The sequence below is a fragment of the Lissotriton vulgaris genome, chromosome 6 (assembly GCF_964263255.1).
Source record: "Lissotriton vulgaris chromosome 6, aLisVul1.2, whole genome shotgun sequence".
Classification (NCBI taxonomy): Eukaryota; Metazoa; Chordata; class Amphibia; order Caudata; family Salamandridae; genus Lissotriton; species Lissotriton vulgaris.
In genome coordinates this window covers 902,207,063-902,279,151 of record NC_141694.1, presented here as the reverse complement: position 1 = coordinate 902,279,151, position 72,089 = coordinate 902,207,063, and positions in this window count along the sequence as shown.

Sequence of the window (72,089 nt, the reverse complement as noted above, 5' to 3'; positions counted from 1 at the left end):
TCTATAACCTATGGTTTTTTCAGTGAATTTTCAAGGTTTTGTAAATGCTAATTCCTAACTATGTATGGTCTATAACCTATGGTTTTTTCAGTGAATTTCAATGCTTTTTAATAGCAAATATCAAAAGCTGTAAAATGTATTCTTCTTTTAAAGGAAAAATATATTTTATATGTTTTTAATATAATTTTTTTATGTATATAATTTTTTTTTTTTTATGTTTCGCTACCGGTCCGCGCACTGGGTAGCTTCCCGTTAGCTCAATTTGGTGCTGCGACCCGCTCCGCGCATCGGGAAACGTTCCGTTAGCGCAACTGCCGCGTTCGAAAACAACATTGTGACGCGACGCGTAAGCGCGACGTATCGCGTTGCCGCGTAATGCGTTTTATGACGCGCCGCGTTAGCGCACTCGGAAATGCTCCGGAGCGCGAACCGAGGCGCGAAGCGCAGCACCCCGGAAGCGCTCCGGGTGCGTAGCGGGATGCGTAACGTAAGCGTAAAAGGTCATGTGACCTGAAAATAACACTTTTCATTGGTTTAGAACATTTTTTTTCCCAAATGATGAAAGCCCCCACCTTTTTTCCTCACTCTGACTTTCAACTTTGTGAGAGGAAGACCTGTTTCTCCTTATTCAGTGATGGCATCAATAGTAGCTGCAGCTGGTACACCCCCACCACCACCACAACCACCTAGGAAGGAAGGACCACCTACACAGTTCCTTCCAAACCCAGAGGAAGAGGAAGAAGAAGAGGAAGAGGAGGTACAGCAGAGACAATTCTTGCCTGAACAGCCCCGGCAATCCCACCACAAAGACAATTTTATTTGGCAATTTTTATCTTTCCCTCAAGGCCAAAAAAAGGTCAATGCCCGACATGTGACATGCCTCATTTGCAAAGCAGTTCTGTCCCGAGGCACAGACAAAAAGTATAGTTTCGGAAACTGTACTATGCACCGCCACATGCAGAGGTTGCATCCAATTAATTACAGTGTTGCTGAGGTGCGTCACCTCCAAGAAAACCCACCAACTACTGTGGCCAGTACGTCGTCACAGGAAAGTCTATCGGGACCAGAGGCAAGGGAGACGGTCCCAAGTATTCAGAACAATTTTGCGCACATGAAGCTAGTGTGCATTTATTGTGGTGCACTACTTTGTTATGGGGAGAGGAGTGTCAATTTAATGAATAGAGCATTTGAAAACCACAAGTGCTCGAAACGCCCCAAAAAGTATTTTTTTTTTTGCTCCTGTTGAGCCCTTTCTAATGCCTGTTTTTCATTGTTCCCCCTCAAAAAAACAAAAAAAATTAAAATTGTTCAAAAAAAAAAAAAAATTAAAAATGTTCAGAAAAGTAATAAAAAAAATATAAAACAACAAAAACAATAAAAAAAGTTCTTTTCAGAACTACCTCCCTTTTATAAAAAATTGCTAAAATGTTTAGCACTCTGGCAATCTCTTTTTTTTGATTTGCTTCCTGGTTCGCGCGCCGGTGCGCGAACCGGAAGCGAACCCAAAAAAATGGAAAAAAAATAAAGAGTGAGTATAAGGGAAGGAGACAGAGAGAATAATGTTAAAAGAAAGACAGCTAGAGGGAGTAACACAGAGATACTGTATAATAGATAATTATACAAAGAAAAGATGTAAGAGGGTAAAATTGAGAAAAAGAAAATAGAAAAGGAAGTGAAAGAAAAAAAGAGAGTAGAAGAATAATAAACAAGAGTTACTTGGAGAATGTGAGTGAATCTTCAAATTAAAAAGAAAGAGAGTAAAGGATGTGGAGTAAGAGGTAGGGATAGAACTGGACTAAAACAACAACCCTGAGGGAAGGTGTTAAAAAAACAGTGAGTGAAAGTAAATAGGATTAAAACAAGGTGTATGATAGTGAATAAGGTTAAAACATGTGGAATGACAGAGTGAAAAAACAGAAAGAAGAAAAGAAGAAGTGACAGAAAAAGAATAATTGAAGCAGCAAAAAAATGTAAATAAGATAGTGTGCTTGAACTACAGGGAGAAAGCATAATAAACAACTAGTAAAAGAGTGAAGAGACAGAGAGAGTGAGAGGAAGAGAGACGGACTGAGTGAAAAGGAGTGAGGAACTGTGAGAACAGAGGGACTGACAAAAGGAGTGGAAGGAGTGGAGTAAGTAAGTAATTGAAAAGGAATGAGGGAAAAAGCAAAGGAAGTAAGCTGAGGGTTAAGGAAATAAAGCAGTGGAACTAATAGAAGTTGAATGTGATAGAGATGTAAGGGAAAGAGTACTAAATACTTACTTTATAGTTGTTGTTAACTTCATCACTTATAATTTTTTTACTTTCAATCTGTGAAAGAAAGAACAAAAATTTGAAAAATATTAAAACATGTATTTAAAAAATAGAAAAGACAAGGCATAAGGTTGAAAATCATACAATTTTACAAAGAAAGAAAGTTAGAGATAAACATTCAGAAAGGAAAATAAAGTAACGGTGAAAGACAGACAGAGTCAAAAAGAAATAGAAAAAGAGTAAATTACTAAGAGAATAAAAAGGAGGATAGATTCAGTGACAGAAAAGAAGGATAGAAGAGAAAAATAAACTGAAGATGTGCAAGATACTAAAAGAATGTGAGTAAGGTAAACTAAATAAGGAGAGGGTGAATAAGGAAAAGAGAGTGAGGGAAAGAGGGGACAGAGAAAGTGAAGGATAGAGTGTCAGATACAGACTGAGTAAAGCAACAAAGAAAGATAAATGAGTGAAGGTGAGTTATACTAACTGATTGCAACAAAAAAGGAGAACCCAAAAATATTTAATTTCGAAAACAAAGGGAGAAAGGATGGAAAAGAGAAGCGAAGCAGAGGGTCTAAAAGCTAGGAAATGGTGCATGAGAGGAAAGAAAAAAGCAGAGTTGGAATAAGGAAACAAAGGTTGAAAGATAAGTGGAGTTAGAGAACAAGGGTGAAAGAGAATAAAACAAAAGGCAACGTGAGTATGTAAAGAGGATTGATATAAGGTAGTAAAAGACAAGTGAGCATGAGACAAGACGAGTACACATTAAAAATCACAATACAAAATATAGAATTAATTATACATGTTAAATGGTTTATTTTTGTTGTTCTCAGAATATATCAAATTTCACTAAAAACAGTGAGTTGAAGGTATTCATCATATAACAGCGGGGAATAAAAACACAATCAAAATGATTGTGTTTAAAAAACCCATATAATATAACAAATCAGAAATCAGAACTCATCAAAAGTACACTTACTTTCCATGACGTCGAATGATATGCTATGAACAGCTTATACTCTGTTGTGCTCTAAAAAATCTGTGCCCGCCACTTTCTGAAAGAAAAGCTCTTTCTTTTTGAGTAATATGTTAGAAACAATAAATGACTTTTCGCTCTCTACCACACTTCTCCTCAAGGCCAAATCGTGTAAGAGCCATTTTAAACTCTTTGAATTCCTCAAAGCAAATCCCGCCATTTTCTTTTTCCCCGACTTTCAGAAAGAAAACGTCCAAAATCACTTTCACAATCTTGTACTAATAATATCTCCCCTTCTAGTTTACTCATGTTTCACATTTCCTATAACATTGATACCACTTACTATGAGGCACACTTACACTACCTCTATGACTTTTCCAATTTTTTATTCTCTTGATCTCAGTTACTAACAAAGCAATTTAAAACAACAGAGTAAATCATATCAACTCTTTGAATCATTTTAGGCCAGTTATGTACCTCTATGACTACTTTACATTTTTATTTATTATGATCACTATAATTCACAAAGCAATTTAAAACAGCAGACTAAAATTTATCAACTGCTCCAATCTTCGTAGGCCACTTTCCTTCCCTAAAATTTTGGTTGTAAAAACACTAGGTAAGAATTTTTTAAGTGAAAAGGTAAACGTTTTTTGAAAGTTAAAACAGAATCATTGCAGAATGACCAGCCGTTTCCAAATTTTAAATAAGCTGTGTAATGTCCTGTAGTGGTTGAAGGACCGTCATGATATATAATTGCTGCAGTTACAAAAGTCCTTCCTGATATTGACAACTGCGAAGCCACAAAATTTTTAATTAAAGTTGTCAATTTAGTTCCATCAGACCTACATCGTTGGAACATTAAAATGACATACTGACCATAACTTCGTATAAATAATGTGGACATCATTGCAGACTTACATTGGCTACACTCCATGTTTTGATCGGCTGCTTTTACTAGCTTATTAAAGGATACTGATTTACTGTCAGGCAAAGTTAAATATATAAATCTTTCTGAGTCTACACTAGTAGTACTTGATAGCCTACAGTTCTCGCAGTCATGCTGCCATTGATAAGAAAGGCCAAACAGATAATCTACATCTACACCTTCATCTTGCAATACATCAAGCATATACATTAAAAACCCCTGACAATCCGGCCGAATATTTTGAGAGAATTGCGTTTGACCTGAACATTTGTCTAAGAGATTTCGAATTTCAGACACACTTTCTATTTTTCTTCTATCAGTGCTACATTTCTCTAACACAGAATTTAACAAACAGCAAAATCTTTGATCCGAATTGACCACAATCTGTTCTTTTAATGTTTCTAGAGAAAAGACAACATTAACCACTACATTAGCATAGCAGTTGACACCAGAACTATTTTCAAATTGAAAACCAACAACATCTTGAACAGCATCCATTTTCTTTCTGCTTACAATTTCGGGTTCATCGACTTTTCGTGTTTTTGCTACAACCTCCCTACTATTGGTTACATTTCTTTGTTTCCGGCCTACCACACGTTTTTCAAACAAAGGATATTGAGGCAAATGTGGCGCATACTCTCTTCTTAACCTATTGTATTCCTTAACACAATCTAGATCTGCACAAATGTTTGTCTCATCACACTCAATCAAGTGCAATCCAGATAAAGTTCTGACTCGTGATAATGCCACATAAGCCATACCCTCCTTGAACACAGAACTGCCAATATTCACCAAAGCACTGTCTACACTTAAACCTTGCGATTTATGGATTGTCACCGCATATGCCAAGCAAACAGGAAACTGCTTACGGCGAACATATAAGTTTTTAACAAGCAAAAACCTAGCAGAGCAACGACCAATTTGCTGTACAGACTCAATGCCATCAAATTTAATTTTTATAAATTCAATTCCATCTCTATTTCTGTATTTCTCAAAATCAACAACATTACCCATTGATCCATTTACCAGACCTCTTTCAACATTTAAATTCCTTCTCAAAATAATACGGCAATTTAAGCACACATTCAGAGTCTTTTCAAAACCAGCAGTCTTAGATATAGTCTTCTCTATAGAATCCAATTTAGATTTCAAATTTTCAGACAAAATAATTGTTGCTCCCATATGCTCAATTCTGTCAATAGCTTCCAGTTTCACTATGTCTTGGTTTTCTAAATTCAACATTTTGTTGTTGAAGATGGAACATTCTTGCAGAGTTGGCATCAAACATATCCCAGATTTCTTCTCAGTAATTTTCTGAAAAATATTCTCTGGCAGAACGTCTTCATCTGGATACAAATTTGACAATAATCGTGCATGTAAAGCTTCCTTCCCATGCTCAGTCACTTTTCCGATTCTAACATCTTGTAGAATATTCTTATAATCTTCATCCTTCGCCTGACGCATATTTTCACGCAGTTCAGCATAATTGAAGTTTAACCATATATTAACGTTGCCAATGCTCCCTAGGCACATCCTGGTATCTTCATGCGTAAGTAGTTTAAACACTGGTTGTCCTTTCACTGGTGTCAGCTACAGAAGATCACCGAAAACAATGATGTGTTTGCCACCAAATAACACATCATACTCTGTTTTAAGAACTTCTTGCATTCTCAAATGCACAAAGGCAAGCATGACATTGGAAACCATGCTTACTTTGTCAATGATAAGAAGTTTCATCTTCTTTAGGACTCTTGAAACTTCACAACAAGCATCTCCAGATAACTTGTGGTATTGTAATTTGTTATCATGCTCCACTGGCAGCATCAGTAGACGATGCAAAGTAATACCTTTAATGTTATGTGCTGCCAGTCCAGTTGGAGCGGTGACAACACAAGACAGCGATGATTCAGTCCTTTTCTGCAAATAACATGAAATTGCTTTAATGAGGAAACTTTTTCCAGTTCCTGCTTCTCCACTCACGTACAGTCGGACAGGCTTCAACGACGTACATGAGCACTCTTTCTTCTCATGACTTAATCCATGATAATTTGGTTGGTAACTTCGTCATATATTTTCCTCTGCTCAACGTTGAGTTGTCTTTCCAAATCTTCTAAGTTAACCGCATCCTCCTGAGCATGTGCCATGGACCTTTCCACTTCAATCATGGCAGTGGCAGCTTCATTTTCGATAACTGGTCCTCCTAGTGGATCCTGACTCAATGAAGTGGAACTCTGACTGTCCTGAGAACTGTCTCTAGCAATCTCGGCTGCAATTGTTGCTTCCTGCTCGATTTCTGCATTCAACATTTCTAGATATTTTGGAAAAACAGGACATTCTATGGACTCCTTGGCTGCATTGAAAGAATCTTCATAACAGAGGAAATCTCCAAGCAGTTCCTCTTCTGCACGCCAAGGCTTGAAAAGTTGCAAAAGAGCTAAATAGAAAAACTCTTTTCTTTCAGGAGATTCGCAACTCAATTTTCGATGATTTACCAATTGGCATTTTCTTTGCTTGACCAGACATCCCTCACTTCCAATTACAGCATACACTCCTTTATCAATATCTTCTTTGATGTTTCTCTTGAATATGTAATTTTGTAGAACCTCATACAGACAAACATTCTCGAGGTGACTGCTTCTATTTGGATAATATGTATCCAACATGTTGGTCTTCAAAATATCTGTACTGTTTGGCTCCTTCTCCGCTAAATACTCAATTTCCCGTACAGGTATCAGAACTCGATTACGTGTTGCAGCAAGACCAAGACTCACCCAAATTATACTTCTAGATTTGGCATAGAGACTTGCTGAAGATAACCGATCAGAACATTCGTATGCTCCGATTTCTCGATGCGACAACATCTTTAGACTGAAACTGTACAACTTCTTACTGAGGCTCTTTTCATGTGAAATGTCATCCCACATATCCTTCAGTTCTGTCTTTTCTTTTTTTGTGATATAAGACGTCACATACCGAGCCACAGCCATACAGTTGTCAGCCACAAACTGTATATCCATGTTAGCATTCCACATGGACAAAATCACTGGGTTGTAGTCGTTGATGTACTTGGACTCTTCGTTTCTTTTTAAATTGTATGTATTTTTGGGTGATTTTCTCGTCACATTATGTCGCAGCAAAGACATCAAATTGTTCACTCTTCCTTTAGATATCACTGATCGTGGAAACCCAAAATGACATTTTGTATAGAACTTGTTCTTGTTTCTGAATTTACGACGACAGTACTTTCCACAACGATGGTTTTGAAAGCGTAAAACTTGTTCTCTTAAACTTTTGTCTTCCTTTGCCTTTGGAACAGCACATGTAGAATACTGTTCTATGAAACTCATCACTAAGTCATCCGGATCTGTTCCAAATTTGGGTGCATCTTTGATCCATAGCAGCATATGTATATGAGGAGCACCTCTTGCTTGATACTCCTTTCTCCAGAGGAAATCCAACACCTCTCCAAGAGGTGGATTTTTCTCGTTCGTAATGAAAGACATCATAGCTTCAAATCTATGATTGAAGTACCTGCATACATTGACTGGATCCAAAGAGCACAGTTCTCCGTGTGTCTTGAATTCGATATTTTCAATGTTTCCATTTGCCTCTCGTAGAAATTCAAGTAAGTCTTCCCAGTCATACTCGGCACAGCTGAGAGTGAGGAACCATGTGGGAGTTCCTAAGTTCCTCAGCATACATTTTAAGTCACCATGACGACGGTACCAATACTCATTAGTACCACGCTGACATGCCATGAGATTAATCAGGTGAGAATCCAAAATACTGTCTTGCACATTGACTTTATCCATAAACTCCCTTGCCGAGATATTTTGCAGCTGTACACCACTTTTCAGGATGTGGTTCACTGCATAAGACAGTCCAGACAGATCACTTTCATACAGTAGATGAAACAAATAGGGAATGCATTGACGAAACCTAGGATCTTCTGCATACAATCGTAAAGTCCGGTATTCAGAAGCAGGAATTTGATCAGGTCGCTCATCATATCTTCCTCCTCGACCTGTTGGAAATAACTGTGGGAAACACCGAGCTTCCAAACTTTCCTCCCAAACACTTATGGGACTCCCTTTGGCTTGTTTCATTTGAAACAACTCAATAGCATTCCCATGACTTCTTTAGAATGCAAAGGATGAACACTATAATGTTCATATATTTCTTCATTTTTAGAGGCATCTACTTTCTCTATTTGTCCAGCACACAAATCGCTGTCCTCTACTTCACTTAGTTCCTCTTCTGCAACACATACATTCTTGTAGTACTCATTGTTTTTCATCAAATACAACGTTGCCTTTTTGACTTTCCTAACATCCACTAAATCTTGCCAGATTTTCTTACTCTTTGTCAGAACCCCAATAACTAGGATAACCAGAGGTTCCTCTTCCACTTTGTCTACACCAATTGTATCAATATTTTTCTTCAAATCCAGAGGCAAATAAACAACTCTTCCCTTTAATCCTCTCTGTAAATCTGAAGGAGGCAATTTCCCTGTCTTAGGCTCCATTCGAACAATAGCCTAAAAAGGATGGACACTTTGAATCAAAATAGATTCATAAGTATTTAAATCCTTCAGTTCAGAAGGAATGTCAACCAATTCCAGATTATTATGAACCGCTCTAGCAGGCATCCGGTTTTGATTTAATTTGTTAAAACAATAAGTACACATACGTTGATCTGATCCCAAATCAAAACAATTTTCTACCATCAAGTATGTTGCAAAATCCTTCCATTCACTATTGTTTTCCATTTCACTTTTTGCATATAAATCCACTACCTTAGTCTGATTCTTATAATAAGTCCGTCGACAACACACACAAGTGAAATTAGGCCTCTCACTTGATTTCACCGTAAACGTGGAAATTTCCTTGCGAAACTTATCTGTACTGGAAATCTGTACACTCTCTTCCACATTACCTTCTTCTACTGGGTCAATTTCAACATTGTTCTCTTTACTAGCAAAGTAACAAAACTCAATGTCTTCACAAATATTCTTCACATCTACTTCAGAACCAAGCAAAAGAGCATTGCTTAATTGTTTAAGCATAATTGCTGGACTCTTAGCATAATACAACATTCTAACTAATTTCCTCACTTTATTATGATGCACTGCTAGCATCCTGAAATGATGAAAAACACTCTGGCATACTCTCCTGGAAAGACAAGCCAGTGAATGACCATGCAAACCTGTCACTTCTCTCACTCTGCAAGGATCTAATTCTTGCAACAACTTCATTTTCTGTTTTAAACTTTTCTTATTAAATGTCCGTACAAAATCACAAAGCAAATTGATGGAATCCTGTCGCACACTGCAAATACTACTACACTTCCAGGTGTACACTGGTCCCTTAGGACGTCTCCCTAAAACTTCATTACCTAACACCTCTTCTGCCTCTGTTGACACAAGTTTTTCTTTTTCAACCGGACAACCGTCTTTCACCTCATATGCTCAACCACTGGTGTCAACTGCATGCACCAAATCATTGTCCTGGAAATAACTCTCCTCATTAAAAAATGCCTCACAACTTGAACTATGCATCCATTCTCCTGAAAAAACTTCACAAAAATTAGTACGATTAACTGTTCTCTTCCATCTACTATTTGATTTGAAATCATAACTTGCCTTGTTTAGTTTCCTAATTCTATTGATTATCAAAATAAATAACTTTCGCTTAATTTCGAAAGCCTGACCAATAATTTTCTCTACATTTTTCTTTCTCTTATAAAAAGCCACTTTCTGTTGACCTTTCTTAATATTTTTTAACAAATTGCCAATTATCCTGTGGCGGAACATTCGTATACGAATGTCCCTAAACTGATTTTTCCTTCTACTACCATGCACAGAGTTATCTCCTGCTCTAGCAGTAACATTTTTGAGGGGCCTTTCCTTCCCGTTTAAATTGGCTCTCTTCTTCTGGACTAAAACATGTTCTGTAGTGATAGTTTTTCGTCTGCAAATGTTTCTTAAAAAAGATTTTGTTGTCTTACCCGGAATTTTTTTGGTGACTTGACAAGTTTTTATTGTAGAGGACTGCTGCAAAGGTTTACCAAGGTGGGGTGTAAGTTGCTTTGCTTCTTTTCTTTTTCTTTGCCTTGAGGGCATTTTTGAATTTTTCAAAAGATCTTGAGTTGAATCTGTGGTAATTTTTTAAAAAAAATGTTATTAACCACTATTACCAAACAGTAAACCAATAACAGTAGGCAAACAATTAACACACTAGTCAATTCTACCTACGGTAATTTAGCAGCATAGACAAATTTAAAACCCACAAATAGTAGCAATGGAATGGAATGCTTTTACAATAATTTGCTTACTGGATGTGTTTAAAATCATTTCTTGAAGTCACTTAGGTTTCAGAATATGTACTGCTAGAGTTTCATAGCCAGCATGGGGCATATTTACAAAGCCTTTGACCCATTTTAAGTCAAAAAACACATTTTTAAAACACATCAAGTAAGAAAATTATTCTCCCAGATTCATGCGGGAAGTGACTTAAAATGGCCTAGCACACATGGGGGTGAATTTACAAGGCCCTTCCACCACTTTTGCGTCACTTTTAACATGGGGAAAATGACGTGAAAGTGGCTCAAAGGCCTTCTAAATATGCCCCATGCTGGCTATGAAACTCTAGCAGTACATATCAAGAAACCTAAATGACTTCAAGAAACGTTTTTTAAACACATCAAGTAAGCAAATTATTCTTCCAGATACATGGGGAAGTGACTTAAAATGCCCTAACACACACGGGGGCGTATTTACAAGGCCCTTGCACCACTTTTGCGTCACTATTAACATGGGGAAAATGACGTGAAAGTTGCTCAAAGGCCTTGTAAATATGCCCCATGCTGGCTATGAAACTCTAGCAGTACATATCAAGAAAACTAAATGACTTCAAGAAACGTTTTTAAACATATCAAGTAAGCAAATTATTCTCCCAGATTCATGGGGAAATTACTTAAAATGCCCTAGCACACATGGGGCGTATTTACAAGGCCCTTGCACCACTTTTGCGTCACTTTTAACATGGGGAAAATGACGTGAAAGTGGCTCAAAGGCCTTGTAAATATGCCCCATGCTGGCTATGAAACTCTAGCAGTGCATATCAAGAAACCTAAATGACTTCAAGAAACGTTTTTAAACATATCAAGTAAGCAAATTATTCTCCCAGATTCATGGGGAAGTGACTTAAAATGCCCTAACACACATGAGGGCGTATTTACAAGGCCCTTGCACCACTTTTGCGTCACTTTTAACGTGGGGAAAATAATGTGAAAGTGGCTCAAAGTCCTTGTAAATATGTCCCATGCTGGCTATGAAACTCTAGCAGTACATATCAAGAAACCTAAATGACTTCAAAAAACTTTTTTAAACACATCAAGTAAGCAAATTATTCTCCCAGATTCATGGGGAAGTGACTTAAAATGCCCTAACACACATGGGGGCGTATTTACAAGGCCCTTGCCCCACTTTTGCGTCACTTTTAACATGGGGAAAATAACATGAGAGTAGCTCAAAGGCCTTGTAAATATGCCCCATGCTGGCTATGAAACTCTAGCAGTACATATCAAGAAACCTAAATGACTTCAAGAAACGTTTTTAAACACACCAAGTAAGCCAATTATTCTCCCTGATTCATGGGGCAAGTGAAATATTTGTTTAAAGAAGCAGACACCATTTTTTCCTTCTCATAAATTTAAAAAGCATTCCTTTTCCTTAAAAATGATTTTCAAGTCATAATTTAAAAACACAGCACAGCTCCTATGTGCAAGCACACCCTGTCAGTACTAATACTTCACATTATCTCCAACTACAATTTCTCAAAGAAACAAAATCTTTTTGTAAAACACTTGACACAAAGCAACATTTTAAATACACAACGTGCTTCCTAATTTTCTCCCTAAAGCATACTAGTCTCTATCTAAATTAAATGAATCTTTTCTCACCTTAGCAAATGCTTTTTGAATTTCAAAACAGTCTCAGACACACACCAATTTTTCTTTAGCAGAGCAAAGGGTATGCACTCCAGAGGCTGCAACCAACAATGGCACAGAAATGCTGTAATTCATCACACATATCTCTCATGTCACCCAATCAAAACTCTTCCCTCACTTTTTTCAAATCAACACCCTTCCCCCCTCTGCCCTTTCTGCCTTTTTTCCATAGCAACTACCTCCTGACAGACCTCTCATGTTTACAAGTTCACACAACAATGTTTCAACTGAACTCTGAACTCTCAGTACACCTGCTTATCCAGTGCAATGTTTCTTAAAATGATTTTTTCTTAACCATTCGAATTACATCTTTCAAAGAACACATCCATGCACCCTAACTTTCTGTTTTCAGCAATCAAAATCCATCAATCACTGCTACTGAATCATTAGCACTGAAACTCCACAGTTTTTTTCATTACAAACTCCTACTGTTTCAACTGCCATTTCATTCCCACACTTCATCTGACTGCAGCAGAACCTCCTCTCACCATGTTTTATGTCTGGATTCTTGGACATAGTTGCATCCACTGGGCTCACAGGTATGCTGATAACAGAAATTTACACAACCTCAATTTACAAAATATGGAAATCAACTGGATTGGCCAAAGAGGATTGAGATGTCACCAATTGATACCATTGGTGAAAACCTTTTTGCATTTGCCAAACCCTGACCTCATAATAGTGCACTGTGGAGGAAATGATTTGGGCACTTTGACTGGGGTAGGTCTGAAAATGCTTTTAAAGGACACCTTTGAGCAATTGATGGCACTTTTTCCTCAAACTGCCTTGGTATATTCAAATATATGCCAAAGACAGAAATGGAGGTGGTCCAATCAATTTTGTCCACAAATTGAGAAAGCGAGGAAGCATGTAAATAATTCTGTTTCAGCTTACATGAGAGACCATGGAATGGGCTCCATCTACAACAATAACTTGCGTTACTACATGCAAGATATCTACAGAGGAGATGGTGTGCACTTCTCAGATGAGGGGAACAGAGTTTTCATCCAGAATTTAAGACTGTGTATTGGTACCTACTTATAAGTACCTAAATCTTCCACAGACCCAAAAGCTCTTTTCAGAGCTACCCTAACTATGATCACTCTAAATAAATGTTAAATGTAACTTTTTTTTACTAATTTTCACGATTTACGCTTTCCGGAGCGCTACCCGGTTTGCGCACCTGGCGCTAACCGCGCGAAAATCTGAAATTTTCTTTTTTTTGGGGCATATATGGGCCTCCTCATCCACCCTCACAAAACCTAGGGGGTCAGGATATGTCTCCCTTGCCCCCTTTTACACAATCCCAGCATTGTTTATCATCCATCTTGTGTCCAAATTAGACCTTAACGCAAGATGGCGGACTCCCGTTACGCTGCCGGTAAGCTACCCGGTGCGGGAACCGGGGTGCACAACGGCACACACAGCAAAAATAAATGTGGGAAGTTAATGTACCAAAAAAGCACTGGAGACACTTTCACCAAATTTTGAATAGTCCCTACTACATACCAGTCCCTACCATTTTCCCAAATTTGATGGAATTCCATAGAGCCATTCAAGTTGTAGCCCTGTCTAAATAACCTGAGGTAAATTACATGGCAAAAACACATTAGAAAGAGTTGACATTTTCAACCAATGATAACATTACTTTCAAGTTGTATTTTTATGTGCTGACATTTGATTGGTTTGCTACATGAATATATATGAAAAATAAGAGGGAAAGACAGCCATTTTGACTGGAACTCCCTGAGGCACATTTACAGAGCATTTCCTGAGAAACCTAAGACACTTTTCCAAAGGTAAGTTAATAGTTTCTAAGGAGAAATATGTTGTGCACCTAAAGTTATTTTTATAAAAACGTTTTCTGTTAGATATTTACTGTCCCTCAGTTATAGTTATAGATTGAGTTAGGCTTCTCTGTTGTAGTCATGGATTGAGTTAGACTTCATCACATGCAGTACTTTATATTTCTACTTCCTGCCTTGTACAATACACTGCCCAAACATAAATTCACTCTTAAAAACTCAGAACTATGTTGTACACATTAAGTTAAAAATAAAAATGTTGAAGTTTCTTACTTAAACTCTATTTCTCTCTCTCTTTTTATTCTACATTAACAGCAATTATGGATAAAGAAGCACAGGAACCCAAAGTACAATCAGAAATACAGGACAATATTGACGATTTCTTTTTTTTCTTTTTTTTTTATTGGTACACGACAAATAACAATGATCAAATAGTTCATATCGACATATGTATATATCACAAGATACACTTAATAATACATAAGGGCATTTAACAGAGACAGAAAAAATGAATAATATGACATTAAGCGAAGGAACACATGAATACACACATGGAATTTCTTTTTTTTCAAGCCTCATAGAACTCTGAAAAGGTCCCCCACATTTTCAAACCCAATTTCTTTCTCCGCCTTGATGCGGAGAGCGAAAAAAGACTCCACTCTAACTTATAAAGTTTATACAGCCGTGTTTGCCACTGTTGGAATAGTGGAGGCTTTTCTTGAAGCCACTCTGTGGCAATACAAAGCCGAGCGACAGTCATTGTGAAAAAAATAAAATATCGAAAACAATAAAATTCATTAATTCTACTGTCATTAGGGATCTTCCCTAACATCATCATAGAGGGGGTGATCTTTAAATTAACCTTAAGAATTAAGGACAAGAAATTTTCAATATCCTGAATAAATCTTCCTAATGTAGGGCAAGAAAAAAAGATATGTACGCTGTCTGCATTATCAGCTTGACAACGAAAGCATTTACCATCAGAACCTCTTCTCCATTTTAACATTCGAGCAAGTGTATAATGCAAATCAAATAAACTTTTAAAAAATTGAGCTTTCAGATTTGCTGACTTCAAAACCTCTTTAGAGAGCAAAATCAAATTCTCAACAACAATCTAATTATCTCCCAATTAATCCCCCCACTTTGCCTGTATTTTATCCAAATCATCAGGCTTCACTTCGATAAACATACGATAAAGAATACCGATCTTAACTTGTCGTGCGACTCCCTCTACTATATTGAGCTTTTTTAAACATAGTTTATGTCTTATAAGGTAATCCCTTATTTGTAAGAATTTAAAGAAATAGCTTCTGGATAAATCAAACTCTTCAGACATTTCAGTAAATGATTTACATTTGCCTTCTCTCGAAAAAAAATCCCCCAAACATGTCACCCCTTTTTTTTGCCAGTTCCTGGCTGATCCATCCGAAAATATGAAAGGTAATGATCTGACGGAAAAATAAGGGGTGTAGTATGATAGTTTCCCTATATCAATGGTACGGGCCACCCATTTCCAAATTTTATGAGCACTAATGAGGACCTTAAATCGGGTCCTCTTGTAGTAGTTACCATTGATTTCATTAAAGCAAATTTGTCTTGCATGTGTTACTATCAAAATCTCAAATATAGAAGGATGATTATGTACATACTCTGAGGAATCTCTTGTTAACAAAATTTTCATTTTTAACAAAAAACATACTATATAATATAAAAATAAATCGGGTACCCCTAAGCCTCCCCTTTCCATGGGCAAGGTAAGATACTTCATCTCCCGCCTAGGTTTACCAGGACTCCAAATAAATCTCCCACAGAGTGACTGTAGAGCCTGCAACTTAGGTTTTGGAAATTCTAAGGGAATAGACCGGAACAGATAAAGAATTTTAGGGAGGACATTCATTTTTATAATATTAGTCCTACCTATGATGGTCAAGTATAACCGATCCCATTTCTCCAAAGAAGTCTTAATTTTCTGATAGACATTGCTCCAATTTACATTGACCAATTCAACCATATCTGTTTTAATCCGTATCCCTAAATAAGTAACCTCTCCGACCACCCTCTCATCCTCCCAAGTTATGGCATCTGAGCAAAGAATCTGAGTTTTGGCTGCATTAAGTTTATACCCAGTTATCATCCCGAAATCTTTAGCCATCCTCTCAATCTCTGGGCTAGCAGTTTCAGGTGTATCTGTTACTACTGCTATGTCATCCACATATGCGAATACTGAAAAAGAAAAATCAGAGACAATAAAGGGAGGAATTAAAGGGTTTCGACTTAATAATTCAATAAAAGGGTTAATATATAATGAGAACAATAACGGGGAACAGGGGCACCCTTGACGTGTCCCTCTAGTGATACACAGTGACTCAGAAAGTCCTCCCGAAGCAGATATTTTTGCAGTGGGATTAAGATAAAGTGTTTTTATGGCTTTAATGTATTTTTGACCAAAACCCATTTTACCCATTAAAGTCCAGAGATACTCCCAAGACACTCGATCAAACGCTTTTTCCACGTCTAATAAAAAAAGCGCTAATTTCCGTTTGTTCACAGCAGCCAAATCGAACAATGTAATGACTTTATTAATGTGGTCAACAGTACTTCTTTTAGGAATAAACCCATGTTGGTATCTGGATACTAATAATGCCACAACCCCGGATAACCGATTGGCTAATATCTTCGAATATATCTTGTTATCCACATTTAACAGCGATATAGGTCTGTAGGATCCTACGCAATCAGTAGGCTTTTCTTTTTTGCAAAACACAACTATCGTTGCTTCAGACCATGTAGCAGGGGGATTACCATCCGGAGCGGCTAGCATTACCTGATATATCTCATCTTTTAAGATGTGAAAAAAGCGTTTATAGACTTCGGCTGGCAATCTGTCTGGCCCCGCAGCTTTGCCTACTGCGAGACTATTCACTGCAGTCTCCACTTCTATCATAGTTATAGGTAGATCTAGTTCCCCAGCTATTTCGGGGTCTAACATCTTCAACTCTATCAACATTCTATCGTACCATTGATCATCAGTATGTGAACCATCCTCCCTGGCATAAAGATTTGCATAAAAAGTTTTAAATATTTCTAAGATACGTTCTGGATCAGAATGAGAGTCCCCCGGGAATCCTTCATTGAACTTATATTCTGAGGTGACTGCTTCATTCGAAGCCTTGTAGCCAAGGTTCTGCCTATTCTCTCACCGAATTCGTAACTCGTCAACTTAAAAGATAAACATTTCCTGGCAATTTCCTTATCCCAGAATCCCAAGATATTAGCCCTAGCCTTGATTACATAATTTTCCTCTTTGAATAACCCCGTATTACCCGATGCGACTTTTCTGGTTAAGTGAATCTCAGCTTTAGTCAAAAGTTCGTATAGATTATCCAATTCTTTCCTTAAGTTCTTTCGTTGCCCGGCTACAAAGCTGATACATTCTCCCCTGAACCCTGCTTTAAATGTATCCCATACTACTGGAATGTTGGCAGTACCACGATTTTCATCAAAGAAGATTTGAATCCAGCCCTGCATATGTGTAATAAATTTTGTGTTTAACCCTAGCTTTCTATCATATGAAAAGCTGGATTGTATCTTTCGTTTGACTAAGCGATGGATATCTACCACTATAGGAGAATGATCCGAAGATACCCTGGGATAAATTCTAATATTAGTACCATCTAATAAATTTCAGGGTATAAAAAAATAATCTAATCTCACAAGCTTTTTATGAGGGTGAGAATAAAAGGTAAATCCACTGTCCTTCTCTCGCAGCATACCCAAGGTATCCACCAGTCCATGATCTTGTAGAAGATTCACGAGTGCTCTGTACACCATAGGCTTACGTCCTTTATAGATTGCCTGCGAGTCCCCTAAAGCACTATTAATCAGATTTATATTGATATCGCCACAAATCACTATGGGCTGTTGAAAGTTGACTAACTCCATATTGATCTCTACTAATGGATCAGGGTCATCTAAATTAGCCCCATATACCGATACTAATGTAAGTTGACTGTTTCCAGTTTTTAGTTCCACAATGACCCATCAGCCCTTTTTATCTTCTACTTTGCGACCAACTGTTATTAAGTTGTCTTTAATTAATATAGCCACCCCACGTATCATACTGGATTGTTTAGAAGCAGATACCAACATAAATCCTAAGTCTTTCAAGATCGCCCTTTTAACCCATGGGATATGCGTTTCTTGTACACAAACGACATCAGGTTGTATATATTTTAACTCCGCTGCGACTTTGTGTCTTTTTATTAGATTATTTAAACCTGCTACATTCAAAGAACATATTCTTAAGCTGTTTCCCGCCATTTCAGCTCATAATCAAAATCATAATTCCCGATTTTGCCAATTGCTAACTCATAAAGATAAACATAATATCCACAATTCATCCTTCCATGAAAAACAGTATACTTTTCAATGTGGCGCCCTTTTTTCTTTTTTGTCGTATCTTTCCCCTGTATTTTCACAATGTCTTTGTCGTGATCAATTTTTCCCCCCTTTTTTTCACCCCCCGTGCCCCGATACCACCCCAAAAAGCAATCCACCCACTCACCCCCCCCTGTCTCCCCCTGTCCCCCACCCTTCATAGAGGCTTTAGGACTTATGGTCCTGTGATGAAAGTTTGCCGCTCCCCCCTACCACCCCCCAACAGAGTTTACTGGACATCATCTTTAACAACCCCTTAAATCCTACACTAAAGGTGAGAAATTCTCAACTTTATACATCTGATTGAGCTTCTAACCCTTCAACCGGATTTATAAAGACAACAAGAATTCTTTAGCAGCAGTTTCGGTTATAAAGAACCTGGTGCGCTCTTTGTGAATAACTTTGAGCTTTGCAGGAAACATTAAATAAGCCTGCGCACCTTTACCTTGAAACTGTGTGATGAGCTGTCGAAACTGTCATCTTAGCTCTACAGACTGTTTACATAAATCCGGTCTAACAAAAAATTCGCAACCAAGACCCTTGCATTTTTTATCAGGGCGAGCCTTTATGAATAACTCCTCCCTTGCTTGGAAGCTGTTAAAGGCTACTAATATAGCACGTGGCTTTCTGTCTCTAACATTAGCCCTGAAGGGAAATCGGTGGGCCCTCTCCACCTCTCGGTCCCAATCCCATCTCCCGGACTCTGGCATAACCGCCTTCAAAAGAGACACTATAAAGCCTCGTGCATCAGACCCTTCTTTCCCCTCCTCAATTTGCAAAATCCTCAAGTTATTCCTACGCGATCTATTTTCAATGTCAGTAAGCTTCCAATTAACATCTTGCTTAGTCGCCATATGTAGCTCGATATTTTTTCGCTGCTGAGCCATCTCATCTTCTAATGAGGATATGCGTGCTTCTGCCTCAGTTGCTCTTGCTACAAATTCGGTATGAGACTTGACTAATCTTCTCACAGAGTTCTGTAGCTTCTTGCATGAATTCTGTACCTTAATGCTGTCTTCGCGGTTTTCTTGTCTATGCTGCATCATAGTCTGATAAATCAAATCTAGTGAAATGTCCTCTATGCCCTCAGTGATCAAGCCCGTATTAGTATGACCAGTATTGCTATTATTATTAACAGCACCGTCTTGTTCTTGCTCTTTACCACTCATGTCCAGTCTAAGTCTACGAACGGTGCTTTGATCAGGGTATTCTCTCTCCATATTTTCATCTAGACTGCTATGAGCGCTATAGCCACTTTCCTCCTCTAAACCGCCATCTTCCATACTCATCCGTGTGGCATATAGCTCTACCAAGCTTTCCGAAGAGGACATAGAGTGCTCTGACAACGAGAAAAAGTCCGCTGAGTCAGTGTCTCCTGCAAGTGATAGACCTGTATCTGGGTTTGCCGCTTTTTCGTTCTGCTTCTGAGAAGTTGCAGAAAGAGAATTCACACCGGAGCAATCTTTAACAGTTTGTGTAGTCAAATCTTCTAAAACACTAAGAGCGTCCCCATTAGTGCTTTTATTCGGTGCTTTCTCCTTATCTTTCTCCTTATCTTTCTCCTTATCCATTGAGGTTGTTTCAGAACTGGAGGTTAAACTCAGTATCTGCGGGGTCTCAGGAGCACTCCCTTGATAATTAACGGCTCCCTGCACTTCTGCCGCTTCAACCACCGGTTGCCCTTTCTTTAGAGTTGATTTATCCACTTCTTTATTTTTCAAAGAAGTGAACATGCCAGGAATCTTTTTACGAACAACAGCCACCCCCTCTCTCCCTGTTGAATTCTCTGCTGAATTCTCTAGCGATATACTGTCTGTACTCACTGTGGGAGGAGGGGGGGGGGTCAAAGCTCCAACAGATAGCGCTGGTCCTTTACTCGACTCCGTCTAAGCTCGGTCGTTCATCTCTGTACCCACTCCCTGGCCTCGCGCTCTCCTTCCCTTCAGCAGCATGCCTTTTCGCGATGTGTCCGGAGCAGCGTTTTCACTCCGCTCGCTGTTCTCTACGCCGTTCTCCACGCTGCCCTCCTCTGCTCTGCCTTGCTTCTTCGAGTGAAGGCGGGTCTTCCACCAGGTGAGCTGCGCTAGCCGGTCAACCAGAAACTGCCGAAGCGGCGTATAGCGCGTCCTAGGCAGATACCGTCGCCAAATCCAGAACCAAGCCGTCACCTGCCAGGTCATGAATGATTTTCGAAATTGTTTGTAGAGGATCCCGTTTCCTTAACGTTTCCTTAACGGATATGAGGAATGTCTCAGCTTCGCCGTATAATTTCCACTTTCTCTCCGCTTCTCACCGCTTAAGAGTCCGCTCTGTGGGGTCCGGCAGGAGCCACAAACTTATGCGTCCGACTCGGACGCCATCTTGCCTCCCACGGAATTGACGATTTTTTTAATGTGACAGTGGACGAACAACTGTTGGAATTTATGGACAATTTTGAAAAACAAGAGACAATTTATGAAAATAAAGATCATGAAATTCCAGATGAAGTAATACTTGAAATTTCCAAAGATTATTAAAATTAATATCAATAAAATTGTATTTATAAATTAAAAATTGTTTAAGACATTATTCATTTTTTTTCAAAATTTAAGATATAATAGTAGAGTAATTATAAAAAAAAGTCAGACTAATGGTAAAGAGTACAACATTTTTATATTACTATGTGCTCAGGGAGTGCTCAAAGGATCTGTTTCTACTTTCATGACAGACTATGTTATGGATTCCATATTAGAACATGCAAGATATCTACAGAGGAGACGGTGTACATTGAATTTTAGACTCTTCATTGGTACCTACATGTTGGTACTTACATCACCCACACAACACAACAGCTCTATTCAGAGCTAACCTACCTCAAAGCACTCTAAAATATTATTTTACTATTTCCCTTGCTTTTCCCCTTGTTACGCTTTCCGGAACGCTACCCGGTGCGCGGACCGGGCGCTAACAGTGCGAATTTTTTATAAAAAAAGGATTTTTTTTAACATATATGGGCCACCTCAGCCACCCTCAGAAAACCTAGTGGGTCAGGATATGTCTCCAGTGCCCCCTTATACCCATTCCCAACATTGTTTATCCTCCATCTTATGACTAAATTCGTCCGAAACATATGATGGCGGACTCCCGTTACGCTACCGGTAAGCTACCCGGTTCGCGTACTGGGTAGCGCTTCCACCGCGAAAAATCGAATTTTTTTTTTTTTTGCCCCGCGGGGCCCTTTAATAGCCCCCACATCAATCGTAGGGGGTCAGGAGGGGTCTACCTTGCCCCCTTTTATTCATTTCCCCCTTCGTTTATTTCCACCTCTTGTCTCTCGATCCTACCGAGAGACAAGATGGCGGCCACTCTGAACTGTTTAGAATGTTCACAGTCACCGGAGAGCCAATCCGCTTCTCCTCGCAAAGTTCCGTTACGCGTCTGGTACGCGAACCGGGGCGCTAACCGGGACGCTGTCACAGATATATATATATTTTTTAACCTAAAATACTCAAAATCCACTGGAGCACATATCTTGAGACCTAGCAAAGGCACATCGGACTACCAGTCCCTACAATTTTGCCAAGTTTCATAGAAATCCATTCAGCCGTTCGAGCTAAAAGTGAGTCCAACCGCCCTATGGAAAACTCAATGTTAAAAACACGTTTTGGGACCCCCCTTTTGTCTCGGCCCCCGCTTGACGAAACCCCCCCAAACTTTCAGGGGACGCTCAGAAACAAAATGTGCCATTTTCCTGAAAATTTCAGCCAATTCCATCCATCAACGCCAAAGTTATTCAACATAGAATTTTCAGAAATCCTTATTCAAAAAAATACTAACTATATATACCTACTGGCAACCGCCTGTAGGTAATATATAACATTTCTATGGCAAAATGAAACCCCTCATTTTGTTCCTTTGAAAATTAAATGTTTTAAGTGTTAACACTTTATTCCAATCAAGATGACTTCAGGTGTGCCATACTTTTGTCATAAGTAAGACTGTTAGCGCTCTAGTTGTTCTTTAGAACACTCTGGGACATTCGGTCACTGGGCTATAGTTGGGCTACATCTGGCTGATATTTGGGCTAATTTGTTTTTTTTTGTCTCTGGTGGCCATCTTTGGGCTACATTGGGCTACATTGGGCTACATTTGGGCTCTAACATATATATAGCCCAATGTAGCCCAATATATATTTTTCAAAGTTAATTTTCGTAAAAACCACTGGAGCATATATCTTGAGACATAGCAAAGGCACATCGGGCTACCAGTCCCTACAATTTTGCCAGGTTTTGTGGAAATCCATTCAGCCGTTCGAGCTAAAAGTGAGTCCAACCGCCCTATGGAAAACTCAATGTTAAAAACACGTTTTGGGACCCCCCTTTTTTCTCAGCCCCCGCTTGACGAAACCCCCCCCAAACTTTCAGGGGACGCTCAGAAACAAAATGTGCCATTTTCCTGAAAATTTCAGCCAATTCTGTCCATCAACGCCAAAGTTATTCAACATAGAATTTTCAGAAATCCCTATTCAAAAAAATCCTAACTATATATACCTACTGGCGACCGGCACGGTGGAGAGGAATACCAAGCACTTGCCCGCTACCCTGGGAGCAGGATTGTCGAGCTCGGGTATTTCGGTGCAAACTACTACTTCAAGCAATTTGAACCAGGCGCCATGTCAGAGGAGACCCTCCGTGGCCGGGAAGCGGCGGCTGCCGCTCTTTACTCCAACCTACCCAAGGTAACAGCGGGTGTGGGAGGAGGCAGCAACAAAGCCGATCAAGCTGGCGGCTCCAATACTGTTGAAACTCAAATACGTGCTGCGCTAAAAAGACTCGAGAAATGCATGTATTCGGAAATGTCCAAATGGTGGGAACATAAATCTTTGACCATGTATTTGGAGGAAAATAGAGTTCCCAGGGGTCTACGTATCTTATTGGCACCAAGTTACGACAGACCTAACCCTAATATGCTTAAAGAATGGGGTCAAACCAATCTGGAATCGTCTGCGAAATTGTTGCAAATCTTGGTTAAATATGCAGTTATAGATCGTGAACAACTCATGAAAGAGATAGTGGAAATTAATGACGAGTTGAGTAAATGGGAACCACACGATCTGATAACCAAATCGAGAAAGGAAATCGATGAGCGCATTGCCAAACAAGAGGAGAAAATCAAAGCCCGCAAGATTTACAAGTTTGCGCGTGACAAGGAAGACTACGCGCAGGGGCGAATATTCACATTCGCACGTAAATTTGACAATGTAAAACGCTCCAAATTTGCACAACAAACACAGCAGGCTAAACAGGGAAAGCCAGACGGGCAGACATCCACCTCTGCACAAGCGCAGGGCATTGCATTACCCGGAACAAGCCAAATACACAGCGACAATGAGTCATTGACAAGTGCCCCCACCTCAGATGACGATGCCAGTAGCAGTTGGGAGGCAAGCTCGGTCATTCTTGATTTAGGTGAGGAAGTGGATTTTTTATCCAACGAGAGACTACAGTCACTAAGACCCCGGAACAAACAGCAGACAAAGGGGCAGCAGCAGCAGCAAAGCGTGCCAGGAACAACAGAAGACGGGGCCAGCGCCGGAAAAAACACAAAAGTGCCCAAAAAACCAAAGCGGCAATATTGGCGCAAAAACAAGTGAGTGACAATACCGTAATAAACCTTTCCTCCATTGACCTTACCAAGGCTGAGCAACAACTTTTAAGTCTTGGTCTCTCGTACTGTCCTGCTACTGACTTTAACTATGCTAAGACCCGCATAGATGTCTACATGTACATCAGAAAATGGAAGCTTAAAAAATTCTTTGAGATTAAGGAGGGTTTGAATAACAAAACAACACAAGGAGTTGGAACGACTATAAATGTTCTTCCTAACCTACCCATGCTTCCAGCCAGCGATACTCGAACAGCACTTACTGTACTAAATCTTTTGGGCAATGACGCTCTCACTGAAGAACTTGCATCCACACAGGATGAATTGAGGGCAGCTGACATTCCCCAAATTGGAGCCAACACCAGTCCTTTCAAACCAACGTCCAAATTTAACCCTACCATGCCTAGAGACTCCATTGATGTGTTTCAGGACGTGGTGGTAGAGGATCTAAAGCGACTACATCATCAGATAAAGCACAAAAAGCGATATAGAAGCAAACAGGAAACGGACTACCATGCTTTGGTCAATAAATTAAGCAGTGATCACAACATCATAGTGACCATGGCCGACAAGGGGGGCAATGTGGTCATCTGGACCCAAGAGGAATACATTAAGGAGGCAAAGCGACAGCTTGGTGATGAAACCTGTTATTCGATCACCAATATGAAACACTTTGAAGCTTCAAGGGAATCACTTAAGAAATTACTTTTCAAATATAAAAGGGAAGGTATGATTTCCTCACAGGAATTTGAATTCCTCCATGTCGAATTTCCTGTATTGCCAAAACTTTATTTACTCCCTAAGATACACAAACTATCAAGACCAGTGCCAGGCCGTCCGATCATTTCGGCCATTGCAGGAGTGGCTGAACATGTCACTGAATACATTGATTACTTCCTGCAGAGCCTGGTCCAGGAACTACCCACATATGTCAGAGACACTGGCGATTTCCTTGCTAAAATTCAAAATATCCAGTGGAATAAACAACTGCTCTTGATCACTTTGGACATAGAGTCGCTCTATACCAGTATAGAGCATGTATGTGGTATTAAAGCCTTAGAGTTTTTCCTTGGCAATAGACCCATAAACTGTTATCAGCACAACAAAGTTTTGATCGAGCTAACATCCTGGTGTCTCCACAATAATTTCTTTCTTTTTGGGAGTGATCTATATCTGCAAAGACGTGGGGTCGCCATGGGGGCATGTTTCTCTCCCAGCTACGCGTGCTTGCACGTGGGCTGGTGGGAGGAACATGTCCTCAGACGACAACACGCCCAAATCTATTCTGATCATGTTTTAATTTGGCTCCGTTATATCGACGACGTTTTTTTGTTATGGCAGGGTGATAAACACAGTGCACAACTGTTCATTGAATCTATCAATGTGAATAATGAAAATCTGAAATTCACTAGTTCCATCAGTGAAAGTGAGGCAGAATTCTTGGATGTTAAAATCCAGATCCACAATGGCAGGATTACCAACAAACTACATCGTAAAAGTACTGCTGGGAATAGTATTTTGCACGCCAGCAGTGCACATCCGCGCCATGTGGTAGATAACATTCCCCTGGGTGAACTATTGAGAATTAAAAGAATCTGCAGTACAGACTCTGATTTGATATCCTGCACCAATGAAGCCTTGGTGAGATTTCGTGCTAGGGGGTACCGTGAATCAGTCCTTACAAGAGCTATGGCCAAAGCCAAGACTAGATCCCGTGCTTCCTTACTTACAACCAATAGCAGTGCCAACACATCTTGCACCTCTGATGAGGACACCACTAATCCCAGGTTCCTCACACCATACAGCAGACAGGCAAGGCAAATAAAATCCATCCTATCTAAAAGATGGCCAGTTCTTGCTACAGATCCTGTACTCAAACCCCAATTAGCAGAAGTTCCCATTGTCACCTTTAGAAAGGGTCCCTCTCTCAGATCTCACGTCTGCCATGAGTTTCCTGAATCAAGAAAAAAGCAGGAATGGTTGAAAACTAGATCCGGCTTTATACGCTGCACCTCCTGCAGGGCTTGCAAATTTGGCAAAAGTACTCGACAATACAATACGCCATTCAGTCCAGACCCTATCCAAATTAGGGGCCAATATAATTGTAAGACTGAATTTGCCATATATGTTTTATCCTGCACATGTGGACTCAGGTATGTCGGCAGTACTCGACAACCTGTACACGTTAGGATCCTCCAGCATCTATGTGCCATTGTTAACAACGACCCAGCCTACCCTGTTGCCAGGCACTTCAAGGCAATTCATAATAATAATCTGGAGTGCCTGTCATATTTTGTCATCTCCGCAATAGAGAAACCTAGAAGAGGCGGTGACAGGGTAAAGATGCTGAGAAGAATGGAATCTCATTTCATTCTTGAATTAGACAGTAGATCCCCGAATGGTCTTAACAACACGGAAGACCTACATGTGTTTTTGTAACTTAAGCCCTGCTCTGTTGAATACACTTTGCATTACTTTGGGTGGTGGGGTTCAGTCGGTTCATGCCCCCGCCCCCTCTCCACGTGTCCCACTATTTGTCTCCTTGTTGGGTTGTTGCACGTATTATTTATATAATTTTTCACGGTGATTTACCATTTAGGTGCTTTTCATTTATATTCTTTGACACATTTATTTGAGGACATAGACAAAAAAAGTCTTTTTCTGTGATCCGTGCATAAACATGTTCCCACAACAGTTCGTTTCTTGACTACGATATTCCCATGATTAGATGCCAAATAGCCCATGCCTTACTATTTTGCTGCTGCAGTCATATGTTTACATATTATGCTGTTTTGCACGTTGATATTCACAGATGCAATATAATATTGTTTACATTTAAGCATATTTTGCACATAACCAATAGTATCATTACTGGTTTTTAACTGCATCTGGTATAACTACAACCATCATCTTTTAATTATGCACTTTGCACTTTAGTATGCTATTTGCACCATCAACATCAAAAAATGACTAGGGCTATCTGTATATACTAATACTTGTTATATATGAAAAATCTTTTGGTATCTGCATTTTATGCTGTATATAGAAAAAAAGTTTTTTTTTAAATCTTTTTTTTGAAAACTTTTGTATCATGGGTTCTCATGTTTTGTCTACTTAACATATGGATTTTAACCTGTTAAATGAATTTTTCAAACTGTTGCTATTACAATACTGTTTGGAAAACAGACTAGGCTACCACTCACTAGTAGTTTGTCCTCGCTGTTTATTATCACGTGGTGTACTATGAAAAAAAGAGTAAAAAATGCATTTTTTCACTGCTCAGTAACTGCTATTTAAAACGCATGCATTACCAATACTGACTGTCTGTGAGCAAGGGCGGATGCCCGAAACGCGTCAGATTGCTTGGTTCAGCTTGTAAATAAAAAAACTGTGCTTACAATTACTGGATCCGCGTGGTTTCCTGGGTCGCTGTGGTCGGAGCTCGGGAGACTGCATTTGTTTGATATATATATATATATATATATATATATATATATATATATATATATATATATATATGTCTCTAGTTGGCAGAGGTAGGTACCTTTGACCAAATAGGGACCCTTGCATCTAGTCATGGTAAGGGGGTACACTCCTAAAATAACCCCTGCTCACCCCCTTGTTAGCTTGGCATGAGCAGACAGGCTTATCTCAGAGGCAGTGTGTCAAGCATTTGTGAACACATACAGTAATCCAGTGACAACACTGCATATGGACACCACACAAGTTGTAGTATAAAAATAAGTATTTTTATATAGACTTAAAACGAGACCACAGATGAAAAAATCCACAATACTGTACTTTAAAAATGGTAGAAATAGCTTAGATCTTTTTAGATGTAAAATGCGATACTTTGAGTTCAATGAACCTTTGGATGCGTAACACTATACAACAAAAGTGATGCAGGGAAGGTGATGCGTTGGTTCCTTACATACAAGAACTGTGATGCGTTAGGTCCCTATTGCTGCGTAGGGGATGTGTCGGTTCTTCTCCGCATGGGGAGGTGATGCGTTGGTTTCTTACTGCGCTTTTGTGGCGATGCGACCAGCAGCGCCGTGAAGCAATGATAATCCGTGCAACGAAACAAAATGGCTTCTTCTTCTTGATGCAACTGCGCTGCGTGCATGCCCAACGGTCATGCAGCGACTTAACCATTCTTCTGAACCACGACAGGCCCTACAACACGTTTCTCCTGTGATGCGACGGCGTCTGCTGCGACGGCAACACTCTGCTCCGGTTATGCGAGGCGCTTCGGGTGATGTGATGGCGACAGCGGCGGCACGCTTCTCTGGTGATGCGATGGCGTCTGCTGCGACGGTGACACTCTTTTCCGGTGAAAGCAATGGCAACAGCTGCGGCGGCGACACGCTTCTTTGTCTTGAGTCGCGCTTTCAGCTCCCAGCGACAGGCACTGCAATTCCCTGCAACGGAAGGCAAGGGAGCTGGTTGGTCTGTTGTCCCTGAGACTTCAACAGGAGGCAAGCTCTATCTCAAGCCCTTGGAGATCCTTTACAAGTTGATTTGAAAGAAGCACAACTTCTGTTCCCCTTGTTTGGCAGTTAGGCAACTACTGCAGGCCAATCTCCAAAACAGTACTCAGCTTAGGGATAGTCTCCTCTTTAGTTTGTCTGGTTCCTCTCCTCATCAAAGGTTCCTCTTGTTTCCCAAAAGTGATCTAAAGTTCTTGGGTCTCGGTCCCAATATTTATACAAGCAAATCCTTTGTCCTCTGAAGGCAGAGTGTCCTGTACCAATTCCAAACCAGTACTCTGCAGTCCTGGAGCACTTTGTTCAGATGACTTCTTCTTTCCTTTGACTGTGTGGGCCAGGGAAATTAGATACCACAGGAGGTGGAGCCAGCATTGTAGAAGGCAGGCACAGTCCTATTCAGGTCCCAGGTGCAACTCCTCCCACCCATCTATATGCAGATAGCTCTATTCAGCCCTGTGCTGACTCACCTTGTCTCCTGGAATCCCCCAGCCCCTGTCACTCAAACTCCAGACAAGGACTACACAACCTAGCAGAGGCAGGCTTGGATAGTTAGGCAAGAAAATACCTACTTTCTAATAGTGGTATTTTCAAATACAGAATGTTAAAACCAACTTCACTAAAACATGTATTTTATCATTCTGAGTTCAGGCATACCAAACTCGAATTTCCACCTTGTTCCCTGAGTCAGTTAGGATTATAAGATGTTATAATCAAACTGCCCATTCGAGCCTATGGGGAACAGGGAGCCTTGCAATAGTGAAAAACGAAAATGACTGTAATTCACTATTAGGACATGCCACACACATCATGGCATGTACTGCCCTTTACCTACAATGCACCCCACCATTGGGCCTACCATAGGGGTGACAAATATGCAGAAAAGGGAAGGTTTAGGGACTGGCAAGTGGGTGCACTTGCCCAGTCAACATGGCAGTACCAGACTGCACACAGGCTCTGCGATGGCAGACTTGAGACACACTTTTACAGGCTGCTTCTGTGGGTGGCACAACCAGTGCTGTAAGCCCACCAGCAGCATTTGGTTTACAAGCAGCCCTGGGCACACTCAGTGCACAGTACTAGGGTGTGACAAGTAAACCTAACCTGCCAATCATGGAATCACTAATCCACACATCAATTTACCATAGGGAGAGCATATGCACTTTAGCACTGATCAGCAGTGGCAAAGTGCCCAGAGTCATAAAACAGCCAACAATATGAATATATAAGGATCCGGGTGAATTCAGCATCTTTAGACACACACCGAGTGGTTGTGATCTGGGACACTGTACAAATAACTAGCTACTTAGAGAAAACAGATGGAGGAAGTCACATCTCTCGCTCCCCTCATAAGGACCGCGAAGCTGGCGGCGTTGCTTTAATCGTTTAGGCTCCAACCAGCTGGTGGAGACCCGTAGCTTTTTGTACATTGTCCAAGACCACAACCACTCGGTGTGTGTCTACAGATGCTGAATTCACCCAGATCCTTTTATATTCTTTACATAGGAATCCTGTTCGATTTATTTGGGCTGTCAACCATTGCTCACCCATCCTTTGTCCTGATGAAGATCCGCCCTTGACGGATGTTAAGCTGCGCTAGTCCCCAGGGTCGAAACGTAGACGTTGTAATCACGCTAGTCTGCGCAGTTGCACAGGCCCCAGCACAAATCCATTCTTGGGTGGTGTATTCATGCATTGAAACATAGGACCGGATTTCATTCCTATTTGTACAATATATGTATAGCACATTGTTAACATATCACCACTAAGTCACTTTTTTACACTTTAATTACTGGATTATCCTATTTTGTATTGTTTTATTGACAGCCATGATCAGTAATTTATGTACAATACAAAATATTTTGTTTGACAAAAAAATTAATTGTCCTTGTGGTGTGTAAAAACAGTATAGGTTGGAGCTCCAATAGGGACGTTGAACCTTGCATTACAACTTTAGTTACTTCACATAAATCAAACATTGGCCGTGGGTGTCAGGCTCACCGACATGCATTGAAGCGGTCCGACCGCCAGATTATGATTCAGCGGTCGGAGGCTTCAGGGGGAGGTACCGACTGCTTCTGTTCCGATGGGCTCAGGAAGACTGTCTGGGCAGTGGTGGGTCCGTAATTCCTACAATAGGACCGGTGCCTGCTCAGGCACCTCTGTAAGAATTACAATGTCTTTTTACTTCTGCCTTTCCATGGCAGTGCAACCGGCATAGAAAGGTAGACAGAAAGGGACTTTGAGGGCCCCTAGCAGGGCTAACATCTCACCTGGGCCTCCACTATGGGGACTGGGGAGCACTTGTGGTGGACCCCTAAACATCCACGCACTGCTTGCAAGGCACCGCAGGGTGCCTGGCACAAGGTGCATGGAAGTTTGAAAACATCAATTTTTCTATTGCAGCTTGTGCTGTGGCCCTTTTTCAGCTAGCCGACAAGCTGCAATGGGCGGAAGTATCCTAATTCAGTGGGTGGAACCGCCAATTCAAAGTCAGGCAAATTCCATCCTGCTAGGTGTCGGTCAGCTCCTCGTCATACCAACATCATAATAGGCCCCATTGAATCCAGGATGGCCCCCATGAAGAGGAGTCGGTTTGAAGAAGTCAGGTGTGACTTTGGTACATTGATGGATGATGCCCAATGATGTCAACAGGCCAGCCGTCAACTGAGGTGGTTTACAACTGTTTGATGAAAGTCTGACTTCAATGGCCAATCGGTGAGGTATGGGAAGAGTTGGCAACCACCACGTATTGGCAGCAACCATCAGCATTTCTTTTGTGAATGCCTGAGGCACATTAGTAAGGCCAAGGGGGAGCACTGAAAACTGAAAATGCTCTTGGCCTACCTGAAATTCCATTTAACATCTGTGGGACATCATGATAGGCATGTGGCAATAGCTGTTCTGCAGCTCTAAAGCCCCCCGTTCAGTCACCTATATACAGGACAAAGAGAACCAGAGCCAGGGTGAGCATTTTGAACTTGTCCATCTGGAGGAAGAGGTTGAGAGGGCGCAGATTGAGCATAGGGCATAAACCTTCATCTAGTAACAACTAGTACCATTCTCGGATGCTGGCACACTATTATTGGCTCCCTTTGCCATGAGAGGTTAAACTTCTTCTCAGGTGTGGATACATGGTCCTCAGTGAGGTATTGTGGTGTGGGAGGTATGTTATGGGGTTGTGTCGAAAAAGGAGATGAAGTTACAAATCAGAATATTTAGGATGTGATGCTTACCCACCAGAGAGGTAAATGGTGATACAGCCTCCTACCAGGCAATCATGTGCCACTAGGGATGAATTAAAATAGTTTTATGGTGGTTGCGGAGGGAGGGGTGGGTTTTGTATGGTTTGTTGTTCCTTGAGGCCTGGAAGTTGATGACCAGATCCCCAACTTCTGCCTCGAAATGCTTGGGAGGTTTGTTGTTGTTGACATAAGGCCTGACAATGCCTCTGTTGGAATCTTCTTTCGAATCTCATTAGGGTTGGCATCTTTGGGGAAGTTGCCGTACAGATGGTGGCATTCCAAGAGAGTGCACTGTCACTTTACTATCTTTAAAGTACTGTAGTGCTGAGTCCTGTTTGTCTCTGAAGCGACAAGCGCCATTGAACAACATGCCCATGAAAGTCTGGGAGATATCACAGGACAAGCCGTTGAAGTGCACCCAAGTGTGGTGCCAAAGCACCACACTGTTCCTGACTACCCTACCCAAGCAGTCAGTGGTGTCTGGCCCTAACAAATGGGGTATTTCACAGCATACTTCCCACCTTGCATAGGGCATTGAAGGCTTGGTCTAATGTCATCTGTGGCTGCTGGCAAAATGTTCATCACCATGTCACAGAAAGCATTTGAGTAACTCCCCAGTAGGCAGCTGGTGTTCATTGACCTCAGGGTAAGGCTGGGCATGGAAAACATTGCCGAAGTGACTGTTTTTATGCATTTCCACTCTCTATCTGGCGTGGTGGTGGGAAATGTTTTTGGGTTCAGTAGACATTCCATTGGGGGAGTTGAAAGAGGAAGGCAGGATCCCCCAGTATTTTCCGCCTTACAATTTGCTTGTTTATTGATGGGAAAGATCCTAGTTTTGCCAAGGTACCTAAAGGGTGTCTGTGAGGGCCCCATTAAATTGGAGGAGAGGTCCCTGCGTAGTTTATCCTGGGTGAAAAACCTCTGTAAGTACACTTGTTTTAACCCCGGTGAGTAAAGTGAGGTCTAACACTTCGGCTGCCCTCCTAATGGCAGTGGCAGAGGAGGCAGATTCTTTGGTAGCCACATTTGGTAATAGTGAATGGAAGCTTGTGTGAGGTGATTTGCCCAAGCCACTGGCATCCTCTAGATCTAAAAATATGTTTCATCATCATATAGGTTGCTGGAATCATCATTATTGTTGGCATACTCATGAAATCTTTGTCGAAACAACTTAGGATCTGAACAGGAATATAATCAAGGTTGATCCAATGTCAGTGAAAGTTGCTTTGGGTTCACTTCCAAGTCCGAAAGGGCTATCAGCTCAGGCATCTGCACCAACACATAGGGCTGTAACTAGGGTTGTGGCACTGTAAGAGGTGTTGGATGTGCCATCAAGCCCGAAGTTGTGGCTGACATTGGGGCGAGGTTGTGTGACAGTCAGGGACGAATCTTCTGGTGGTAGACTGGCTAGAGACCACCTTGGATCCTTAGGGCCCAATATGCTCCCGGTCGACCTGGTCAGATACTGGAAATACTGTCCATGGCCTCCTTTAATTTACAGATTTATTGTGGCATTGCCGCTGGACCTGGGAATTCGGGCCCATAGGCATGAGGGTCGGAGTCAATTCCAAGTCAAGTCAAGTCAATTAATTTATATAGCGCGCTACATACCCAGAGGGTCTCAAGGCGCTTGAAGAAGGGTGGGGAATTACATGTCGAAAATCCAGGTTTTAAGTTGCTTTCTGAATGCTAGGTGGGTCTGAGTGAGGCGAAGGTGAATGGGAAGTGAGTTCCAGGTTTTAGCCGCCAGGTAGGAGAAGGATCTTCCTCCCATGGTGGTTTTGTTGATGCGTGGTACAGCAGCAAGGGCTTGGTTGGAAGAGCGTAGCTGGCGGGAGGGGGTGTAGAAGGAAAGTTGTGTGTTGAGGCATTCGGATCCAAGTTCGTAAAGTGCTTTGTGTGCGTGGGTTAGGAGGCGGAATGTTATCCTCTTATTGACGGGGAGCCAGTGGAGGTTTTTCAGGTGACCAGAAATGTGGACTTTACGCGGGAACCATAGACTTTGATTGTAACTAAGCCTCCATCTTCCGTTGGTGTTCTGCAATGTAGAGTTTTGCTTCACAGTTGTAAATGGCCTTTGGATGTTTCTTTGTAAACTTGTTGCACAAAATCGAATTGTGTGTGGAGTGAAGACACTAGAGACAAACCTTGTGAAGGTCCATCACTAACATATTTTTGTGGCAAACCTTATATGTCTGAAACCTGTAGTTTTCAGAGCGGCATGCCCCTCGCACACTGGAAAACAACTTGGAACAAATCTCATCTGATGGCTGACAGAAGAGAGGAAGTGAGCTCCGAACTTGTCTCAAAAGGCACAGTAAGAAAGAAACTAACATCAGCATGGAAGTTGGACATAAACAATGGCATGATGACACTCCTGGGAGCAGGACTGGCAGTGCTGCCCGACTCCTCCTTCTTGCATGCCAGGGAATTGCTCAGAAAAATTCTCCATATCCAGTCTGGTAGTCTTTTTTTTTATTGAGTTTTATGACAGCAAACAGACAGCAAACAAGAAAAAGAAAAAAAAAAGGTTCTTGCATATTAATGGGCATTTCCCCGACTTTGCTTTTGAGACATTTGTAGCCTAATACAGTAGATCCACTGTAAACAAAGGCAGGTCTTCATACCAAATTAACAATACTAATAGCACACATAAAATTAAGTTAAGTAACCGAATGCGATAACAATAATGTACCAACCTTCTTTAAGAACCTATCCAATTGGTAACTGGGGACCATAACTTATACCCAAACGTGTTTTCTTCCTAATACCCTTAATTTTATACAGTGCAGTCTCAAGGTGATAAATAGACAATAATTTGGTTTGCCACTTGATAAAATTTGGCGATTCCACATCGAGCCATTGAGACGTGATACATGAACGATACAAAGACATATATATAAATATAAAACCTTCCTCTACAGCTGAGGCCCTATAATCCATACTCTCTTCACATCCAAAAATAACCAGAGGTGCCGTTAACTTTACTTGGATGCCCAGACCATTCGTTAGAAAAAGCTCTACATCGGAAATAAACTGAGACAACTTAGGACAAAGGAAAAACATATGAGCAGCATCAGCTGCGTACAGGCCACACCGATTACACTTAGTCCCCCGCCCTGAATTCCATTTAGCCAGTTTACCTGGCGTATAATACAGTTCAAAGATTGACATAAAATGTTGACTTATCAGTGATCCATTCAGTAAAGCATTAGTGGCCATTTCAATACTTCTCTCCAAATCAACACTCTCAATGCTCAATTTATTTTGCCATTTGGCTTCCCAAACCTCTAAATCATCGTCTGCCTTCTCCAAAAGTAATTGATATAACGGCCCTATTTTTTGCCTACCCTTAATCGCTTCGATGATTGCTATTTTCCCAACTGCAATCAGATTTTTTAATATCTTCTGATCGCAGAAGCTGCGCAATTGAAGGTATTTAAAAAAGTCTGTGCGCTGCAGTTTATAAGTCTCCCTTAAATAGTCAAATGAGGCAAAATGATTTCCCTGAAACAGGTCCCCTATCTTACAAATCCCCAGACTATGCCAACTTAACATCACCCGATCATGAAATATGTCTGGGAGAAGGGAGCAGTTTAGGAGAGGAGTATATAAATTAATATCCGGGCCTATTCCCAATCTCTTTTTAATTGTCCTCCATATAACATAAGCTGTATAAAAGATCTTACATTTAGTTTTTTTATAATAACTTAGCTCGATAATCCGGTTTAAGCATTGCTTTGCCTCGGCCCCAGAAGCATCTCATAAATAGACGGAGCAGAAAAATCCTCAGTTGGATCTTCCGGTAATATGAGGACGCCCATATGCTGTAATATCGCTACCCAGTGATACATCTGAAAATTCAGAATCCCCCAACCTCCTCTCTCTATGAGCAACGTGCATTTTTTAAATGCTCTCCGAGCCCGATGATACCCCCACAGAAATCGCGTACACATTCTCTCCATTTGGGAAAAGTAAAAAATAGGTATAAGAAATGGGAAAGCCCGAAATAAATACAGAAGCATAGGAAAAATGAGCCTTTTTAGTACATTGCTGCGCCCAAGAAGTGAAAGCTTTAGATTATTTATTCTATCTAATATTTTGTTAGTAGAAGTTCTGATTGGATCCATGTTTGCCGGGATGATATCTTCAATATTAGCAGTGATCTTTATGCCTAAATAAATAGCCTCCTTTTCGAATTTAATATTCTCTGGATGGCCGGCCTCTGAATGAATAAGCTGTGTCTTTTCAACGTTTAATTTATAACCAGAGAATCAGCCAAATACCTCAGCTTCACCTATAATATTAGGTAATGCGGTAGTAATATCTGATGTCAATACAGCAATGTCGTCTGCATATGCACAAACTTTAAAATCATGATTGTTTATATGCACGGGTCTAATTGCGATATTGTTCTCCAGGGTGACAATAAACGGATCAATATATAGCGCAAACAGCAGGGGGGAACAGGGACAACCCTGTCTCGTCCCCCTTGCTATCGATACCTTCCCTGATGTTTTCCCTGAAATCCTGACGACTGCAGATGGATGGGAGTACAGTGTCTGGATTGCCCTGACAAATTCCACCGGGAACCCCTTTTTAGCGAGAACAGACCACATAAATCTCCAAGAGACCCTGTCGAAAGCTTTTTCAGCGTCCAACAGGGCCACACCAACAGGGGAACAAGTGCCCTGCGACCAATCCAGAAGGGATATAATCCACCTTATGTGATCTGTAGTACCTCTATGTTGTATGAATCAATGTTGTCTTAAAGAGACTAAGTCTGGCATCATATCATTTAACCTATTGGCGACAAGCTTAAAGTAGATTTTACTATCTGAGTTTAATAGTGATATGGGCCTATAGGACCCCATTTCCGTATCTTTTTTCCCTTTCTTTTTGAACACCACGATTGTGGCATTAGACCATGATTGAGGAGCCTTTCCTAAGAAGGCTTGCTGACATACTTCCACCAATTCCCTTTTCATCACATCCTTGAAAGTCCTATAAAATTCCAGTGGAATATTATCCGGGCCCAAGGCCTTACCCATGGATAAGGCTGATATTGATAATTCGATTTCCCCCCACTTAGGCAGTGCCATCAAAATCGTTCTTTGCACTTCCGATAGTGTTGCAGGGATCACATCCTCTAGATATTCACCTGCTTCCACACAACCAATCTCATCACTATATAACAACTGATAGAACTCTTGAAATGAAGTCAGCACACCTTCTTTCGCCTCTTGTAGGACCCCCTTCAGATCTTTAATTCTGGGAATATCGTTATAAACAGCTTTCTCCCTTGTCCTTTTTGCCAGCACTCTACCCGTTTTTTCCCCAAACTCATATAATATTTCTTTATGCTGTACATACTTTTCAGCAATTTAATCAGCGATGTTAGCGTAAGCGCTAGCTCTTTTTATGGTAAGATCCCTTTGGACTAAAGATATTACATCTAGTTCTGCCCCTAGCCTTATTACCTCTGCCAGCTTCTTCTCAACGGCAAAAATCAGCTCGAAGTCCTGTCGATGTTTAAGCCAAGTCCTTTTGCATTTAAATTTAGAGAAGCTAAGGGTTTCCCCGCCTACTACTGATTTAAACGCGTCCCACACTATCTCCTGTGCAGCCAACCCATTATGAATTGTAAAAACTTCTTGAATTATATTAGACATATAACCTGGCAAAACTCCTCATCCAAAAGCAGTTTTCTACCAAAAGACCACTGTTGGAGCTCCGCTTTTTTATCTGAGTCTAAAGCCAGTTCTAATATAAGCGGATTGTGATCCGAGACTAATTTAGGATGAATCTCAATTTTGGCATTAGCCAACAGTGCCGGCGTTGAAAAAAAATAATCTAATCGGACAAATTTTGAGTGAGGAGCGGAAAAAATGTAAAACCTGGATCCTCAGAATATTTTGAATTCCACACATCATAGAGACCATGATCCATAGTCAGACCCGCAGGGCTTTAAACACCAACTTTTTTCTTCCTGTATATGGATGATTAGATCGGATGTTTACTCCTGCATCAATGTTAAAATTAAGATCACCGCACATTATCACTGGTAGTGTCCACTGTGCTAGCTCTAAATTCAAAAAATTATAAAGTTCCGCATCATCCAGGTTTGGCCCATAAATATTACACAGTGTAAACCTATATTGGCCATCCTTGAACTCGGAAATAGCCCAGCGGCCCCATTTATCAGCTTCAGCCTTTACACACTCACCCACTCCTCTCTTTTTTAAGTATAGCAACTCCTCTTTCCACACCAGACTGTTTAGAGCAGACTACCAAGTCCATACCCAAATCTTTTAAATACCCTCTATTAGCCCATGCCATATGAGTTTCCTGCAGACACAAGTCTGGTAGTCTTGATGTAATCCCAAAGTGAGGAATCTGTGGTTAGAAGTATCCATGAGAAAGACCGGTTCTTCAGCGTCCACTAGGATGAGAAAATTAGTATATCTCCTCAGAGAAAGGACCCACCTCAGTTGTAGTGAAAAGGAGACCTGTTTCTTAAGGTCAGTGAATTTTTATCACTTATGTTTATTGAGGTCATTACAAAAATAGATATACAAGACTACAGATATTTATTTTAATTTAGTTGTGTTTTACTTGCACAATTTTACATAAAAAGACTTGTTTCTCAGAAATTGATTGCAAGTGTTACAATGAGGAGAACATATTTCTGTAATAAATAAGAGCTCAGACACTTAGAACAATGTCCCTGCAAATCCTTGGGCACAATAAAGGCAAAAACACTCTCTACCAGGGAAACATGGGCGAGTGGAATAGGAGGACACCTCTGCTTCTAAGAAAAATTGTGGCAACCCAATAATCAAAAGGCCTTCCAAATTTGAGGTAGACTGAGGTCAAGAAAATTTCATTTTCCAGATTCAATCATGGTGAGATGAAGATTTAGATGCTGTTCCCCAATCCCTAGATTTGGAAAATGACATACAAAATTATTCTGACCTCATGTGATTTGCCTCCAATAAAAAATAAAATCAATTATTCATACAAACTTTATTCACATTTATTAAAACGCATAAACATACAATAAATCCACATAACTGTTTTGACGCTTCAAAGTTTTTAAAAAACAAAACAGATATATTTGCACCAAGTTCAATACTAAGATGCGGATATAATCCATCACTACAGATAATAATAGTCGAGAAACCCAAAACGACCTACATTTATTCCCTCCTTCTGGATCATCCAAATCTAAATACAAAGGCCATGGGAAAGAAGGGATTAAAAAGATAATCTATGCCCCACATCTCTCCTAATAACTGTCATTATAAACCAGCCTTTAAGATCGTGATATAATTAGAATAAGAAGAAACTCTGCCCTAACCACAGTTGCAAAGGCTAAAAAACTGAGCAACGTTTTAAAATTGCCCATAGAAAAGAAGCAATGGTATTACATACATAGGGATCTGCCAATTGCTGAATAAAGTATAAAGCTGGAAAACAATGTCTAAAGGCATGTTTACACAAAAGTGGAATAATATTTTTTTTTCTCTCCTGGCTATACAAAGTGCAAAAGAATAAAAAATGCATATTGAACTGGATATATTTTTCGTCAAAAGGACAGGGTGACAATTGATTCAGTGCATAAGTATTTTCGGGGCAACCAATTATAAGAGGGATAACATTTCAATGAAAGCTTATCAAAACAAACAGACTAGCCAAGTTTGCAAAAGGAAAGAAAGCCTTAATTCTGCACATGAGGTTTGTGATGCAACAAAAGAACCACTGTTTGACCCGTCCTTAGTTTATGATCAGATTGATCAACTATACCTCTTGAACAGAAAGGAGTATATGTATATAAGAAAAAGAAATCCTTTAGACCAGATTATCATAAATGTGCAGAGAACAGAGAGTCATATGTACAAAACCACAAAAAAGCAATTTCTAATGTACATATACCAAACTGCGATTCGGCAGCCTGTTACCTAATCCAATTTGGTTTAGCAATTCTGTAAGTATTTAGGGCGTCGCTTCCAAATACAGAATGCAGTGGTATGTATGAATGCTTTGTGAACAAATTAAGGTCACAAAATATTCATATTTTAACCCCACCTTAAAGGCGGTGATAACCATATGCAAATGGGTGTGTTGAAACAAGTATTTTTTAAGAGCAGGCAGTGGTTCGATGTAGCACTGCCCACTCTTAATGAAACTTTAACATTTCGTTTTATGTTTTAAAATGCATTCCGTTTTACTTTAAAGTTTTTATTTTTAACTTTATTTGCCCCCCTCATCCCTGCAGATGCAGGGAGCCACTGCCGAGTTCCTTGGTAAAGCTCAGTTATCTCTTCCCATTTTCAACCAGTCCACCAACATTTTTGACGGACTGGCTAAAAGGGGGAGATGTTGCCAGTCAAGTCAATTCAACACCAGTTTGAGTTCCAGTACAACAGGCCCACCAGGGCCCATGTTCTTCCCTCAGAGACAGAAGCGCGTCAGGAGCTAATTCCTATACCATTCTAGAGCAGATTTTGCCAATGCTAAGTATATAACTGGTTCCAATAGTATTTGGAGGTCGTATTGCAATACTTTACGAAGCATAGCACCAACTGTCACTGGATTCTAAAACAGTATCTAGGTAGCACATAGAGGAGCATATTACCAATGGGGGCGATAGGCAATTATCGCCGATTTAGCGGCTGCTTTCGGCCGCTAAGCGGCAATAATTCTATCGCCCTATTAGCAAGCTGTCGCTAACTGATGTTAGCGACAGCTTTTAGGCGATAGCAAGCGGTTTGGGGCCCGCTTTGCATGTCAGCGATGTTTATCGCTAATGACATGCAAAGTGGGCGTACCCAACCAGTTAGCGACTGAAAGCAGTCGCCATCGCCTATTAGCAAGGCAGGTGTAGCGTTGGAAATATTCACGCTAAGCGTGAATATCTCCAAATACTAACACCTACCCAGACCAGTTCTTAGCCATGTTATTCAATGGGAGGTGGATAACATGGCTAAGAGCATTTTGTCGCTAATGTGTGAATATCGCTGTATTCTCAGCGATATTCATGTATTTTGCCGCTATCGCTGGATATTTTAGCACAATGGAGAAAAACTTTGCTAATAGCATGTTTTCTCCGGTAACATATCCAGCGATAGGCAGCGATAAAAAAATCGTTGCTAAGCCTATTTAGCAATAAATATCACTACTTGTTAGTAATATGCCCCTCAGTTTTACAACTACTCATTTCAAACTTTCTTTACATATTTCGATTCCATGCCACTTGTTTTTTGTAATGTGCATGGCTACCTTGTCAAGGCTTCCCAGTGCTAACTCACCAACTCGGACCAAGACAGCACAACACACTGCAACTAGTAATACACCTGTGCCAATGCAATCAATTCGCATGTACAAACAATTTAATATAGAAACAAATACTCCATCTCAAAGATTGAGCCATCATGCTGATAGCATGATGTGCCTCGATCTAAAAGGTGCATTATTTTCAGACTGACACACTCACGTCATAACATGCTCCTTGCGGTTTACTAGAAAGACACATTTTATCTATTCACAGCTCTCTCTTTTTTCAGCTCTTTGATATTTCACCAAGCTTCTAAAACTGGTGATAACACATTTAAGATTGCAGGAGTTTTATTATTCTGTCACAATATATGGACGTTCAAATCTAAACTATACTTTAAATCCTGCAAAGTTTGGAGTAAATTCCTACTTACTCCAGTTAAATCTATAGAATTTCTGGAATTGTTATTGCCATTCTTGTGTCCTCCAACTTCTAGATTTGAAACTGGCTACTATTGAAAAATAATAACTTTCTCGTTTGATTATATCGTCTCAGATCTTCTCTCCATGATCTTCCCTGTATAGCAGGTCCCCTTAATTACAGAACACTACAGATGTTCAATATTAGTCATATAAGAAAGTGCATAAGTTACTCAGATATAATTCCTTTAGGCCAGAAAATAAGTACATAAACAAATTGGTGGTTAGTAATCCTTCAAACCTAGAACGAAATGTCAATAGCCAATCCTACACCATTTCTTCTGTTAGAATCTGACACCAGTTCATCAGAGTGGGGAGCTAATTGTGGTCAGTCTTCGACTGGAAGTGCATGATATCAGGAGTCTCCTATGTCATTCGCTATCTAGAGTTTTTTGCAGGTTCATTTTTGTCTTTTTTTCCTTTTGGTTATTTTTTCCTGCCTTTCTGTCATGATCTGGCTGCTGTTCAATTAAGCAGCAGGACATGGGGGAGTGGCTAGCCAAGCCACGGAGCAATATGTTAGCTACCATGACTCACCCCACATCTGTCAACATCATGCAATGAATTCAAGCCAAGAGCTGAAAATCAGGAGCCGGAGATCTTTAGAGTAACAGAAGAAAACATTAAATAAGCCTGCTCGATTGACGCAACAAAAAATAGAAACAGCACCAAGATCAACCCAGCCATGAGACAAGCCAAGATAGTGGCTCGTGCAAGCTCTGAGAAGCAGTCCATTTCTGATCGAGCATGAGAGCAGAAGCAAACTTCAGCAGAGGAAGGTGCAGAATAAAAGAAATTCCAGCTCATTCATCAGCAGTCTACATCAACCGTCAACCCCCGTCTTGCCTGTACATTCCATCCCATTCAGATTCTATTATAGAACCTGGCTACCTCAACCTTCTCCCTTTCTACATTGACAAGTTTATATTAAAGAAACAACCAACATCCCCAAATGCAACGAGAAAACTTACCAAAACTATTGAAAAAAGAGACCTCAAACAAAATAAAGTGAAGCACAAAAACAATAAATACAAATCCTAATGTAGTCTTAAGATAACTTTGGCAACTTGCAAGTTGAATTGATTCAGATCCTAATATAATCATTAAGATAATCTGGCAATTTGGGAGACCTCTAAAATTGACTTGGTTTCAAGAATTCACTTGAAAGAGAAACTCCCTTCCTTTTCTGCATCTCCTACATGCTGACTACGTACCACACAACTGTGAGTCCAAATGCTACCATAATCTGTTTTTACAGCATTTTTTTTAACAATTTCACAATTTGGGTTTCTTTTGTGAATTTGGAATACTCCTCCTGGCCCCCTACAGGTGCCTTGATTTTCACCCAATCACCAATGTGAACTGTTACATCTGCAAAATTTTTATGAGCATAAAAAAATGTTATCCTACTCTCATGGTGTTGAAGGTCTCTTTCTCTCTACTCGCTAATTCCATTTTATTTTAACTCTTTGTCCAGAAACATCCACCCTGGACAAAGCTTGGAATAAGGTGATCTCCCTTTAAATAAGTTAAAAGTAGTTTTAAGAGCAGGGATACGAGGTCACAACCTATTAGCGATAAGTCTGTTCTGTAACTCTTATTTACAGTTCAGACTGTGAACCCTTGTCAACTGTATTCCTTCTCTCAAAGTTTCTTTCAGTCTCCCAGCTGCTCCATTAGTCTCAAAATGTAACGCTCCCGCCGCGCCCAGAGGCGCTACAAGAGCGGGGAGCGCCGAGCGCGCCTTGGAGGCCTGTAAACCTACCGGCAGTGGCTGTGTCGAGAGGCCGTGAGGGCAACGGCAGTGTAAAGACTCCCAGCACCATTTCCAGCGAGTTTTCCGAAGCCTTGAGGGCAACGGCCGAAACTACATTTCCCGGCTCCCCCGGGGGAACACCAGCGCACCTATGACGCACCCGCCGCGCCCGGAGGTGCTACAAGAGCGGGGAATGCCTCCCGCCCCACGGGACGCGCAAGGGCGTGCACCGGGCTAAGCCCAGGCAAAGGGTGGGCCGTCTGTTGCCGTCCGTGGCAGATTGTGGCAGGGCAGGGCCACTAATCTAACCACTAGACATTTCGGATATTTTCTCCTTGGAAAGACTCTGTGAATGGTCAGTGACTTTCACCTTATTTTTAAAACGCAATAATCTGCTCGTGTGATTAGTCCTGTTCCCAAATTAGAGCATGGGCACACGTAAAGGAGTAGGAGGCCAAGGGGTGGCGGACACTCTTGATGCCTTCTTGATCAGAGCAGAATCGGTCTTAATAAAGGAAATCACACTTACACAGCGAAGATTCTCTCTGGAAACATGCAGAACGACCATGGAACTCAATTTAATGGGGGCCCCCTTGTAAATGTTAATGGAAATATGTCTGATAAGTCTGACAGTCCTAACCCGACCAACGCACCTCAAGTACCACTAGAACCCTTAGTAGTAATATTGGATGCCCCATCAACGCCCCATGTTACTGCCATAACATCACCACCATCATCATCACCCCCCTTGGCTGTAACTAGATTCACACGACAATCACAGTCTATAGCAAAGGGAGGTACGGATCAGGCCTTAACAAGGAAAAGAAAGGCCGGAGGGGCGCCACTCACTACACAACAAACCCGCAAGGTGGCAAAAACAAATGCCAATGCACCGTGTCGTCCCTCCCATCCAAATGCATCAAAAAACTCCACCGAGCATTGTCAGGTGGAATTGGAAGATGCATCTATACTAAAAATAGAGGAGAAGCTAGCAGCATTGCTCCAACCCTTACTAGATAAGCTTGCAGCCATTGACATTCGTCTGACTGCCATAGAACAAACACTCTCTCCACAGACTAGTCAAACACTAAATAAGGGGATCACAAGCTTGAATATCCAAACAACATACACCATTTCTGAGGCAAAGATTGCCCCAGAAGTTAGAAACGCCCCAACCAAAAAGGGTTTGCAGGCTTTATCGTTGAATGAGGCCAGCACCCAATTGGTAAATGCTAGCCTCCCCTGCGCAGGGACGAAACCTGTAAGAAGTAAGGGTTTGGAAGGCCAAATTAGGAAAAATCTTGTTCCTGTTAACAGCAATAGAAAGGGAAATTTGAGCCTACCACCTGAGTCCAAGCCTTACACAGTTGTGCTTGCAGACGTCCCACTGATTCAACTTCATTCGGAAGAACACTGGTCGGAAGCGGCCTCTGAACCTGTCTTCAGGTTAGGTCGCCCCAACGCCGCTGCCGCCTGCTCTCCCTGGTCTCCGCTGCCTCCTGCCGCTCGTTCTTTTTGCGCTGCTGCTCCCTGCGGCCCCGCCCCGGACCCCCTGCATCCCCATTCGCCGCCCCGCTCCCGCCACCCAGTTGCTCCTCCCTCCCGTCAGCGCTCTTAACCCCTTCGCTGCTAGGCCTTTTCCCCTCCTGTGCTAAGCCCTTTTTTGGCGATTTGGGGTAGTGCGCGCTTAGGCCCTTGTAACCTTTTGACCACATAAGGTATCCACGCCAAATTTGCGTCCTTTTCTTCCAACATCATGTGGATTCTAAAGGTGCCCAGGGTTTGTGGATTACCTTGGAGGGGTCCCAGAAATTAACCAAAATATAGTGATTTTTTTGTTTTTTTCAGAAAAATGGGAAAAACGGGCTGCAAATGAAAGCCTCTGGGTTTTTCCCTGAAAATGTTATCAAAAAAGGGTTTGTGGGGCTGAAATCTCCATTTTCTCAGCTTTTAGGAAATGACAGTCTTTTGTCAGAGAACCGACATTTTCACACAGTTTTGGCATTTTTCTGGGACATAGCCTATTTTTGCTATTTTTAGAGCTTTCCACCTCCTTCCAGTTAATGGTAGAAATGAGTTTGAAAGCAATAATGGATCCTAGAAAGCTGTACATTTTCAAAAAGTAGGCAAAATTCTGAATTCAGAAAGGGGTCATTTGTCTAAATCCATGAAGGTTTCTTTATAGAAACTAACAGTTAAATATTGGAATAATTGAAAATTTGTTGAAAAAAACAGCCTTTTGTCTCAACGTTTTCACCTATAACTTTTTCTAGTTTTGACAGGTCTTAGAAAGCAATATACCGTTACATCCGTTAGACCTTCCTGGTTGTGGGGATATATAGGACTTGTAGTTTCACCAAGAAACCGACGAACCCAGATCCAAAAACTGAGCAGCAACTTGCAATGGTATTTTTTCATTTACTGGGTATAGAGCACTTTGTCTTGGAAAATGTATACATGGAAAAATCTGTATGAAAGACACCTATGTATTTCTGAATTGGGTACAAAATATAGAGTTCAGAAACAGTATATTATTGCTAATTTTCAAAATTGGGAATACTCATACTAGCATGAGAATTATTGGTCATTTTTCAAAATTATTTTTTTTTTACACAATGTCTTTCATTGAAAGGGAGAAATGCGCAAAAGCTCAATTGGTAATAACAGTTGATTTACAAATCTGAATTACCCCAAGTCTCCCGATAAAAACGGTACCTCACTTGTGTGGGTCGCCCTTGTGCCTGCGACAGGAAACGGCGCAAAATGCAAAGTGGTGACACCTAAATTTTGCAGTTACAAATTGACCCTTTTTTAGCAAAGTGCCTACCTGTAGTTTTTGCACCCTGGCTCTGCCGGCACCTAGAGAAACCTAGCAAACCTATACATTTTTGAAAAGTAGACACCCAGGGGAATTCAGGATGGGGTGACTTGACTGCCTACCACCAGGTCTTGTTACCCAGAATCCCTTGCAAACCTACGAATTTGACAAAAAAAACACATTTTCCTCACATTTCTGTGGAGGAAAGTTCTGGAATCTGCTTGGATCAACAAATTTCCACCCACCCAGTGTTCCCCCAGGTCTCCCGAAAACAATGGTACCTCACTTGCGTGGGTAGGCATAGTGGCTGCGACACGAAACAGCGCAAAACGCAACGTGGTCGCACCTCAATTTCCCAGTGAAATCTTGCGCTCTTTGGTCAAAGAGACTACCTTTTGTTTTTGAGCCCTAGCTCTGCCAGCACTTAGGGAAACCTAGCAAACCTATACATTTTTGAAAAGTAGATACCCAGGGGAATTCAGGATGGGGTCAGTCGACTACCTACCCCCAGGTTCTCTTACCCAGAATCCCTTGCAAAGCTAAGAAATTTGAAAAAAAACGCATTTTCCTCACATTTCTGTGGTGGAAAGTTCCGGAATCTGCGTGGATCAACAAATTTCCACCCACCCAGCGTTCCCCCAGGTCTCCCGAGAAAAATGGTACCTCACTTGCCTGGGTAGGCATAGTGGCTGCGACAGGAAACAGTGCAAAACGCAACGTGGTCACAACTCAATTTTTCAGTGAAATTGTGCACGTTTTGGGCAAAGAGACTACCTTTTGTTTTTGAACCCTAGCTCTGCCGGCACCTAGGGAAACCTAGCAAACCTATACATTTTTGAAAAGTAGACACCCAGGGGAATTCAGGATGGGGTCACTCGACTGCCTACCCCCAGGTTCTCTTACCCAGAATCCCTTGCAAAGCTAAGAAATTGGAAAAAAAACGCATTTTCCTCACATTTCTGTGGTGGAAAGTTCCGGAATCTGCGTGGATCAACAAATTTCCACCCACCCAGCGTTCCCCCAGGTGTCCCGAGAAAAATGGTACCTCACTTGCCTGGGTAGGCATAGTGGCTGCGACAGGAAACAGTGCAAAACGCAACGTGGTCACAACTCAATTTTTCAGTGAAATTGTGCACGTTTTGGGCAAAGAGACTACCTTTTGTTTTTGAACCCTAGCTCTGCCGGCACCTAGGGAAACCTAGCAAACCTATACATTTTTGAAAAGTAGACACCCAGGGGAATTCAGGATGGGGTCACTCGACTGCCTACCCCCAGGTTCTCTTACCCAGAATCCCTTGCAAAGCTAAGAAATTGGAAAAAAAACGCATTTTCCTCACATTTCTGTGGTGGAAAGTTCCGGAATCTGCGTGGATCAACAAATTTCCACCCACCCAGCGTTCCCCCAGGTCTCCCGAGAAAAAATGGTACCTCACTTGCCTGGGTAGGCATAGTGGCTGCGACAGGAAATAGTGCAAAACGCAACGTGGTCACAACTCAATTTTTCAGTGAAATTGTGCACGTTTTAGGCAAAGAGACTACCTTTTGTTTTTGAACCCTAGCTCTGCCGGCACCTAGGGAAACCTAGCAAACCTATACATTTGTGAAAAGTAGACACCCAGGGGAATTCAGGATGGGGTCACTCGACTGCCTACCCCCAGGTTCTCTTACCCAGAATCCCTTGCAAAGCTAAGAAATTGGAAAAAAAAACGCATTTTCCTCACATTTCTGTGGTGGAAAGTGCCGGAATCTGCGTGGATCAACAAATTTCCACCCACCCAGCGTTCCCCCAGGTCTCCCGAGAAAAATGGTACCTCACATGCCTGGGTAGGCATAGTGGCTGCGACAGGAAACAGTGCAAAACGCAACGTGGTCACAACTCAATTTTTCAGTGAAATTGTGCACGTTTTGGGCAAAGAGACTACCTTTTGTTTTTGAACCCTAGCTCTGCCGGCACCTAGGGAAACCTAGCAAACCTATACATTTGTGAAAAGTAGACACCCAGGGGAATTCAGGATGGGGTCACTCGACTGCCTACCCCCAGGTTCTCTTACCCAGAATCCCTTGCAAAGCTAAGAAATTGGAAAAAAAAACGCATTTTCCTCACATTTCTGTGGTGGAAAGTTCCGGAATCTGCGTGGATCAACAAATTTCCACCCACCCAGCGTTCCCCCAGGTCTCCCGAGAAAAATGGTACCTCACTTGCCTGGGTAGGCATAGTGGCTGCGACAGGAAACAGTGCAAAACGCAACGTGGTCACAACTCAATTTTTCAGTGAAATTGTGCACGTTTTGGGCAAAGAGACTACCTTTTGTTTTTGAACCCTAGCTCTGCCGGCACCTAGGGAAACCTAGCAAACCTATACATTTGTGAAAAGTAGACACCCAGGGGAATTCAGGATGGGGTCACTCGACTGCCTACCCCCAGGTTCTCTTACCCAGAATCCCTTGCAAAGCTAAGAAATTGGAAAAAAAAACGCATTTTCCTCACATTTCTGTGGTGGAAAGTTCCGGAATCTGCGTGGATCAACAAATTTCCACCCACCCAGCGTTCCCCCAGGTCTCCCGAGAAAAATGGTACCTCACTTGCCTGGGTAGGCATAGTGGCTGCGACAGGAAACAATGCAAAACGCAACGTGGTCACAACTCAATTTTTCAGTGAAATTGTGCACGTTTTGGGCAAAGAGACTACCTTTTGTTTTTGAACCCTAGCTCTGCCGGCACCTAGGGAAACCTAGCAAACCTATACATTTTTGAAAAGTAGACACCCAGGGGAATTCAGGATGGGGTCACTCAACTGCCTACCCCCAGGTTCTCTTACCCAGAATCCCTTGCAAAGCTAAGAAATTGGAAAAACAAACGCATTTTCCTCACATTTCTGTGGTGGAAAGTTCCGGAATCTGCGTGGATCAACAAATTTCCACCCACCCAGCGTTCCCCCAGGTCTCCCGAGAAAAATGGTACCTCACTTGCCTGGGTAGGCATAGTGGCTGCGACAGGAAACAGTGCAAAACGCAACGTGGTCACAACTCAATTTTTCAGTGAAATTGTGCACGTTTTGGGCAAAGAGACTACCTTTTGTTTTTGAACCCTAGCTCTGCCGGCACCTAGGGAAACCTAGCAAACCTATACATTTGTGAAAAGTAGACACCCAGGGGAATTCAGGATGGGGTCACTCGACTGCCTACCCCCAGGTTCTCTTACCCAGAATCCCTTGCAAAGCTTAGAAATTGGAAAAAAAAACGCATTTTCCTCACATTTCTGTGGTGGAAAGTTCCGGAATCTGCGTGGATCAACAAATTTCCACCCACCCAGCGTTCCCCCAGGTCTCCCGAGAAAAATGGTACCTCACTTGCCTGGGTAGGCATAGTGGCTGCGACAGGAAACAGTGCAAAACGCAACGTGGTCACAACTCAATTTTTCAGTGAAATTGTGCACGTTTTGGGCAAAGAGACTACCTTTTGTTTTTGAACCCTAGCTCTGCCGGCACCTAGGGAAACCTAGCAAACCTATACATTTTTGAAAAGTAGACACCCAGGGGAATTCAGGATGGGGTCACTCGACTGCCTACCCCCAGGTTCTCTTACCCAGAATCCCTTGCAAAGCTAAGAAATTGGAAAAAAAACGCATTTTCCTCACATTTCTGTGGTGGAAAGTTCCGGAATCTGCGTGGATCAACAAATTTCCACCCACCCAGCGTTCCCCCAGGTGTCCCGAGAAAAATGGTACCTCACTTGCCTGGGTAGGCATAGTGGCTGCGACAGGAAACAGTGCAAAACGCAACGTGGTCACAACTCAATTTTTCAGTGAAATTGTGCACGTTTTGGGCAAAGAGACTACCTTTTGTTTTTGAACCCTAGCTCTGCCGGCACCTAGGGAAACCTAGCAAACCTATACATTTTTGAAAAGTAGACACCCAGGGGAATTCAGGATGGGGTCACTCGACTGCCTACCCCCAGGTTCTCTTACCCAGAATCCCTTGCAAAGCTAAGAAATTGGAAAAAAAACGCATTTTCCTCACATTTCTGTGGTGGAAAGTTCCGGAATCTGCGTGGATCAACAAATTTCCACCCACCCAGCGTTCCCCCAGGTCTCCCGAGAAAAAATGGTACCTCACTTGCCTGGGTAGGCATAGTGGCTGCGACAGGAAATAGTGCAAAACGCAACGTGGTCACAACTCAATTTTTCAGTGAAATTGTGCACGTTTTAGGCAAAGAGACTACCTTTTGTTTTTGAACCCTAGCTCTGCCGGCACCTAGGGAAACCTAGCAAACCTATACATTTGTGAAAAGTAGACACCCAGGGGAATTCAGGATGGGGTCACTCGACTGCCTACCCCCAGGTTCTCTTACCCAGAATCCCTTGCAAAGCTAAGAAATTGGAAAAAAAAACGCATTTTCCTCACATTTCTGTGGTGGAAAGTTCCGGAATCTGCGTGGATCAACAAATTTCCACCCACCCAGCGTTCCCCCAGGTCTCCCGAGAAAAATGGTACCTCACATGCCTGGGTAGGCATAGTGGCTGCGACAGGAAACAGTGCAAAACGCAACGTGGTCACAACTCAATTTTTCAGTGAAATTGTGCACGTTTTGGGCAAAGAGACTACCTTTTGTTTTTGAACCCTAGCTCTGCCGGCACCTAGGGAAACCTAGCAAACCTATACATTTGTGAAAAGTAGACACCCAGGGGAATTCAGGATGGGGTCACTCGACTGCCTACCCCCAGGTTCTCTTACCCAGAATCCCTTGCAAAGCTAAGAAATTGGAAAAAAAAACGCATTTTCCTCACATTTCTGTGGTGGAAAGTTCCGGAATCTGCGTGGATCAACAAATTTCCACCCACCCAGCGTTCCCCCAGGTCTCCCGAGAAAAATGGTACCTCACTTGCCTGGGTAGGCATAGTGGCTGCGACAGGAAACAGTGCAAAACGCAACGTGGTCACAACTCAATTTTTCAGTGAAATTGTGCACGTTTTGGGCAAAGAGACTACCTTTTGTTTTTGAACCCTAGCTCTGCCGGCACCTAGGGAAACCTAGCAAACCTATACATTTGTGAAAAGTAGACACCCAGGGGAATTCAGGATGGGGTCACTCGACTGCCTACCCCCAGGTTCTCTTACCCAGAATCCCTTGCAAAGCTAAGAAATTGGAAAATAAAACGCATTTTCCTCACATTTCTGTGGTGGAAAGTTCCGGAATCTGCGTGGATCAACAAATTTCCACCCACCCAGCGTTCCCCCAGGTCTCCCGAGAAAAATGGTACCTCACTTGCCTGGGTAGGCATAGTGGCTGCGACAGGAAACAGTGCAAAACGCAACGTGGTCACAACTCAATTTTTCAGTGAAATTGTGCACGTTTTGGGCAAAGAGACTACCTTTTGTTTTTGAACCCTAGCTCTGCCGGCACCTAGGGAAACCTAGCAAACCTATACATTTTTGAAAAGTAGACACCCAGGGGAATTCAGGATGGGGTCACTCAACTGCCTACCCCCAGGTTCTCTTACCCAGAATCCCTTGCAAATCTAAGAAATTGGAAAAACAAACGCATTTTCCTCACATTTCTGTGGTGGAAAGTTCCGGAATCTGCGTGGATCAACAAATTTCCACCCACCCAGCGTTCCCCCAGGTCTCCCGAGAAAAATGGTACCTCACTTGCCTGGGTAGGCATAGTGGCTGCGACAGGAAACAGTGCAAAACGCAACGTGGTCACAACTCAATTTTTCAGTGAAATTGTGCACGTTTTGGGCAAAGAGACTACCTTTTGTTTTTGAACCCTAGCTCTGCCGGCACCTAGGGAAACCTAGCAAACCTATACATTTGTGAAAAGTAGACACCCAGGGGAATTCAGGATGGGGTCACTCGACTGCCTACCCCCAGGTTCTCTTACCCAGAATCCCTTGCAAAGCTTAGAAATTGGAAAAAAAAACGCATTTTCCTCACATTTCTGTGGTGGAAAGTTCCGGAATCTGCGTGGATCAACAAATTTCCACCCACCCAGCGTTCCCCCAGGTCTCCCGAGAAAAATGGTACCTCACTTGCCTGGGTAGGCATAGTGGCTGCGACAGGAAACAGTGCAAAACGCAACGTGGTCACAACTCAATTTTTCAGTGAAATTGTGCACGTTTTGGGCAAAGAGACTACCTTTTGTTTTTGAACCCTAGCTCTGCCGGCACCTAGGGAAACCTAGCAAACCTATACATTTGTGAAAAGTAGACACCCAGGGGAATTCAGGATGGGGTCACTCGACTGCCTACCCCCAGGTTCTCTTACCCAGAATCCCTTGCAAAGCTTAGAAATTGGAGAAAAAAAACGCATTTTCCTCACATTTCTGTGGTGGAAAGTTCCGGAATCTGCGTGGATCAACAAATTTCCACCCACCCAGCGTTCCCCCAGGTCTCCCGAGAAAAATGGTACCTCACTTGCCTGGGTAGGCATAGTGGCTGCGACAGGAAACAGTGCAAAACGCAACGTGGTCACAACTCAATTTTTCAGTGAAATTGTGCACGTTTTGGGCAAAGAGACTACCTTTTGTTTTTGAACCCTAGCTCTGCCGGCACCTAGGGAAACCTAGCAAACCTATACATTTTTGAAAAGTAGACACCCAGGGGAATTCAGGATGGGGTCACTCGACTGCCTACCCCCAGGTTCTCTTACCCAGAATCCCTTGCAAAGCTACGAAATTGGAAAAAAAAACGCATTTTCCTCACATTTCTGTGGTGGAAAGTTCCGGAATCTGCGTGGATCAACAAATTTCCACCCACCCAGCGTTCCCCCAGGTCTCCCGAGAAAAATGGTACCTCACTTGCCTGGGTAGGCATAGTGGCTGCGACAGGAAACAGTGCAAAACGCAACGTGGTCACAACTCAATTTTTCAGTGAAATTGTGCACGTTTTGGGCAAAGAGACTACCTTTTGTTTTTGAACCCTAGCTCTGCCGGCACCTAGGGAAACCTAGCAAACCTATACATTTTTGAAAAGTAGACACCCAGGGGAATTCAGGATGGGGTCACTCAACTGCCTACCCCCAGGTTCTCTTACCCAGAATCCCTTGCAAAGCTAAGAAATTGGAAAAAAAAACGCATTTTCCTCACATTTCTGTGGTGGAAAGTTCCGGAATCTGCGTGGATCAACAAATTTCCACCCACCCAGCGTTCCCCTAGGTCTCCCGAGAAAAATGGTACCTCACTTGTCTGGTTAGGCATAGTGGCTGCGACAGGAAACAGTGCAAAACGCAACGTGGTCACAACTCAATTTTTCAGTGAAATTGTGCACGTTTTGGGCAAAGAGACTACCTTTTGTTTTTGAACCCTAGCTCTGCCGGCACCTAGGGAAACCTAGCAAACCTATACATTTTTGAAACGTAGACACCCAGGGGAATTTAGGATGGGGTCACTCGACTGCCTACCCCCAGGTTCTCTTACCCAGAATCCCTTGCAAAGCTAAGAAATTGGGAAAAAAAACGCATTTTCCTCACATTTCTGTGGTGGAAAGTTCCGGAATCTGCGTGCATCAACAAATTTCCACCCACCCAGCGTTCCCCCAGGTCTCCCGAGAAAAATGGTACCTCACTTGCGTGGGTAGGCATAGTGGCTGCGAAAGGAAATGGTTCAAATTGTACGGTGGTGAATTTACAATCCCAAAGTGCAAAACAACCTTGATTTTGGGGGGGGGGGGCACCTGAGTTTTTGGCCCGGGGCTCGGTGGTATTCTTTGGAAAGTACAAAACCCAAACAGTTCTGAAAAGTAGACCCCCGGGGGAGTCCAGGGAGGTATGGCATGCGTGGGTCCCCGAACGTTTTCCTACCCAGAACACCTTGCAAACCTTAAAATTAGGTAAAATAATCACTTTTTCAAACTTTTTTGCGTGGAATCACCGTGCCGGCAAAAATGTCCTACCACCCAGCGCTCCCCTTGTTCTCCCGAGTAAAAGGATACCTCACTTGTGTGGGTGCCCCAAAGCAGAACAGGCCAAAAACGAATGTTGAAAAAAGTAGTATTTCAGTGTAACAAATTAAGCCCCCCTGCCTTAGTCACAGGCCTTTGGCCCACCCACACAAGTGAGGTATCATTTTACTCGGGAGAACAAGGGGAACGCAGGGTGGTAGGACATTTGTGCCGACACGGCGATCCCACGCAAAAATGTATGGAAAACTGTTTTTTTAACCTAAACTTGTGGTTTGCAGGGATTTCTGGGTAGGAAAACATTGGGGGACCCACGCATGCCATACCTCCCTGGACTCCCCCGGGTGTCTAGTTTTCAGAACTGTTTGGGTTTGGTAGTTTCCAAAGATGCCCGCCGAGCCCCGGTCCAAAAACTCAGTCCCCCCCCCAAAAAAGAAGGTAATCTTGCTATTGGTTATTGTAATGTCTCCACCGTACGATTTGGACCGTTTCCTGTTGCAGCCACTATGCCTACCCACGCAAGTGAGGTACCATTTTTATCGGGAGACCTGGGGGAACGCTGGGTGGGAGGAAATTTGTGTGAGCCCAGTGACGCCACGCTTTCCCACACAAAAAAAGTGTGTAAAAACTGATTTTTCCATCAAAAATTGAGGTTTGCAAGGGATTCCGGGTAAAGGAACGTTGGAGAATCCACGCAAGCCATACCTCCTTGGAAGCCCCCGGGTGTCTACTTTTCAGAAATGTGTGGGTTTGGTAGGTTTCCCGACATGGCCGTCTCGCACGGGGCCAAAAACCCAGGTAACCCCTCTTGCAAAAGCTGGTGGTATTGAATGTCAATCCCACCAGCTTTTGAAAGAGGGGTTACCTGGGTTTTTGGCCCCGTGCGAGACGGCCATGTAGGAAAACCTACCAAACCCACACATTTATGAAAAGTAGACACCCGGGGGCTTCCAAGGAGGTATGGCTTGCGTGGATCCTCCAACGTTCCTTTACCCAGAATCCCTTGCAAACCTCAATTTTTGCAGAAAAAGTCAGTTTTTTCACACTTTTTTGTGTGGGAAAGCGTGGCGTCACTGGGCTCACACAAATTTCCTCCCACCCAGCGTTCCCCCAGGTCTCCCGAGAAAAATGGTACCTCACTTGCGTGGGTAGGCATAGTGGCTGCGAAAGGAAATGGTTCAAATTGTACGGTGGTGAATTTACAATCCCAAATTGCGAAACAACCTTGATTTTGGGGGGGGGGCACCTGAGTTTTTGGCCCGGGGCTCGGTGGTATTCTTTGAAAAGTACAAAACCCAAACAGTTCTGAAAAGTAGACCCCCGGGGGAGTCCAGGGAGGTATGGCATGCGTGGGTCCCCGAACGTTTTCCTACCCAGAACACCTTGCAAACCTTAAAATTAGGTAAAAATATCACTTTTCCAAACTTTTTTGCGTGGGATCTCCGTGCCGGCAAAAATGTCCTACCACCCAGCGTTCCCCTTGTTCTCCCGAGTAAAAGGATACCTCACTTGTGTGGGTGGGCTAAAGGCCTGTGACTAAGGCAGGGGGGCTTAATTTGTTACACTGAAATACTACTTTTTTCAACATTCGTTTTTGGCCTGTTCTGCTTTGGGGCACCCACACAAGTGAGGTATCCTTTTACTCGGGAGAACAAGGGGAGCGCTGGGTGGTAGGACATTTTTGCCGGCACGGTGATTCCACGCAAAAAAGTTTGAAAAAGTGATTATTTTACCTAATTTTAAAGTTTGCAAGGTGTTCTGGGTAGGAAAACGTTCGGGGACCCACGCATGCCATACCTCCCTGGACTCCCCCGGGGGTCTACTTTTCAGAACTGTTTGGGTTTTGTACTTTCCAAAGAATACCACCGAGCCCCGGGCCAAAAACTCAGGTGCCCCCCCCCCCAAATCAAGGTTGTTTCGCAATTTGGGATTGTAAATTCACCACCGTACAATTTGAACCATTTCCTTTCGCAGCCACTATGCCTACCCACGCAAGTGAGGTACCATTTTTCTCGGGAGACCTGGGGGAACGCTGGGTGGGAGGAAATTTGTGTGAGCCCAGTGACGCCACGCTTTCCCACACAAAAAAAGTGTGTAAAAACTGATTTTTCCATCAAAAATTGAGGTTTGCAAGGGATTCCGGGTAAAGGAACGTTGGAGAATCCACGCAAGCCATACCTCCTTGGAAGCCCCCGGGTGTCTACTTTTCAGAAATGTGTGGGTTTGGTAGGTTTCCCGACATGGCCGTCTCGCACGGGGCCAAAAACCCAGGTAACCCCTCTTGCAAAAGCTGGTGGTATTGAATGTCAATCCCACCAGCTTTTGAAAGAGGGGTTACCTGGGTTTTTGGCCCCGTGCGAGACGGCCATGTAGGAAAACCTACCAAACCCACACATTTATGAAAAGTAGACACCCGGGGGCTTCCAAGGAGGTATGGCTTGCGTGGATCCTCCAACGTTCCTTTACCCAGAATCCCTTGCAAACCTCAATTTTTGCAGAAAAAGTCAGTTTTTTCACACTTTTTTGTGTGGGAAAGCATGGCGTCACTGGGCTCACACAAATTTCCTCCCACCCAGCGTTTCCCCAGGTCTCCCGAGAAAAATGGTACCTCACTTGCGTGGGTAGGCATAGTGGCTGCGAAAGGAAATGGTTCAAATTGTACGGTGGTGAATTTACAATCCCAAATTGCGAAACAACCTTGATTTTGGGGGGGGGGCACCTGAGTTTTTGGCCCGGGGCTCGGTGGTATTCTTTGGAAAGTACAAAACCCAAACAGTTCTGAAAAGTAGACCCCCGGGGGAGTCCAGGGAGGTATGGCATGCGTGGGTCCCCGAACGTTTTCCTACCCAGAACACCTTGCAAACCTTAAAATTAGGTAAAATAATCACTTTTTCAAACTTTTTTGCGTGGAATCACCGTGCCGGCAAAAATGTCCTACCACCCAGCGCTCCCCTTGTTCTCCCGAGTAAAAGGATACCTCACTTGTGTGGGTGCCCCAAAGCAGAACAGGCCAAAAACGAATGTTGAAAAAAGTAGTATTTCAGTGTAACAAATTAAGCCCCCCTGCCTTAGTCACAGGCCTTTAGCCCACCCACACAAGTGAGGTATCCTTTTACTCGGGAGAACAAGGGGAACGCTGGGTGGTAGGACATTTTTGCCGGCACGGAAATCCCACGCAAAAAAGTTTGGAAAAGTGATATTTTTACCTAATTTTAAGGTTTGCAAGGAGTTCTGGGTAGGAAAACATTGGGGGACCTACGCATGCCATATCTCCCTGGACTCCCCCGGGTGTCTACTTTTCAGAACTGTTTGGGTTTGGTAGTTTCCAAAGAATACCACCGAGCCCCGGGCCAAAGACTCAGGTGCCCCCCCCCCCAAAATCAAGGTTGTTTTGCATTTGGGTATTGCAATTTCTCCACCGTACGATTTGGACCGTTTCCTGTTGCAGCCACTATGCCTACCCACGCAAGTGAGGTACCATTTTTATCGGGAGACCTGGGGGAACGCTGGGTGGGAGGAAATTTGTGTGAGCCCAGTGACGCCACGCTTTCCCACACAAAAAAGTGTGAAAAAACTTACTTTTTCTGCAAAAATTGAGGTTTGCAAGGGATTCTGGGTAAAGGAACGTTGGAGGATCCACGCAAGCCATACCTCCTTGGAAGCCCCCGGGTGTCTACTTTTCATAAATGTGTGAGTTTGGTAGGTTTTCCTACATGGCCGTCTCGCACGGGGCCAAAAACCCAGGTAACCCCTCTTTCAAAAGCTGGTGGGATTGACATTCAATACCACCAGCTTTTGCAAGAGGGGTTACCTGGGTTTTTGGCCCCGTGCTAGACGGCCATCTAGGGAAACCTACCAAACCCACACATTTCTGAAAAGTAGACACCCGGGGGCTTCCAAGGAGGTATGGCTTGCATGGATCCTCCAACGTTCCTTTACCCAGAATCCCTTGCAAACCTCAATTTTAGCTAAAAAAAATCATTTTTTTCACACTTTTTTGCATGGGAAAGCGTGGCATCACTGGGCACACACAAATTTCCTTCCACCCAGCGTTCCCCCAGGTCTCCCGATAAAAATGGTACCTCACTTGCGTGGGTAGGCATAGTGGCTGCAACAGGAAACGGTCCAAATCGTACAGTGGAGAATTAAGTTTTCAATTTGAGAGCGTGTGATTCAAGGAAATTGTGACAGACAATTTCAAGTTTGCAGGAGATTCTGGATAAAAATCAACAATAGAATTCACCAGAAAGACATGACCATATACTTCCATGGTTTAACAATAATAACTAAATTTAGTAAGTTATTTATGGCTATAATGTACACCGTAACAGAGTTACTCAAAAGTCAAACATTCAAGGCACGGCTAACTATTCCTCAAAGACACACACATACAGGTTGGATTTGGCACGAGGGCGAGTGATGGTTCAGTACATAAAATTTAATTAACAAGATATTTCAAAAAATGAAATGCTCTGTCAATAAATAAATGCATAAAAACCGAACCAGTGACTCGCAACTCGTGAGCTGTAAAGCCACGACAAGGCACCAACCGTTTTACAGGCCATTCACGCGCCTTTCATACCTGATACAAACCAGACCATTGACACCATCCGGAAAGAACAGCAACACATTACAACAATCACAATAAGGGACAAGGTACACCCTACTTCAGAAAGAGATAAAAGACAAACATTACTGCACAGCCATCAAATCCGCAAGCACACACACATTCTGGTTGGATTTGGCACGAGGGTGAGTGATGATTCTGTACATACAATTGTATTTGCAAGTAATTTCAAAAAAATGAAATACACTGCGTATAATTGAAAGTATGATAAACTGAACCACTGACTCACAGCTCGTGAGCTGTAAAGCCACGTCAAGGCACCAACCTCTTTACAGGCCATTCATACACCTTTCGTACGTGTGACACATACAAAACATTCACACCGCCAGCCGCGGACCCATCACATTTCAACACTCCCACCAGCAGACAGCGCCATTCAAGGGCCCATCACTTTCACACGCCCACATTTCTGAAATTTCAACAACACAAAATGATGGACTGCGTGGAGTGTCACTCACCTAGCAGTGTGTGTAGTGACCAAAGTAACTACTCACACACCGCCAGCCGAGCGCCAGTCCACCGACACCACCACCACCCAAGCACCAGACCATGCACACCACTAGCCAAACACCACTCAGCGCACACCGACAGCCAAGTACCACTCCACACACACCACCAGCCAAGCAACACACCATGCACACTGCAAGCCAAGGGGCACTCCACACACAACGCCAGCCAAGCACCACTCCGTGCACAGACAGCCAAGTACCACTCCACACACACCGCCAGCCAAGCGCCACTCCACGCGCACCACCATCCAAGCACCAGACCATGCACACCGCCAGCCAAACACCACTCAGCGCACACCGACAGGCAAGTACCACTCCACACACACCACCAGACAAGCACCACTCCGTGCACAGACAGCCAAGTAGCACTCCACGCACACCACCAGCCAAGCGCCACTCCACACACACCACCAGCCAAGCGTCACTCCACACACACCACCAGCCAAGCGCAACTCCACACACACCGCCAGCCAAGCACCACTTCGTGCACAGACAGCCAAGTATCACTCCACGCACACCACCAGCCAAGCGCCACTCCACGCACACCACCAGCCAAGCACCACTCCACGCACACCACCAGCCAAGGACAAATCCAAACACAACACCAGGCAAGCGCAAGAGCACGCACATGGCCAACAAAACACCAGACCACGCACACCGCCAGACAAGCACCAGTCCACAGACACCGCCAGACAAGCACCAGTCCACAGACACCGGCAGCCAAGCGCCAAACCATGCACACCGTCAGACAAGGACACTACACGCAAACCAACATCATACTTTAGTTTTTTTTGAAAATGAAAGAAAAACAAAAACAAATTGCAAATTGATACAAATCTACTAACTCAACAACTACACTAAAAAGACTACACAAATGCAAACTTTGAAACTGAACAATAAGACCAACCAGTTCACTTTACCACTCATTGATACTCCCAAAAATTCTTTTGCGTGTGGTACAATCTATAACAAGCAGGTACACACAGCCCGGGGTTTGAAGGGCAGTCAGGGCAGTACATACGAACCTCCTTCCGCAAACCTCTTCGCCAACAGACTCTACATCTCCGACTGGGAAAGTCTTTTGAGGTTGTAGGAGGAATTTGACCAGGAAAATGGCGATCTTTCAATCTGGCAATATCCTCCACCACTCCAACTCTAGGAACACTTGCATGTTCAACTAAAACAAGGCTGCCTATTACAGACTCCTGAAACTTTTCAAAAGTAATCTTTGACTGGGGACAAGATTTCTGGAACACAACAAAAGCATTAAAGGTTGCCAAGTGGAAAAGATGGATAGCCAACTTCTTGTACCAAATGTAAGCCTTACGAAGAGCAGCATACGGTTCCAACCTCTGATCTACTCTGTCAACACCACCCATGTACTTATTGTAGTGCATTATGCACACAGGTTTGCGCACTTCTGCAACCTGACCCCAAACAGTCACCGGTTCAGTGCTTTCATCATGTATTGTAGTCAACATGTAGACATCTCTCCTGTCTGAAAACTTCACAGCTAGAAGCTCCTCACAACGCAATGCACTACACTGTCCCCGAGCAAGCTTCTGACACACAAGTTCTTTTGGGAAACCTTTACGGTTTGAGCGGATTGTGCCACAAGCAACAGTGTCCACTTTGCCCAATTCCCTGAACAACCGCACACCAGTGTAGAAGTTATCGACATACAAATGATGGCCTTTGTTAAACAATCCACGACCAAGTTCCCACACAATTTTCTCAGTCACTCCAAAAGTCGACGGACAACCAGGGGGGTTAATCCTGGATTCCTTACCAGTGTACACCCTGAAATTAGAGACATATCCAGTCTCACTGTCACACAGCATATACAGTTTGATTCCATAGCGTGCCCTCTTACTAGGAATGTATTGCCGAAATACCAAGCGACCTTTGAACAACAGCAAAGACTCGTCCACTGCAATTTCTTTCCCAGGATAAAAGATCTCAGAAAATCGATCAACGAAATGATCAATGACAGGCCGAATCTTGAAAAGACGGTCACAATCAGGGTGATCTCGTGGCAAAGCAAGACTATTGTCAACAAAATGCATCATCCGAAGCAGAAGCAAATACCGATCACGACTCATGACTGCCGGAAATATAGCTGTAGCCATCAAGGGACTAGTAGACCAATATGAAGCCATTGATGGTTTCCTAAGCAAGCCCATCAAAAAAGTTAAACCCAAAAACTTTTTCATCTCCTCCAAATTTGTGGGAGTCCACCGGGTAGCTCTAGCGTGGGGCTTAAGGCTGGCACTGTTCACCCTCAAAAAATTTTCAGCATACAAATTAGTCTGCTCTACAATCTCTGCCACAAACACATCATCCATAAACAACTTGAAAAAATCAATAGGCAAAAAGTTTTCTGTGTTCACCCTACACCCTGGAACACCAGTAAATTCAGGCAATGCCGGCTGCACCATGCCTGGTGCAACCCAGAGGTCAGAACTTTCAACATCAAGTCTTGCAGCCGCAGGCTGCCGCCCAGCTGCCTCTCGTCTTACTGCACCAACAGGAATACTAGCAACCCCAGGCTGCAGCCCAGATGTCTCTTGCCGCACTATTGGCACAGGAATGTCCTCCGCAACCACAGACACAACAATGTCCTCTGCAACCACAGGCGCAGCAATGTCCTCCGCAACCACAGGCACATCATCCACACCAAAAGTAGCTTCATCAGCACTCAGAGTGTCTTCATCATCAGATGAAGCCATGTGTAGAGAAAACTCACTACCTGAATCTTCACCTCCCACCTCTGGTTCAGAATCAGAGTCAGACTCTGGACCATGGTCAGAGGAAGAATCAAAAAGCAATCCAACAACTTGCTGAGCAGTAATCCGGCGGCTAGCCATTATCCTTACAAATAAAGGAGTCTGCACAAACAACAACAACCCCAACACTGCGCAAAGTAAGATGAAAAATGTAAGCCTTTTCCAAAAAAAAAACTAATTTAGAAAATATATACAATTCACTTACAAGACACAACTACACTCACCAGCACCTACTCTGCAAAGACACAGCAAAGGGGCAACGATATCCCACTAGAAAGAAGAAGAAAAAACACTTACATCTACAGAAGGACACATCAAAAACAAATGCAAAACATGTTTTACAATCACAACAAACAGAAACCAAACATACTCGTATTTTACTACACACTTTTCAAAAAAATACAATCACAGTACAATTGAACAAAAAAGAGGTCTCTTACCAAACACATACAACTACAGAAACAGCAGAACAACAGAACCACCAGTAACGGAACCGCACACTGCAACACTCTAAAGAGAAAAAAAAACAATACACATTAGAAGAAACAAAAACAACACACATTACAACAGGCTATGTCACAAATGGGGGGTCTGTCCCCAAGGGGGGGAGATTATAAATCATTATAAACGTGGGCCCCCTGGAAGCAACCCAACTGGAGGGCAGAGAGCCCAAATAAAGACACAGCAGAACATACTTTTGAAATGGGCACAAGGAAGCAACCCTTGGCCAAGGGGTCGCTCCCTATAAAGAAAAAACCCTGAAGTCTAGTGGGCTTTTCTATCCCCCCCCTGGATCCATAAACGGTAAAGTTGAGGGGGGGCAGAACAGTCTACAATATTTATAATGCCCCCTGGAAGCGACCCTTCCCCAAGGGGTCGCTTCCTTTTCAAAATACAAACAAATCCCTGGTGACTAGTGGGCTTTTCTGCCCCCCCCCCCCCGGGTGCAGATCGGCCAAAAAATGGCCAATCTGCCCCAGGGGGGGCAGAAAAGTCTGAAAAATTATTTATCCCCCTAAGGAAGCGACCCTTGCCCAAGGGGCCGCTTCCTTTATAAATATACATTATTCCCTGGTGTCTAGTGGGCTTTTCTGCCCCCCCTGGGTCCAGATGCGGCCCAAAAAACGGCCAATCTGCCCCCAGGGGGGGCAGAAAAGTCTAAAAAAAATATTATGGCCACTAGGAAGCGACCCTTCCCCAAGGGGTCGCTTCCTTTTCAAATAAAAACAAATCCCTGGTGACTAGTGGGCTTTTCTGCTCCCCCTGGGTGCAGATCGGCCGAAAAAACGGCCGATCTGCCCCAGGGGGGGCAGAAAAGTCTGAAAAATATTGTATGCCCCTGAGGAAGCGACCCTTGCCCAAGGGGTCGCTTCCTTTATAAATAAAAATCAATCCCTGGTGTCTAGTGGGCTTTTCTGCCCCCCCCCTGGGTCCAGATGCGGCCCATAAAACGGCTGATCTGCCCCGGGGGGGCAGAAAAGTCTGAAAAATTATTTGCCCCCAAAAGGAAGCGACCCTTGCCCAAGGGGTCGCTTCCGATTTCAAAAACAAAGTAATCCCTGGCTCTAGTGGGCTTTTCTACCCACCCTGGGTGTAGATCGGCCAAAAAAACGGCCGATCTGTCCCAGGGGGGGCAGAAAAGTCTGATAAATTATTTAGCCCCAAAAGGAAGCGACCCTTGCCCAAGGGGTCGCTTCCTGCACAAAAATATCATGCCAAAATCACTCCCTGGTGTCTAGTGGGGCATTCCTGGTGCACGATCGCGACGCTGTGCGCGATCGTGCACCAGGAATGACCTGCATTGGGACATCAGGGGAGAGGAAATACAGTTTCCTCCCCCCCGATGCCTCAAGGCACCGAAAAACGGCCCCCCCGCCCCACCGGAGCACCAAACACGTACCTTGCTCCTGGACGCGCTGGAAACAAATGGCTTCCAGCGCGTCCAGCGCTTCCTGATGACGTCGGCGCGCGCTGTGCGCGCTGACGTCACCAGGAAGCGTGGGGGGGCCAGGGGGTGGCAGCGGAAGGTCTTCCGCTGCCACCCCTGCTAAAACAACGAAGATCCCTGCACAAGGGGGGGAGCGCCAGCGCTCCCCCCCAGGGCTGTACTGATGACGGAGCGGTTCCGTCATCAGCACAGCCCAACCGATGCTGATGACGGAACCGCTCCGTCATCAGCATCGAAGGGGTTAAGGAGGCCTCACAGCAGCGCTGGGAGTGACCTCTGACCCTGTCTTCAGGTTAGGTCGCCCCCACGCCGCTGCCACCTGCTTTGCCTGGTCTCCGCTGCCTCCTGCCGCTCGTTCTTTTCCCACCGCTGCTCCCTGCGGCCCCGCCCCCGGACCCCTCTGCATCCCCATTCGCGGCCCCTCTCCCGCCACCCAGCTGCTCCTCCCTCCCGTCAGCACTCTTATGCAGACCACGCAGCGGGTGCGCCACAGCACGCCTAAGGCAAGCCCGTCTGCGCCTGTCCGTGCCTGGGCCGCGCCCAGCGCCAGGACTCCTGGCCCCCGACGATGCCGACGATGCCACCCTGAACGCACTCAACGCCGGCCGGAACCCCGCCTGCTACCGTGCCAACCCGAAACGCCCCCACAGACCTTTCACCTGCCAAGCCTGCGATTTCACCTGCCTACGGACCTGTACCACACCCGCAAGGCCAGGCACAAGCAACAATCACCTCAAGTGCATCCTGCTCAGTACCCGATCCGTCCACAGACACGCCGTCGAACTCTGGAACCTCCTCGACACAACATCACCAGACGTCGTATTCCTCACAGAAACCTGGATGAATGTCTCCTCAGCCCCTGACATCGCAATAGCCATCCCGGAGGGCTACAAGATCACCCGGAGGGACAGCGTCAATCAAACCGGAGGAGGCATCGCCTGTGTCCACAAAAATACCATCCGAATCATGACCAACTCCGACGACACCCTCACTGCCGCCGAGCACCTCCACTTTCAGATACACACCAACCCCAAAACCACCCTCAGAGGCACTCTCGTCTACAGACCCCCGGGACCACGCACACAATTCAGCGAAGCCATCGCAGACTTCATCAGCCAGCACGCCCTTACCTCCTCTGACTACAACCCACCTAGGAGACCTCAACCTCCACCTGGAGAACAACAATGACAGCAACACCATCGCCCTCCTGGACAACCTCGCCAACCTCGGACTCAAGCAACTGGTGAACACCCCCACCCACTACGCCGGTCACACGCTAGACCCCATCCTCTCCTCCAGCAAGCACATCTCCTTCAGCCACTCCACCGGACTACACTGGACAGACCACAGCTGCGTCCACTTCAACTTCAGGAGAACCATGACCCACCACCACCCGCAACAGGTTCCCCGCAGAAGCTGGAACAAGATCTCCGCCGACCAACTCACCACCTCCCTCAGCCAGAACCCTCCCACCAACATGAGGGACCCCAACGAAGCAGCCCACAACCTCACACAGTGGCTCACCAACTGCACCAATGACCTCACGCCTCTGAAGAACCCCCTCAGCAGACCCGACAGCAAGAAAACCTCATGGTTCACCAACGACCTCAAAAACTCCAAGAAAACCTGCCGCACCCTCGAGAAAGCCTGGTGCCACGACCAGACAACGGAAAACATGACAGCCCTCAAGAACGCCACCCGCAAACACCACCAGCTGATCCGCACCACCAAAAGGACAACATTCAAAGAACATCTGGACAACAACACCCACAACAGCAAAGAACTCTTCAACATCGTCAAAGAGCTCTCCAACCGCAGCGCCTGCAACATCGTCATCACACCCTCGCAAGACCTCTACGACCCACTCGCCTCGTTCTTTCACCACAAGATCGCCGACTTACACAACAGCTTCGGTGCACAGACCACGCTCCCAACCACCGAACCAGCGCCCCCCACCACCACCCTCTGCAACTGGACCCCGGTCAGCACCAAAGACACCACGCGCACGATGAACACTATCCACTACGGATCCCCCACCGATCCCTGTCCACACCACATCTTCAACAAAGCCGACTACATCATCGCACCCCAACTCCGGGACATCATTAACAGCTCCTTCGCATCCGCCACCTTCCCGGAGAGCTGGAAACATGCCGATCTCAGCGCCCTCTTGAAGAAACCTACCGCGGACCCCACGGACCTCAAGAATTTCTGCCCCATCTCACTCCTCCCTTTTCCTGCCAAAGTCATCGAGAAGACCGTCAACAAACAACTCTCCGCCTTCCTCGAGACAAACGGATCCCTCGACCCCTCGCAGTCCGGTTTCCGAGCAAACCACAGCACCGAGACCGCCGTCATCGCAGCTACTGACGACATCAGGTCCCTGCTCGACAACGGGGAAACAGCGGCACTCATCCTCCTGCACCTCTCAGCAGCCTTCGACACCGTATGTGACTGCACCCTGATACAACGCCTCAGCAACACCGGAATCCAAGGAACAGCCTTGAAGTGGATCATCTCGTTCCTCGCCGGAAGAACACAGAGAGTACGCCTCCCCCGTTCCGTTCCACAGCCACCAAAGTCATCTGCGGCGTTCCGCAAGGATCCTCGCTCAGCCCCACCCTCTTCAACGTCTATATGAGCCCCCTCACAGCAATCGCACGCCAACACAACCTAAACATCATCTCCTACGCTGATGATACCCAGCTGATACTCTCCCTCACCAATGACCCCATCACCGCCAGAGCCAGCCTCCAGGAAGGAATGAACGACGTCGCGGAATGAATGAAGCTCAGCCAACTGAAACTGAACTCAGACAAAACGGAAGTCTTCATCCTGGGTCCTTCTCCATCTGCCTGGGATGACACCTGGTGGCCCCCTGCCCTGGGCACTGCCCCCAAGCCAACGGATCATGCTCGCAACCTGGGCTTCATCCTGGACTCCTTCCTCACGATGTCCAAGCAAGTCAACGCCGTCTCGTCGTCCTGCTTTAACACCCTGTGCATGCTACGAAAGATCTTCCGGTGGATCCCCGCCGTAACCAGGAAGACGGTCACCCAGGCCCTCGTCACCAGCCAACTGGACTACGGGAACACCCTCTACGCCGGAACCTCAGCCAAACTCCAGAAAAGACTCCAGCGCATACAGAACGCTTCTGCACGACTCATCCTGGACATCCCCCGTCACAGCCACATCTCTGCCCATCTGAAAGACCTGCACAGGCTCCCCATCAGCAAGAGGATCACGTTCAAACTCCTCACCCACGCACACAAGGCTCTCCATGACATGGGCCCCAAGTACCTCAACAGCCGCCTCGCTTTCTACACACCCACTAGCCAGCTCTGATCCACCAACCTCGCCCTCGCCACTGTCCCACGTATTTGCAGATCCACCGCTGGAGGAAGATCCTTCTCCTACCTGGCGGCCAAGACATGGAACTCCCTCCCCACCCTCCTACGGCTGACCCAGGACCATCTCTCCTTCAGGAAACAACTCAAGACCTGGCTGTTCGAGCAGTAGCGACTCCCCCTCCCCCCAGTGCCTTGAGACCCTAGCGGGTGAGTAGCGCGCTCTACAAATTTCATGATTGATTGATTGATTGATTGGTCCACTTTAAAAAACAAGGCTTTACACTAGTTAAACACCAGGACTGGGCTGGGCAGTTGTTTGTACCAAGAATTTAAAATGGTGCGTAGGGTACCCTGGATAGGGAGTTCAAATAAAAGCTTAAAGGGTGATTGCATAGTTCTGAATTTTGCTACCCCCGAGTTAGTTAGAACAATCTTGGAGAGAGCAGGGACCACACACACGAGTAGTGAGGGGAACCTTGTTTTACCTTTGGGCTTTTTTTATCGCAACCCACAGATGCCACCTACACACAGGCCCAATAACCATATTAATAAACATGCCACCAGCTCAAATGAGGGAAGATACGATTATAACATCTCAATGCATAATCGCTTTGAACAAGCATTCTCCAACTTAGATGATCAGGATTGACATTTAACTAGGTTGGCCAGCATTAGCAGCCAGGAGGGAAGTCGCACAAGGGAAATTTTAGCCCATTGTCAAACAAATATAGGGGATGCGACCATAGTGCAAAAAGATGCATCTACATGCGCTGCAATGCAACTAGCTATCCACTCCGAGCCACACCTAGCGCCAGCAACCAACAATGGCAAAATGAGGAATTCTTGTAATTTAAAGAAACCAACTAATAGCTCTGACCTTAGTATCTTAAGCTGCAATGTTGCTGGCTTAGAATCAAGACTGTCAGACCCAGACTGGATGCAGATACTGTCCGGCCAAGATATAATAATGCTCCAGAAAACATGGGCTACAGTCGACCTACACATAGAGGGATATCACTGTTCTAGTGTGATAGCATCATAGCCCGATTTTGGTCGAGCATCGGGCGGGCTACTAACTGGAATTAGGATAGCCGCCGGTGGTAGTATCAAGGTAATACCAACCACAAGCCCAAATATACAGATAACAGAATATAGAAGACGGGTCCCGTTTTATCTGATTAACTTTTATAATAATGATTTTTATTCAATCCCAAATAACAAATTCATCGAGCTTTTTAAAGTTATATCAGATTTGGCTCAACACCAAGATACAGATGATGGTAAAAGAATCCTTCTGGGGGGAGACTTTAACGCTAAAATCTCAAAAGTTGATCAGGTTGTGGGAAAATCTCAAATTGATCAAGCAGCACGAAGAGGTCTAGAATTAGATAGTTTTATCTTTGAACATATTCTCTGTAACATAATGGATATGAGTCCTATTCTTAGAAACCAACATGCTCCTACCTTTGGAGGCAGAGACCACTCCTCGACCATTGACTATATTTTTATGTAGCCAGGTTTAATTGATTGCCTTACAATGGCCAAAGTCCTTATAACAACTTTTGGAGACCATAACCCGCTGATAGCGGTCTTACAATTGGGATCTAGCTCCGCGTTTGCCAACACTCACGGAGCAAGATATATCACCCCCTCAATGGATAATTTAAGGCTGAAATGGAGGGGAGTTGATAGCGACAGCATAGTAGAGATCGTGATAAAGAAACACCAGCATTTAATTAATTCTTGTACATTGTCAGATAGGAACCACCTAAGGGTAACCACAGATTTCACTAAACTGTGTTCCGTAATAAAATCTCTTTTGTCAGTTCCAACACACAAAACAAAGATCCTAGATAGTTTGATCGTAATTGTTCGGAAGCTAACAGGGCCCTACGTAAGGCTCTGACCTCCAAACCCAGTTGCCAAATGGAGGTTAGGGCCGCAAGAAGGACGTATGAAATCAAAATTGGAGAACGGAAGGTAGCCTTACTGACAGAGCATTGGGAGGCATTAGTTGACTCCGCAGTCGGGAAGAATGGAGCCTCCTTTTGGCCCGCAGTTAGAAATATGCGTAATATGGGCCAACAACTGACAACAGTTAGTTGCACTATCCGAAGTGACTTATGGGAAAACCACTTCTCTAAAATATATGCCACTCTACCAAAGGGCAAAGTATGTTATGTGCCAGGACAATTGTGTTCCCTACAGATTAGATTGGTTGAGGTGGAAGTGGCCATCAGACAGAGCCTCGGCAACAAGGCTCCTGGTCCTGATGGACTTCCAATAGATATTATTAAGTGGATCTCTTGTGTCATGTAGTTCCTACAAATCTATAAAGGATCTGCTTGTTTGGACAACATAAACTAAAGGATTGGTGTGCAGACTGACTCCAGACACCCTCAAAGGATATGTTAGCCTTTAGACCAGCTAGCTCATAGTGCCACTATCCATCCACAACCCTTACTAAGGAGAGAATAGTTTCTGGGAACCCAATGAACATGGCAGCCCTCAAACCCCGCAGGGATCGTGGAAACAGTACAGTACTTTTAGCTCAGTCACAAGTGCTCACTCCTTCTCTGAGGTATATACAGAATAAACGAAGGGAACGTTTTCAATAATCATTTCTAGTATAAAATACATGTGCTGCAACAACCATCAGACAGAAACAGAGATATACGATTATAAGCACCCCGCTTGGACTCACGTTGGACACCCCACAAGGGATGTCAGACCACTGCGTGCTGGAGTTTCCGCTTAAAGGGACCCCAGTGTCCTGTGTCAGCATGGTAGCTTCTTCTCTGGTTTGCCCAGCGAAGATGTGGTACTTATATACCCAAAAGGTACCCTCAGGGGGTCTACCTAGAATGGCACTGTGGGCCTGTCATTCAAGGATAACAATAGCAGTGACTTTTGTACAGAAGAAGGTAATCCTGCTGTGATACTAAGAATCCTCATGCATATTAAATTAGGCTAGATTTTTAAGAAAACCACAAAACATTTATTCGGCACATACTTAGGTAAAAGGTCAGCGCCAGAGCTGTTATGTCGAGCAAGATAGGACAAATGTAGGTAAAAGGTTGTGCATCTAACTAGGCCTATATTGGGGTACATTGGGGCTCATAACACACACTCCTCATCTGAAGGATGATAAGGTAAACTAAAGATAAAATATGACTGCCTGAGAAGCTTAAAAACATTTGTTTAAAGGCAAATTTAAAACCATCTAAAAACTTTTTAAAAAGCTCTATAAGTACTCTAGAAATTCAATATAGTCAAGTCAAGTCAAAGATTTATATAGCGCGCTACATACCCGGAGGGTCTCAAGGCGCTTGAAGAAGGTTAAGGAATTACTTGTTGAATATCCAAGTTTTAAGTTGCTTTCTGAATGCTAGGTGGTTCTGAGTGAGATGAAGGTGAGTGGGGAGTGAGTTCCAGGTTTTAGCTGCGAGGTAGGAGAAGGATCTACCTCCCATGGTGGTTTTATTGATGCGAGGTACGGTAGCGAGCGCTTGGTTGGAGGATCGTAGTTGGCGGGAGGGGGTGTAGAAGGAAAGTCGTGTGTTGAGGCATTCGGGTCCAAGTTCGTAAAGTGCTTTGTGTGCGTGGGTTAGGAGGCGGAAGGTAATCCTCTTATTGACGGGGAGCCAGTGGAGGTTTTTCAGGTGACTTGAAATGTGGTCTTTACGCGGGATGTGATACCGGCGTATAGGGTGTTTCCTTAGTACAGGCGGCTGGTGACCAGTGCATGGGTGACCGTTTTTCTGGTTTCGGTGGGGATCCAGCGAAATGTTTTTTTTGAGCATGCGAAGAATGTTGAAGCAAGATGATGAAACGGCGTTGACTTGTCTGTTCATAGAGAGTGAGGAGTCCAGGATGACGCCCAGGTTCTGTGCGTGGGTGGTCCGTCGGGATGGGTGCTTTTCCAAGGGCTTCTGGCCACCAAGAGTCATCCCAGGCGGAGGGGGAGGTACCTAAGATAAGGACTTCTGTTTTGTCTGAGTTAAGTTTCAGACGGCTGTGCTTCATCCACTCGGCTACATCTTTCATTCCTTCATGTAGGTTGGTTTTGGCGGTGTTAGGGTCTTTGGTGAGTGAAAGGATCAGTTGAGTGTCATCCGCGTAGGAGATGATGTTGAGGTTGTGTTGGCGTGCGATGGTCGCGAGGGGGCTCATGTATACGTTGAAGAGGGTGGGACTGAGTGAGGACCCTTGTGGTACGCCGCAGATGACTTCAGTGGCCTCTGAGTGGAATGGAGGGAGGCGGACTCTCTGGGTTCTTCCGGTGAGGAACGAGGTGATCCATTCCGGTGCTTTTCCTTGGATTCCGATGTTTCTGAGGCGCTGTAGAAGGGTGCTATGGCAGACTGTGTCGAAGGCTGCGGAGAGGTCGAGGAGGATGAGGGCGACTGTGTCTCCATTGTCCAGTAGAGTTCGAATGTCGTCTGTTGCTGCGATGAGGGCGGTCTCTGTGCTGTGTTTGGCTCGGAAGCCGGACTGTGAAGAGTCGAGGGATTTGTTGGTTTCGAGGAAGGCGGCGAGCTGGTTGTTGACAGCTTTCTCGATGACTTTGGCCGGGAATGGGAGGAGCGAGATGGGGCGGTAGTTTTTGAGTTCGGTGGGGTCAGCTGTGGGTTTTTTCAGAAGGGCGCTGAGTTCGGCGTGTTTCCAGCTTTCTGGGAAGGAGCCGGGTTTGAGGGAGCGGTTGATGACGTCTCGGAGGTGTGGTGCTATGATGGAGTCTGCTTTGTTGAAGATGTGGTGAGGGCAAGGGTCTGAGGGGGATCCTGAATGGATGGAGTTCATCAGGCGAATGGTGTCCTCAGTGGAGATTGGGTTCCAGTCATGAAGGATGTTCAA